Source organism: Electrophorus electricus, chromosome 19 (assembly GCF_041902795.1).
Source record: "Electrophorus electricus isolate QZ-2024a chromosome 19, ASM4190279v1, whole genome shotgun sequence".
Lineage (NCBI taxonomy): Eukaryota > Metazoa > Chordata > Actinopteri > Gymnotiformes > Gymnotidae > Electrophorus > Electrophorus electricus.
Window position 1 is genome coordinate 11,404,457 of NC_137515.1, and position 72,089 is coordinate 11,476,545.

At 40.1% G+C, this 72,089-nt stretch overlaps 1 protein-coding gene across 1 annotated transcript; it reads left to right on the forward strand.

Annotated features, from left to right (window-relative positions):
* Window positions 1–7,722: 7,722 nt before the first annotated feature.
* epha5 (EPH receptor A5) lies at window positions 7,723–57,238 on the forward strand. The gene is made up of 17 exons (XM_027010368.3): window positions 7,723–7,989; window positions 11,139–11,203; window positions 19,391–20,054; window positions 33,599–33,754; window positions 34,044–34,379; window positions 41,628–41,752; window positions 42,594–42,753; window positions 43,424–43,526; window positions 47,057–47,124; window positions 47,826–47,951; window positions 48,287–48,472; window positions 49,074–49,135; window positions 49,376–49,585; window positions 50,411–50,560; window positions 53,816–54,009; window positions 55,114–55,269; window positions 56,437–57,238. Exons 1-17 carry the CDS (start codon window positions 7,881–7,883, stop codon window positions 56,540–56,542), a joined length of 2,976 nt encoding a protein of 991 aa, XP_026866169.2. The 5' UTR covers window positions 7,723–7,880; the 3' UTR covers window positions 56,543–57,238.
* The last annotated feature ends 14,851 nt before the right edge of the window (window positions 57,239–72,089 follow it).

Below are 72,089 nucleotides of genomic sequence, written 5' to 3' on the forward strand. Positions count from 1 at the left end.
AAGCTCCCAATGCACAGTTCTTGTGCTGATGTTTATTCCAGAAGCAGCTTGGAACTCTTGTCGTGAATGATACAACAAAGAACAGGCAATTGTTACGCACTACATGCTTTAGCACGCTGTGTCCCTCCTGTGTGTTTTTCTGTGATGTACTGCTTCATGACTGAGTTGCTGTTGCTTCTAGACACTTCCATTTCAAAATATAGCACTTACAATTAACCAAGGCAGATTTAGCCGGGCAGAAATGTAATGAACAGATTTATAGCAAAGGTAGCATCCTATACCAGTGCAACATTTTAAAATTCTACTCTTAGTGTTTATCAGTAGAGATTAGAGATTGATTTTATGCCCCTAAACGTTTGGCCATATAATATATTATGAGTCATCCATAATCATGGTATACAAGTTATAATATAAACATCAATTATGTATGTGATGTGTAAGGAATAATGCACACAATTATTCAACATACAGTCAGAAAAGGTGAGAACCTCTCTTTTTAAACAGTGGTTAAAATTATTGGCTCAACAGAAGTGCACAGGGGGCTCAATGATCAGAATGACAGTGTGACCTTCGATGTCTACAGCAGAGGAACAGTGAAGTATCTCTATCTTTCTCCCTCCCTTTTTCTCTTACCCCTCCCTCAGAAACACAGTTTCACACACACACACACACACACACACACACACACACGGCTTACATAGCAGCAGACCTGCTGGGGCTCCCAGGGGCTCTGAGCCCATAAGAAGTGGCACCAGCAGTGAGCTTAGCTAGAGGCAAGTTTCACATGTGGAAAACACAAAAGATAAATTTGTTTGTATGTTGGGAATAAACAGGAGTCTGCAAGTTTATTCTCCACTCTAGTTCATGGTTTGATCTATTCGTAGCATGTCTGGACATCTTTCAAGGTCCATCTGGTCTTCTGTATGTAAAACATTTCATTATAAACACTTAGAAATCAAACTTCACACTTCTGCTCATCTATGAATGTTGCTGGCATTTTAGTAACCACAAGTTAGTCAACAGTAACTATTAAGTTGATCTTAAGCCTTCCATGCTTTTTGGAATTGCCCTCCCAGACTCAACCATAAGATGCAGAGCAAATCCTATTCTATCCTGCAGGATTTGGAGAAAGACTGAATTCTGCTATTGCTTGACTAAAGTGAGTGGGAAATACCAATGTATTGCTCCATTGATGGGATGTTTAACTTCCTGTCATCATCTGCCATTAATGCAATTAAAAGTGACTTGTTGGCAAGACATTTTAATGCTGTAGTGCAATAGTTGAGTATAGCACAATATCCTATGGAAGCACTTGCCATACCCACAGAACATTGTGAAGGACCTGGGAAAGAACACTGATTATTATGATCAAGTTACTGTTAGTGTTGTTAGTCACAAGCTGATAGCCATCATCTTCATATTGGCCAGCACTTAGACAGTCTGATGGTATAAGAGTGTGGTGATAATTTGCCTTGTATGATCATAAACTAATTATGGGCCTCAAATGGATAAACATACATGACAAAGAGAGTGAAGAGCTTTCATCATTATTTTGTCCCTGGTTACTTGATACTATGAGAATATGAGTATGCGAAGGTGGTTTATATGAAGATTCAGTGGTTCTCTATATTTTATCTCCCATAGAGAGGATGGGTTCAAGGTTACCTCCCAAACTTTAGAGGACAAGAAACTTTAGAGGACAAGAAGCCCTTGAAAAAGAATATTCAACATTGCTTTTTAAAACTGACATGTGATGAGGTAATGGATGCTTGAAGGCAGAAAGGTAAACTCCCCTTCACCAAATAATCACAGATCACACTCTAGCTTGAAGCTAAAGAATTATGCAAAGTTAAGGACATGCCTGAGAACATATAACAGCAATAATAAACAATAAGTTCAACCTAATAACATGAAATGGTAGGGGGTGGTACCAGCATGGTCAAATGAACAGCTGATTAGAGAACATTGATGACTGCAGAGCTTTTTGGAAAGGTATATCTTTGTAAGGCTCTGAACATAATGGGGGAATCTGCCTAAACCAGCATTTGAATATGGGAGTTTGCAAAAGAGGTCTGAGGTTATTTAATACAGACCGATCTTATAGTAAAAGATTCTGATCTTGGATCAGTGTAAATACAAAAGCCTAAATTAGCAGAAAAATCCATCATGCAAAATGACCAAAAATAACAACAATTTATTTTGTAATGACCATGGATGGGTTAGATATCATGAGCTTTCTTGCAGGTTCACATTGTCCTTTTTACATTAGTTTTCGACTTGGTTGGCAACAAAATGCCCATCAAAATTTACCAAACAGTCAAGTAAAATTAAACTTTGTTAGAACTATTTTATAATCCTGCATCTATGGAACACTCATTTTAGCCTCAAATGTTGATGTGCAAGTGGTTTTTTTGTGACTGGATTTCAAGTATCCTAACCCCTCTGCACTACTTTAATCAGTTCTGAGTGTATCTGGGTGGTCACGTGGCTGCTGGTGTCTTTGATCCTGTTCATGTTCTGCGGGGTCAGCTGCCATCACCCTCATCCAGCTCTGCACTAGTCCAAATGGCAAATCTTGTCCAGCGTGCAGCAACTGGGGCTTTTGCATTTAATAAAGCTGTCAGGGAGGACACGGCCAACTAACTCTGTACATGCATGTAACCACCAGCTCCATTTTCCTTCACTCTCTGTCTGTCTATCTGTCTGTCTCTGTCTGTGTGTCTGTCTCTGTCTCTCTCTCTCTCTCTCTCTCTCTCTCTCTCTCTCTCTCTCTCTCACTCTAGGTTGAGAGGGATTATGGAAATGAGGATGGGCATTGTTAGAAACTGGGAGACATTGTCTGCATTTCCCTTCCGCTTCATATGTGCTCACAGCAATGAGCTGCCTCATTGGGAGAAATATATAACAAAGCTGTTTTAGGCAAAGTCTTAAACAGATATGGCAGGCTTGTCAGATAGAAGAGTATGACTTTTTCTTGTCACACTTTTTCTTTTGTCCCTTTGAAGTTTTAATTGCCCTTCCCCCCTGCCTAGCTCTGCTACTTTGTCTACTGGTGTTGTAAAAATGGCCAATTAGGCTGAGACAATATTAATATACAGTGCATTCTGTTTATCAAGCTTCAGGTTATAAAGAGCAAAGTATATTTTGTGTAGAAATCATAAGCTGAATGGCATATATGTGTATGGGTTCCACCATTTTTTTTTTTTTATGTTTCTAAAATGATGCTATTTCTCATGTCTTGTGTGGGGCCCTCTTTAACTATGCAATCCATGTTCTGACACAGATGCCAGGCTTTATGGTTGAAGGTTATGCTTGCCTTTTGCAGATCACCCAGGTGCTGAGTTTGACTGCAGCCATCAAGAGAATACACTCTGAGCAACCATAAATTAACACCTGCTGAAATCCGTGGCTCAATGCTACTACTCACCTAGAATGAAATGACGCTTACTGTATATTGCATCAGATTCTGGTATGTGGTGCCATTCTGAAATTTTCACATTGAAAGAATTTTCACCGTGTTAATTGGGTGCATTTAAATATAACTGAAGTCTATTTAGGAAATCCATTCATAAGTAGTATTAACTTACTTGTTCTCAGATTGATGGGGTAATTAAAACATCTCTGTAATTACAACCTCGTATTGTCTTATTGCAACCATTTTGCCACAGCAGGAGCCTCAAAGCACTCTAAGCTAAGATGCACATGTTCATCAAATGAGCCATTGTTACACATGCCGATTTGCCAAATACAATCTGCATTTGTATTTTGTATTCAATCTTTAAACAAGGCTACAGTCTCTCAGCAAGGAGTAAATGCACAGAAAAAAAAAGTTAAGGTACTAGACTTGTAATCAGAAGGTTCAAGCCCCTACTACCACCAAGTTGCTGCTGTTTGGCCTGAGCAAGGCCCTTAACCCTCAATTGCTCAAGTTGTGTTCAGTCAGAATTGTAAGTCACATTGGATAAAAGCATCAGCTAAATGCTCTAAATGTATTAAAGGAAAAAGATGCAGAAATTCCCTGACATGCATCCTAATAACCAACCCTAAGCATTTCTAATGTACATCCATTTTTACAAACACTCATGTGGCAATACATTTATAGCAAGACAAAATTGCCATTTGCATCCAAATCTTAGAAAGTCATTAAAAGATTACAGCATGAGCATACCCTGTTATTTCTATATCAATGCTGGGACTGGCCAGTCAGACCAGTGCTTGTGTCAGTACACTTTCATGACAGCTGGTTGCTGGCTGCATCCATGCCCGGTGCTCAAAGACATGAGGGGCCATATCAGGGTAGTGAATGCCCTAGGGCTGAAGAACAGAACACAGCATGGTCTGCATGGGAAACCAGCATGACCACCACAGCAATCAAGAAGTAACCAGGGGATTACAAAATAAGAGTGAAGAGAAGAGCCAGCATTCTCTCATTACTTGTCCTCCACTTACCCATGCCTGTCTATCTTCAAGCTGTCTCTTCCCGTCGGCCACACACATATATGAAGTGAGTGAATGCTAAGGTGAACAGCTCGAGGTAGATTCACACTGGGGAAGCAGAGTGATTTCTCCTTGCAGGCCAAACATAGCAATTAGCACCACCTCCCAACATGTAACAAAGGACTGACCAGAGCATCAGTATAGCAGTAACACAGGGACAGCGGTACATGAACCCCAGCCACAAAGAATCATACATATAACACATTGCCCATGTCACACCCTGCCCACATCTAAGAAGATTTGACCTCCTTTAGCACAATGTGGCAGCAACAGTCAGGTGCCAGCACTCTTATCTGCCAATTGAATGGGGAATACCTGTACGTTAATGTCTAGAGACATCCATAACTAATGACTTTTTCAAGTGGCACTTGATGGATTGACTTAATTGAGAGAGGGAAATGGGAAGTATGCACACTGTGCAAATGTGAAACAATGTAATGACTCATTACCATTGCAAATAAACAGTGCAGTTTTACTACTCTAGTAAATATGCACATTAGTGCCAGCAGTTTCTAGTTACTAGTTGAATGTATCTACATGCATATGCCTATATATTAGCAGTATATTTTAGAAGCTGCATGGTAAATCCTACAGAATGATTCAATCAGCAGAAGGGATTTTTTGGCAAATTGGGCAGTGTAGAACTTATATGATATAATAAAAACAACTGCATACTAGTTAATCATGGCTAAAAATTTGAATGAGTTCTGGACACTGGTATCTGGTTTAATAGTCTGCAGATGGAGCTGCTTTCTCACAAAGCTGGGAATAGCAGACACCTGAACTGAGAGGACATAGCAGTCCTGGCCTCTTACTGGCAGCATATTCAATGCAGGTCACATAATCACCATATGTGAGCATTTCACTGTGTTACCTCAGCTTCCACTAGCTGGGAGAAGGACCTTAAAATATAGGCTACACTGCAACAAATGTTTTAGTAGTCTAACTCACCTAGCTCTAAACAAATATGATTTGTTGAGTAATAAGTGCAACACATTTTTATTACACTGTTCTACTTCAATAGCAATTTAATCATATTTACTATTAACACTTGCATCCTTTTACTCTAAAATCTGCAAATGAAGTTAAAAAATTTCACCAAACCAAGATACCATCTCTGATGATGGACTTACTAAGACTGTTCTTGTATTCCTGGCTGAATAGAAGAACAACAATGATGACATCAGTCAGTGCTATTAAGTACTGCAACACTCAGGCTCTTTGTGAAGAAGAAAAATCCAGCAATGGCCACTGACCAATCGCTACAATTTGTTTGATGTTTATGCAAAAAATAATAAAATAAATAAATTGAAATTTTTTTTTTTACAAGGAATTACTGAAACAGCTCCACATTCCTGCAAGGGAGATAACCTTTTAATTAATGTCCTGTGGCTTCTTGTTGGGACAGCTCTAATATTCCAGTGCTAAAAATGAATCTGATGAATCTGCTAACTCTACTAATTCTTTTAGATGGGCTTTAAGAGCATTTATTTTACCTGAAACTTTTAAAACAAACAAATTATGCAAAAAGAGTCAAATAGATAGTAGGATGTTCGCGAACACATAAAAAAATAGGTAAATTATGTAGCACTATATATATATATATATATATATATATATATATATATATATATATATATATATATATATATATACAGTGTACTGTAGTAAGAGATGCTTTGTTTGTGTACTTCACTGCTATCTATCTATCTATCTATCTATCTATCTATCTATCTAGATAGATAGATAGATAGATAGATAGATAGATAGATAGATAGATAGATAGATAGATAGATAGATAGATAGATAGATAGATATAGCTCAGGGAAACAGCAGTAGCAACCTGGTGGTGGTGCTATACATAGCATATATATAATTTTTTACATTTTTTTCACACAGATTAATCTGTTTGTTTCAGAGTTTTTTGTTTCTCTTCTGACCAGGGCTTCTCTGTTTGAATGTGTTTAGTCATGTATCAGTAGTGATAGCACAGCTGTAGGTGCCACCCTCAGCCCAAGGTGACATGTAACCTGCTGGTTTGGGATCTGCTGGGATTCGGTCTTGGGCCATGGACTGTGACAAATGCTGTCCATCTGTTTAATATGCTTCAGTCTATGACTGTTGAGATATGACTAATATTCTCTGAATCTCTATAGACCTGGCCTGGAATGACCTGTGAAGGAACATGTACCTTACAGTTTCTCTGAATAGGTTACATAAAAGCAAGTTTAGGTCATAGTGTGTCTTGTCTAGTACTGATAAAAGTAAAGGACTGTTATAGCTTGTTTCATATGCAATATGTAAGCATGGCTGTAGTTATTTTCAGTTTGAGCACATCATTTTCCTTTAATTGGTTCAACGAATTTCAGAGTTAAATGCCAAGATTTCCCAAACTTCATAGCATTCACAGATGCTAGAATAATTTTTAATTTTTTAAAGCCCACTCTTCCCTCTATCATCTCTGTTGATGTCTGCGGACAAAGCCACTGCTCTGATCTTTAGCTTGTCACTTTCGATCTTACAAATTCAAATAGAAAGAGTCGATTTTCGCTGGCTGACGCGTTCCTCTTCTAGCGTCTGGTGAACGAGCGCAAGCTTTGAAAAGCGTGGGAGGTGTGGAGAGGACAAGGCACGGGAATATGTACCGTTATCACTCAGATGAAAGATTCGGAGCGGTATTGGTCAGCTGCAGAGTCCGACCACATTTGCAAACCACCTAAAAAGGGGAAATGTTTCTGACTCAGTTATATTACTATTGTGAATAAAGCACTATAAACTTAAAACATTATAATGTTAATCGATAAATGATAAATGATTCCAAGTGACAGAATGAACGGTTAATTTTTAGTAACATATCGTCTTATAGGCTATCTTACTTTAATTTAGAAGGTTGGGGATAAAAGCCGTAAGGTAATTTCTGCACAAATGTTTGATTAACTTGGTTAAGATTGTAAACACCTGGCGGATGCTTAGGTACTAACAGCTTCGATCCCATTGTTTCACGTTATGTTTTGAACTGTTAGAACCATTTTGTAGTATTAAAAAGTGTGTAATCGTGTATTTTAATTCAAAACAGCAACTTAAATTGAATTACCTTTTGAGCATGTCAGACATGCTGACAATGACTTATGCGTGCGTATTGAAGTGCGCTCCCCGTTTTACTCCGCCCCCGCCTGCTGTGGGCTGGCGGCGTCCGACAGCTCGGTAGCTTCAAACAAGGTTCCACTAGTTTTCCAAGACACAGCATTCAAATGCGTATTTATTTTCTTCTAATTATTGTCAATGACGCTATTGTCTCCGATACCTTCCGTGGGAAGGATTTAGTACTGAGCCTAAATTTCAGCACATTCATTTCGCCCCGAATTTGAATTATATTTTCAGTGATGAGTATGTATGCACGGTGGAGTTATTTCAAACGGCTTTCCTTAAAAGTATGGATTTTCTTCTTAAGCCTCGCAGTGTTGGAAACGCTATGCATTCCTAGTAACGAAGGTAAGAAATGCATTTAGGCTTCGCTGTATTTTAGGATATGATATAAAGTCAGGTATAAAGTCGTTTGAAGCTTAACGGCTTGCGAGAGCAGGCATATTAGCCTACAGTAGTTGTCAAAAACGCGATGTCTGTTATTTAGGTTTTGTGGGCATGAATGTATTACTCAAAGCGGATGCTTTATATTTTAAATTGGTGTTGGTGACAGTGTTATGGGAACATCACCTCCCACCCCGTATTTCAGTAAGTGTGGAAATAATGCTTGATATAGCGATTCTCCTGTCATATCTTCTTTGTAAACTGTTCACTGTTCGCCAGAGATCATTTGACGCGCGTGCTAAACTAGACGGTCCAGATTCACCAGTTACCTCCCCACTATAGGTTTTCTACGATGAAAGAAAACACCACAACACCAACTAACCTAAGATTATGCACAACACTGTCAAGGGGGAAAAGTTCTTATGTCACCACGTGTTCTGAACCTCTAAGTCCGTATGGAAAGGTGCCTTCAAATTAACTGCGAGCGAACGTTGTTCTCTCGTAATCGACTAGACAGAGGCGCAGAGAAAGAATTGTTCTTTTTGGTCTCCCGTTCATTCTATATGAACAACTAACGGCATTATCCTATAATATGTTGCGCGCTGTCTCGCGTTCTCGTTCATAGTGATTTACTTTAAACGTTTAGAATGTGTTCCCACGGTCATTTATGCACAAGCTTAATTAACTAAAGACTAAAACAATTCGTTTTCATGAAAAATAAAAAAAATGTATATGAAACTGTCTGAAGCAGTAAAACTCCTTTCTCATGTTGCTGTTTTGATATCAGTTATTATAACTAATTTAAAATCACTTTTTAAAATTTGCTTTTTGGATTTGAAATAATGCATAAGAAATAAGGTACCCTAATTTTTGATATGCCAATATTTCACTAATATTTGTGCAGTATATAGTACAAAATATAGTCAGCAACATTTTCCTTCAAAAATAGCTGACTTTATGTATGAAGAATAGACAGAATCAAGTACAAGTGAGGAATGAGACAAAGGCGAAGAGGATAAGACATTCTCTCTCAAAGACGCATTTCTGTCAGCATGTGACACACACTGGCATCTCTGTAACACTTTCTGCATTACACACCTATATAACTGACTTGTGTGCTCCCAGTCCTTCAGCTTTGCATAAGAGCGCTTGTGGTGAAGTACAGTGTTTACAAATGCCTTTAATTTCACAGAAGCCTATACAAAAAGAGTGCACTTTTCTGAGCTGTGTTACACAATCTCTTGCCTTGGAACATGTCAAGAAGTTCTCAGTTATAATTGATGTATGCCAATTTGTCATGTAGTCAGAGTGCTTTCATGTCCTCTTATAGAATATGTAAATATTCAAATGAGCGGTTGGAGCTGGCATATGGATGGTGCGTGACAGGTATGTGGAGGGCATGATTGATTGTGCGCTGACGATGGCACAATGAAACACGGAGCGAGGCAGGGCACAGGATGGCTGGGTGCCTCCATCAGCACACACAATAGCATGGCAGATGAGGGAGGATAACGGCCTCTCGAAAGTCACAATGGCTTTATCCCAGGCGGAATTTTAACAAACTCCCTGATTTGGAGAGCAGTGACCTTCTGCTCCACTCTGCCATGCTGATGTGAATGGGAGCAACGAAGCACTCCATGCAGCCTTGATAGGGAGATGATCGCAATTGTGCATTTGCATTTGGACCTTTTAACCTGATACATTCCTTTGCAGTGTGCACAGTTTTTTTCCTGGCTGTTTGAATTCTTTTTTCTTTTCAATTATTATGTCTACTTTGTCTCTAGACCACAGAACATTGTTTGTTTGTTTTTCTTTCTTTCTTTCTTTCTTTGCCAGCAAATTGTTTTGTCATGTGTGGAGGCATGATTGCCTCCATTCCTCTTTGTCCCCTGCAGATTACCCTGTCACACACTAGTATCTGATTATCATTCATTTAAAGGTAAAACAATGTCAAGAGCTGCATATCGGACTGTCGTTTTTTTTCTTTGTATTTGCCGTAGGATGGACACAACCTCCCTTGCATGATCTAGATGAGTACTCTACACTTGTGCTTTTTGTCCTAATTAGAGCTATGTGATTCTCCTCAGGACATGTTTCATTTTAAATAGAACAAGTACACCAATAACTGTCATTCTAGTGGGATATGTTCAAAACTCACTTAGTGAACTTTAAGCATAGAGAATGTCTTAATGCTTTTAAGTGGTGCTATAATACCCAGTGAACCATTACTCAATGAAGCACAACATACTTTTTTTTTTTTTTTTTTTTTTTTTTTTTTTTAATGAATGTGCTATTTAAAAAAAAAAACTGCCATTATAGGGACCTCCTCATATATTTTATGTCATGCTTATGGTTGCTGTGTTTTATGATTGTAATTTTGCTCATGTATTCCAAGTGTTTGAAGTATTGGAGTTATTTTTTCTGCCTTCACCCTATTGACCATATGCTAAGTGTATCCTTCCCTTCACCATCACTGTGCTTGTCCAATATCTGCTGGGTGTTTTCACTGAGATGCTGCTTCTAATGCTGCATGCCGATGCCAGTAAATGGTTCCACACCTGCTAAATGGTGCAGCTGCATAACCTCTGATTAAAGCTTAATTTAATGACAATCGGAGGTCGTCCAGAGATCATCTAATTAGCAGTAGCTCTAGTCATTCTCCAGCTGGAAGAAACCATGGTGGCTAAAATAGAATTTTCTTCTAAATTCACAGGTGAACTGCAAGTGACAGTCTTATGTGGCTTATCTTTTAGAGTGTATTGTACATGTGTATGTATCACGTTGGGTTTAAAAACATAATTCATAATAAATGAACAACAAAAAAGTTGTTGACCCAAGCAAATAATTAAACTTCAGTTCCTGTACCATGAAGACTGCATGTTATTCTTTTTATCTTTTTTTATTTTAATATATAGCCCAGATGTTTAACAATTTTCTCAGAACATTTTCCCCAACAACATGCATGTTTCATTTGGATGATGTATCTGGCACAAACTTAAGAAATGATGATCTGTAGTAGGTGCACTAGGTGTCATGTAGAACCAAATGTTTGCTGTGTTCTGAAGCCTTGCAGCCTCATAAACAATTTTTCCCTATGTGCTGCTCTCTTGCAGTGAACTTGCTGGACTCGCGCTCTGTAATGGGTGACCTAGGATGGATAGCCTACCCGAAGAACGGGGTGAGTTGCACACTCTCTCACCAGCTCTCGCTGAGCACTGCATTAAGACTGGGCTGAGGATAACATCTCAAGGTCTCCCAATTCCCTTGAGTGAGGCAAAGACAGATTCAAAGTGAAAAATAATAGAACAAGCACACGTCAGAGAGAGAGAGAGAGCGAGAGCGAGAGAGAGCTTTATTGTTCTTAAAGGGACACTACCTCTAAACTCTGTTCTAATTTCATGTCTGAATGTAATCAGTGTTGAATGATGAGGTACTATTAAATTGTTATAACTGCCCTTCAGACAGGTCCACACACAGCAGATGGTTGAACCCCAGCTATACAAACACTGAAATTGTTAATTTAACACTGTTTTTCCTGTGTAGAATATGTAGGGTTTTTTTTTTTTTTCCAGTAACACAGTAGCAACTGTATTGAGCTGAAAACTATATAAAACTATATGAGTTGATATGATACATAGTTTGGTGATGTAGAACAAACATGCTGTTAGGATGCTGAGTGTCTGGCTTTTGTCTGACACGGTGCTAGCAAAACTAAAGCTATATAAAGCTACAGAACAAAAAGAGATGCCATTTTCAGCTCTGTCTTGTAGTTGGTGAGTCACAGACAAACTTTAAATCACAGCAAAACAAAGGACGTCATCATCATCACACCATCTGATCATGATGCCATCAAGTATATCCCAGTATGTTGGTACAGTTCATTAACAAAGCATTGAATATGATTATGTATGGGGCCATCTGTCAAAGGACAGTGTGTGTGGACGTGTGAGCGCTTGTGTGTATGTGTTTCTTCTATCTGCACACAGGCTGCAAAGAAAAAAAGGAAGCTGCTTTGTTAGACTGTCCATGTTTGTGTATTGTAGCGGAAAGGTGCCTGCCCTGTGTTTAGACTCACGTCTATGTTTAGGATCAAGTCTGTTGTGTGAGTGTTTGTCGACACCCCCCATCATGCCTCTGCTTGCGGCCTGCTCTCTCCGTAGTCATACCTGGGGCCCCAGGGTCTACCCATGCCCTTTGTTGAGCACTTGTGTAGGCTACCGCTACCGTTGCCGACACCTCCCTGTCACAGCTCAATTCAGATTTCCTTTGGTAATGGATTGCCTGGGTGGAGGCAAGTGGAGGGAGAGGCAGTGCATTGTGTGCACCTGCACCTGACCACCCTTGCCATGTCCCCAATGCACACCACACACCCCAGCCCCTTCTGCAAACAATGAACCTTTAAAGCCCCTGGCACACCTGCTGTGGAGATGAACATCACCCCTTCACATGGGAATATAAACATTCTTGCATGATATAAGGCTCACGACACATATGGGGAGGCATATATCTATGGCAAGCAAGGTTCAGGCAGTTTCTCACGTCACTCTCAGCTACAGCTGAGGCGAATCCATGTGGTCTTGGTTCTTTATTGCCTGTTGACAACACACGGCAGCAGCATGGAGGGCTTTAGCCAAAAACAAGATTGTGCTGTAAGTGGTGATTTAATGGATGAGGTGATGAAAGTGCATGAAATTCTGTTTTTGAATGGGTGCGTGGTAAGCAGAAGCGGTCAGATTTGCTGCACAGTTGAACTAAAACAAGCACACGCTTTTTTTTTTTTTCAAATACGCTGTACTTTGTTTATGTCCATTTCATGACATTTTAACATTTAATGTCTAATGTTAAGCAACTGACCAACTGAAATCAATAAAAACAATAGTAAGAACGTATTATTATTGTTATTATTATTATTATTATTATTATTATTATAATAATAATAATAATAATAATAATAATAAGAGCAACAATAATAATATTAATAATAAACTAATATTAATACATTAATATTATTTATTTTTATTATTATTGTTGTTGTTATTATTAATAATAATAATAAACCTCAAAACTGAATATTTAAAGAAGTAAAAGTGAGGTTTTGAATATCTGTGTGCTTAATTATAGGGCAACTATTAGTGTGAAGAATTATTATGCGACTAAATGAAAAATGGAAATTTGTTTATTTTCATCTTAAAGTGAGAATTATAAACAAACTCAAACTCAGAATTTACAAATAAACAATTTATACATTTAAGAAAAACAGTGACCAATATAGCCAACCTTCTTTTCAATAACAGTCATAAGCCTGCCATTCATGGAGTCTGTCAGTTTCTTAATCTGTTAACGATCAACTTTTTGTGCAGCAGTAACCACAGCCTCCCAGACACTGTTCAGCAGATTTAGGTCAGGTGAGCAAGGGGGCCATGTCATTATTTTCTCATCTATAAGGCCTTTACTGGCTAGCCACGCAGTGGAGTACTTCAATGCATGCGATGGAGCATTGTCCTGCATAAAAATCATGGTCTTCTTGAAAGATGCAGTCTTTTTCCTGTACCACTGCCTGAAGAAAGTGTCTTTCTGGCAGTAGGTTTGGGAGTTATTGAGCCCATCATCAACCCAAAAAGGTCCAACTAGCTCATCTTCAATAATACCAGCCCATAGCAGTACCCCACCTCCACCTTGCAGGCGTCTGAGTCAAAGTGGAGCTCTGTGGCCGTTACTGATTGAGCTTATGAGCCCATCCCTCTGGTCCATCAAGAAGCACTCTCGTCTGATCAGTCCATAAAACCTTTGAAAAGTCTTCAGATAGTTCTTGGCCCAGTCTTGACGTTTAACCTTATGTGTCTTGTTCAGTGGTGGTCAGGTTTCAGCCTTCCTAACCTTGACCATGTCTTAGAGTAATGAACACCTTGTACTTCTGGGTACTCCAGGTAGGTAGCAGTTCTGGAATATGACAGCACTGGAGGATAATGGGTTCCTGGTCACTTTTTATGCTTGATTCTTCTCAAATCTTTGGCAGTTAATTTGCATCATTTTTTTTCCAACACGTTTCTTGTGACCCTGTTGACTATTTGCAACAAAATGTTTGATGGTTCTGTGATTTCACAATATCCTAGCAATTTTAAGAGTGCCACATCTCTCTGAAAGACTTGGAGTTGGGAAAATATGAATAAAAATGATGATATGGTCATAATTCTGTGCAGAGTGTACAGAATGTGCCAAGAGCCCTGAAGCCACTAAGAGAATTCCACAGGTTAGGGGCAGTGTGTGAAAAGGCTGCTTGGCAGATCTTTAGTCTCGTAGCAGGTATGAGCAGCGTGTTGCTGCTGGTAGATCTGAGAGCTCTTGCAGGACAATGCCAAACAATGAATTGAGATGCAGTGGGATGAGACCATAAAGGCATTTGAAGTCATTTAGAATATGGTAAAATCAATTTGGAAAGATTCAAGTAACCAGTGCAGCTGTGTGAGAAAAGGTGACACATGCAACCTTGTTCTCATGTCACAGCGTTTTGCACTCTGCAATGAAGAGAGAGTTCTTTGCTAGACCAGGAAATTGCGTGTTACAGTAGTCCAAATGTATCGACCCAAAAGCATATTTAAATTTGTAACAAAACAGACAGAGCCCTAGCAGGTGAGATCGATTCTAAACCAGTGAGCTGTTTTCAGTTTTCCTAACATCAAGAGATCTTCAGAATGCTTGTATTTGTTTGAATGGAAGATCATCATCAGTCATCAGCATAGTATGTTCATTAAACACATTTGTTTAACACAAGCTTTAGCAATTGAAACACAAACAATATAAAGGCTCATCTGCTTTCTCCATCACCTGGTGCTGGCTTGAAAAATAAGTCATTAGTTTGATCACTCAATTTATCGCTGCCCTCTTGCTCTCATTGCAACTGATAAACTAATCATGGAGAAACTTACATTTTTACAATTCTTCATCCATGTCTCTCATTCTATTCAGGCTATACTCAACATATTGGTGACAACAACTTGACAATTGTTAACTTGACAAGAAGTGTGTCCTCTTAAATTAAGTAAATTTACCATTACATCAGCACATTGACCAGCAGGTGGTAGAGGTGTAAATGGTATGGCATGTGATATGTCACTACACCAACACAATTAGTGTGGAACACAAAAACAGCTTTGTTATGCAGATCCTAGAGCATGCTGTGTGAGATTTTTTTTAAAATGATAAATAGAATATAACAAAACTACTAACATTTTGTACAGGAATGAATGGAGGTCAAATTATTCTACATCTGTTTGTTTAAAAATAAAACAATTAATTTTCTGCGCATGTTTCAGAACATTTATCTTTTTCCCTGCAGGGCAATGACATATGCCCTGGTCTGGAACTCACTGGGGGAAAACCCTGTCAATTTACTAGAGAATGCACATTTAACTCGATCATACACAGTGCTGTTGACTGTAATCCTCTTTGGTTGACTGTGCATGAGTACAGTGGCTCTGGTATAATTGGGTCAATTGAGTGTATAGCCTAGCAGCTGTTGAGAGACAGTTTGGCTCTGTTGTACGTCTGCACATTTTGAAGTCGATTGTCTGTCCACATTCAGCTGTGTTTATTGAGAGATAAATCTTAGAACAGCAGTGTCCTGTTGAAATGGTTTGTTTTCAGCACCTGCGTGGTGCCTCTGTAAGCGCTGTCAGAGCGTTGGACTGAGCCCAGCTTTGCCCAATCGACCAAGTGATTTACAGTCCAGCTAAATCCGGGTTTTGTGCTGGCCCAGGGCACCTCTGGCTTCAGACACTGTTTCTTTTTTTTCCAGGATAACCAAAGGGGAAAAGACATTTATGTGACCATCGATAGAGGATCTTCTCCATGCCAAGGCATCAACCCTCTTGGAAACAAACACACATACATACACTTAATTTTTGGATAGTGTAACCACAGGGAGTCAATTTTAAGCTTTCCTCATTATTTCTGTGTATCCCCCCCTTTTTGTACACCTTAATGACAGGGGTTAGCTAGGTGTCTGACTAATGGCTATTGGAAAATTGGAGGTAATGACCGGTTATTAGATCAAAGTCAGTGGGTCGAGGCTTGAGTGTTCTCTCTCCCTCTCCCTCCCTTGCACTTTATCCCTCTTTTTTTCTCTCCCAGTTTCTCTCTCACTCTGTCCCTCTCCCACTCCTCTCTCTCTCTCTCTCTGCATGGTGCCGCTGTGGTGAGGGGGACAGGGGGACCACAACAGCCAAGTTTGAAGTGTGTGGATAAATTTGTGCTTTGGGCACACACGAGCTCACACTGGGAGAATTGACATTTTTCACAGGGTGAAAAGCTGTTGCAAATAAGCAGGGTAAACCAGCAGAGGTTAGGGATCTGGAGGCAGGGGGAGAGAGCGCCTCAGCGGGGGACTCACTAGAGCGGAGATCAGGACCTCAGCTCGGGATGAAACTGAAAGGGGTGATGGTGATGGTTCAGAGACATTTCTTAAATTGTACCTGAAGTGCTGCTGTGCCTCTGTGGTTGACACCTCCACTAAGTAATAGGAATTCCCATGTGAAACTACTCTAGGAGTGTTTTATGATCAGACACTATGCTGATTTTACTTGCTTTGCTCAAAATACTGAAGTTGCCTTGTATTCCAGCCACAGATGTTAAAATGACCTGCGCTGTAATTCTTTACCAGTGTCGCATTGATACGACATCATCAAATGTCATGTAATGTAGTTACTGCAGTAAATTAGATCAAGAAGAGCGTATCACAGCCGAGAGGCAGTGTTTCTTCTGCTGTACACCCCAGCGTGCAGCTGACAGCGTTGAAGAGAGAGTTAAAGCCAGACCCGACCTGTTCCTACCCCTGTGCGGCTAACAGTAATAGGATTTGGCCCCTCGCATGCAGCACTGGGCCAAGGTCACTGGTTCATCCAGTCCAGACTAGACTTCTAATTCAGTCACTGCTTTTTCCATTTTTACGCGTGAGAGGGTGGACAAGGTCGGGGGTGAAGCCTCAGGGAAGAGCAGCCTTTCTTTGGTTTGTTTAGTGCAGAGTCCCCAAATGTGTACCATTTATATTATTTAGGCATACTGGTTTTATATGCTTAAATATTTAAATGAAAATGACTTTATATTAGACAATTTGAACTGAGGACAGGAGACAGTAAAAACACTTTGAAAGGGCAGAGCTGCAGTTAATAAAACAATTTGATCAAGTTAGGACACATACTTACATATGTATAAATGCCAGTCAACTGCAAAAATTCAGTTAATAATAAAAAATAGAAATTTAATAATGGTGTCCTTATGTATGTTATGAACACTTGTCATTAACCATTACCTTTTATAGCCATCTTGTTTGTGTATTAAAAAACAGTATTGTTATAGTTCATCATTTTTAATTAGTCTTAACTCTCTAAAAAGGTTGGGGCAGGGGAGGGGTAGAGGGAGGAGGTGCTCATTATCTGGTTCGTCTGCTGACCTGTCTGCACATGGCCAGGCTGACTGGAGCATTATAGAAATATGAAAGGATTCCATTTGCTGTGGTTCACTGAGATTTTTATAAGTGTGCCCCCCATCTCACACACTCACACACACACACACCACACACACACACACACACACACAAGCCCCCTTGTACTCCACACGTTAATGTATCCCAGCCGGGCCACCTGAGAGGACTCCTGTGTTTATTAGAGGAATATAATCATTTATGGTTGGGTGAGCTTCAAACCCAGTAATGTGGACATTTGGCCGTCTGGAATGAAATGGAAATTTGTCGTGAACAGGGTCTGATTATGGAGAGAGGGTGGGCGGGGTGGTGTTGTAGAGGGCGGAGTGGGGGGGGCGGTGGGGACAGTAGGGTGCTACTAATGTGTTTTCTAAACCACATTCATGGTAAATCTTGACAGAGGGAAATGTGGTTAAACTATAACAAGGATAATGGCTCATACAGCTCATGTCCGCGCATCTATGAAAAATAGGTAGTGTTGTGTATAAAAGCTGACATTAAGATGTCATTTTAGAAGATGCATTTGGAGGCTTGAAGTTTTTTTTCTTATTATTTAAATACAATTTCCCATTACAGGTAAAGGTGGTATGGCACATTACATCTTTTTACAATGATGATCATTAAACAACTGGTACGGTCCACAACCTACTCAGAAATTATGTGTATATATAGTATTTTGCTCCCTTGTTATTGTGACACTGCACTGAAAGCATATTGTATTGAAACATAAATGATCAGCATGCATATATAGGCAATAATGCAGCTGCTTTGGTTTTCCACTTCTGACAGCTGTTCCTGTGGGCTGAATCAGGATAGTCAGGGTGGTCTGCGAGGCAGGGTGTTGTGTGATTCACTCTGTTGAGGTACTTTCCAAATCCCCAGGAGTCAGGGTATTGGATGTGGGTTTTTGTTTGTTTGAATTTTTTTTGGTTGTGATGACACAGTGCTGTCAACATGAAAAGTTCAGAGCCCTCTGCACTGCTCCTTACTTGCAGCTCCATTAACACCTCCCCACACTGCCCACAGCAATTAGCTCAGTTATGATGTAAGGGCCCAGCTTGGCAGAGCCAGAGACTGTTAAGAACGTCCCTGCTCCCCACCCCTGTCTGACATGCAGGCTGTGCTCTCAACTAAACCTGTGGGTGCCCCCTGAGCTGGAACTCTCAGCCTCTGGGTCGCGAGAGGCAGAAGTAGTAGTGCATGAAGAAAGGCACTCAGTGCTACAGTGGTGCTGGTGCTGCGAGAACACCCAAGCTAATGGGGTGCTTTAGGAGGATCGCAGGGGGTCTTTGATTGTACCACTGAAGAACGTGGAGAACTGCTTGGGCTCTTAGGGAACATTTTGAGCTCTGTCTTTGTTAAATGGTTAAGACCTCCTGGTCTCCTGGATTACAGGTAGCATATTGCTATCTAATCTTTTTGCTACCTAGTGGATTGTCATAGCGATAGAGCTAAACAAAAAATAACTAAAAAATGAAAAAATGAATAGTTCTTTTGTCTGCAGTGATTGTCGTGGTAGACCAGTAAATAATATACTGTGATTTGATTTTATTTTATTTTATTTTATTTTATTTTTTTTAAATCATATTGCTCTTTTTACCTAAACCATCATTCATGTAGTAGTTCCTGACATAATTGTTTATGAACTGTATGTCATTTAGTTTTATTCCATCTTTCATGTTAGTGTCTGATTAATTAGCAGTGGTTACTGAATAATATATCTTAAGAATATAAAATGGGTAATAAGCCTCGAATTTAAGAGATTAATTAAACTATAACTAAACTAGCTTTGTATAAAAAAAAAAAAAAAAAATTAAGTATTTGCAACACAAGCACCAGTTATGATGTTTGTTTGTTTGTTTGTTTGTTTGTTTATCTGTTTTTCAGTGGGAAGAAATTGGAGAGGTAGATGAAAACTATGCCCCAATTCACACCTATCAGGTGTGCAGGGTGATGGAACACAACCAGAACAACTGGCTGCAGACCAACTGGATCCTAAACGAAGGTGCCCAGAGGGTGTTTGTGGAGCTCAAGTTCACTCTGAGGGACTGCAATAGCCTGCCTGGCGGCCTGGGCACCTGCAAGGAGACTTTCAACGTGTTCTACTATGAGTCCAATGACGAGGACAACAGGAACATCCGTGAGAGCCAATATACTAAAATTGACACCATCGCAGCAGATGAGAGCTTCACGGAGCTTGATCTTGGAGACAGGGTCATGAAGCTGAACACGGAAGTGAGGGATGTGGGGCCGCTCACAAAGAAAGGCTTCTACCTGGCCTTCCAAGACCTGGGTGCCTGTATTGCTCTTGTGTCCGTTCGCGTCTTCTACAAGAAATGCCCCCACGTGGTGAAGAACTTGGCCTTCTTCCCGGATACTATAACTGGATCGGATTCCTCGCAGCTCCTGGAGGTGCCGGGGACCTGCGTCAACAACTCGGTGGCTGAGGAGCCACCCAGAATGCACTGCAGCGCAGAAGGGGAGTGGCTGGTGCCCATTGGGAGGTGCATGTGTAAGGCGGGCCATGAGGAAGTTAACGGGTCCTGTCAAGGTTGGTGAACATCTTCATTGTTATGCAAATTCAGCCAGGGGCGAATGGGGAATGGGGGCATCACTGTGTGGTTGGCATATCTCCTTGAACCTCGCCTACAAATGTCACGGACACTGATGAGTATCTGCATACCCTTGCCGTGGCCGTAGAGCACGGTGACATTCAGCTTGCTCTCATGCCATAACACCGCTTTAGTCCTTTTTCATCCAATTTATATAGGTCACTAAAACAAAAAAAGATTTATATAGGTCATTGGAAAGGACTTGCGTTGTGAATATTGCAAGGGTTGGAGCACAGATTAGAACCTCTTTGTGTGGTGTCTCCGTGGTTGCAGGCATTGTTGAGATTGGGGTGTTTGTGTTTGTTTTTTGGGTGTGTGTGGGGGTGGACTACCTAACAGCTGGGGGCGGGTGTGATGACTCTTGTGATGAATCATTGCGTGTGGACAATACAATGGGCAAGCTTTGTTTTACGCAACGTTCGCTATTGTGTCAAACAATAGGCAGCGGCAGTGTTGCTGTGCGGAGTGGTGGGAGTACTGGTCTGGGCTGTATTATTTTTTAAGGCTGATGGGGAAAGTTTTGCCTCAGTTTTGAGTCATTATTTTTAGAATCGCTTACTCTGTTCCTGCCTCCCCCCCTAGCCAGTTTGAGCAAAGATGTTTGCATCAGACTGTTTTGAAATCATCATCATCCCATGTGTTGGGGTTCTGCCACACTATTTTCGGCAGCTCCTGCTGTATGCAAAACATTATACACTGTAGTTTTGGGTTTTACTGAAATGGAAGCATGCATCCTCATTGACCTCCCTGTTGACAGAACAACCCCACATTTCTTGTCGAGAGGAACTACCATAACTGATTGAGATGTCATCGTTCTGATGATTTCATCAACCCCTCTAACCTTGTTTTGCTGCTCTGTGCTCTGTTTGGAGTGAGACTCCCATGTGAATTTCCAACATCTCTTATTTTCACAGACACTTCACATAGCAGAAACCCAACTTGGTTTTCCCGCGTGTGCGTCTGGAGCTGATAAATACAGTACATGCTCCTTACGGTTTCTATGGCAACCAGAGACCTCTTCCCAGTATTTGACATTCGGAGATATGAAATTTTTACATTTCCCCCTATTCAAGCTAGTCACATTGCAGGAGGACAAAAGTGGGGTTTTCACAGCATGAACATGTTTCTTCTCTTCTTCCTCCTTCCTTAGATACTACTGAGGCTGTGTAGCACTGTTTTGTCTTTAGACAAGGACTGAGCCAACAAAGGGAGTGATAATTTGAGGAGCCACCCAGCAGTAAATCCAGTAGTTCTCGCTGCTGGTTCCTGATCCCCTTCCAATCCCTATTCTGTCTCCCCAGGCTGGAGTTTGATCAACCACCATAATTCAGGAGTGTCCTTAATGTCCTTAACTCATAGATTATCAGTGCTGACTGCTCACTGTGCGATGACAGAACCCCAGCAATTGACTTCAGTCTGCTGCACAGATATACACTCTTTCTTTCTCTGTCTTTCTCTCTCATTGCCTTTCCTGCTCTTTTTCTCTCTCTGTCTCTCTCACTCTCACTCTCATGCTCTTAATCATTAATTTATTTATTCTCCAGTGCTACATCAGGTGCTTCTCTCTTTCCTAAGAGTCAGACTGGTGATCACCCACTCTCTCTCCCAACCCCCCTGGAAGCTGGAGGCTATAATGATGGCTGGGACTGAGGGATAGAGAGGATGGTAGAGCAGAGGAGAGGAGAGAGGGATACGCTCCAGCAGTGGAGGAGGGCGATGGGTCCTGTGCGCGACACGGACCCTCCTTTTCCTGCTGCTCTCCATTTTTTTTTACCACAGATTGCTCCTTTTGTCTGGCTCCCTAGTTGGCGCTTTGCGATAAGAGTTTTTTTTCTCTCTCTCTCTCTTCTCTCTTCCTCACACCGCAGTGTGATATTTCTGTGTGAATTAATTTCCATTGAGCTGTCCTAAGGGACGCCTGTTGGCCTGGCCGTGGAAGCTGGGGTTTTGACGCGGTTGCCCAGTTTGCCTGCAGACAAGGCAGCAATGCATTAATAATGCGTTTAGTGGCGTTGTGTGTGCGACGGCCTCCTGTTTGGAGGGTGTGCGGCAGGAGACTGCCATGGCCCTGCATGCTACTGACACCAACAAGCAGAAGGTGTGTGCATGGTGCATCTTCTTATTCACAGAGCTGTTGGGAGCAGTTACAAAAAAGAATGTAAGTACAATTCCAGAATTCAAGGAGCTGCAGGGACAGGACTTTGGTGCTCTTCAGGGAAGCATCCACAATGCATACATTACATGTTGCTTGAACAAGGACAATTTTTAGTATGATTGGGAGAGGAGATGATGAGATGATCATGATGGTGGTGGTGGTGATAGCGTAAATTGTGTGAATTCACATAGGAGTATGATGACATTTAATTCCATGCTGAAGTAAACTGTAAATTCTGACTTCTGCTCAGCCTCCGATAAATAGAATGGCAGATGCTAGTTGTATGGTCTGGCCATTGATTAATTGTCGGATTTGGGTTATGGTATGGCTGATGTTTCCTGGCAAAGAATTCACTCTGACCAAACATGCCTTTATCCATCCTTTGAGAAATATAGTGCATATTTCTTCTTAGTGGCCAAACTCTTTTTGTAAGGGCCTTTCTAAGGGTATGTGGTTGACCTTCTGTTTATTGAGAAACAAATCTTGACACTGCCCTGAGATGCTGTAAATTAAAACCTACATTATATTTTGATGACTCTGTACATAGAACAGTCAGTCCTCTAAGCACATTAACACACTGGACTCATACGCTTCTGCTGTATGGATGGCCATGTGATCACCAAAGACAACCTAGGAATATGCCGAAATCCATAAACTGCTGCTTAATGCAACTTTAACACTGTAGCAGTTGGCAGATTACATGACTAAACAGCTAGAATGTTATTTGCAGCAGGTAAAAATGCCAGCCCCTGCTGACAAAATGCGATGAACAGATCTAATGGCTAGCCTGCTGGCTCTTGCACGCCTGCGTGCTCCGGAGCCAAGCAGCAACGCTAGGTGAACTGGATGGAGTGGAACCTGAACCCCTGGGGGCTTCATGGGGGTGGGGTTCCTTGGCAAGCTTCTCCTGAAAGAGCTAGATGTCTCGTGATCACCACTATTTTCATTGCTGTCACTTGTTAGGGGAGCAAATGTCAAACTTGATCTAGTTTCTCTCTCCATGCTTGCAGCTGCTAAAGGGAGATGCCACAGAGATGTCAGGAAGCACCCCCACCCCGAGGCATGGGGGAGGATGGCGTCTTGCTTTATTTTGAGCCAGACAGTCCCGACACAACATGAGATAAAACCACTCAGTCATTCTAATTGAAGATGAAGCAATGCAGAGCAGGTCTCAAAACCAACCTCATCATGATGCTAAGCACAATGAGTATAATCAAGAAATTTAACAGAATGACAAGCTATTGTGTCAGTCTGGTTTTTTTTTTTCTTCACAGCAAATGTGAAGCGTATGCTGCTCTAGTCTCTGTTAGGCAGTTTCACAGTGGGCTGATCCAATCGTGGCCCTGGTGCAGGATGCTGTGAGGTCATCTGTAAGCGCTCCTCGTATACCCTAACCGCATGGTGTGTCGATGTTCCCAGCAGCGCCAGAGACTGCAGTGCGGAGGTGTAGGTCTTAAAGGGGAATGCTGGATCCAGAGGAACGCCCAGAAAAGACAATCCCAACCTGACACCCCAACACCCCAGCCTCTTGCCACAGCCAGCAGAAAGAAGCCCAACATAGCCTCGCCTGCTCTGTACAAAAAAAAACAAAATAGCAAAAACAGGCACTGGCTCACAAGTGTGAATCTGTACAAGTTCGAGTTCGTTGTGTTTTTGTGCTGCATATTATGTAAGGCTGACTCTAACTGCATGCTGATTAAGTCTGTGCCCCAGTCTTTCCGCAGGCACGCTCTAAATGTGCTCGACCATGGCTTCTTCTGTGATGCGCCTTCACAGAAATGGCCCAAAAGCTTCTGCATCTCATAGCTCTGCAGGCTGAATGTTGTTAACGCCTCTGTATGTGGGGCAATGATTCACGCTCTTCTTCACTTAGTGCATTTTTGAGATGCAGTTCAGTGGTAACAAGAAGAGGTGAGCCTGATCAAAGGGCTTTGAAACCCGAGATACTGCGGCATGATGCTCAGTTAGCTGGTTGTTAATATCTGCTGGGCAGGCATTTCTTTTTCACATCTCAGGGTTTTGTTTTGACAAAAGTCTATTTCTTTTAAATCTTTATTATTGTATTTGTATATAATTTTAAGTCATAAATTTCTCTCTCAATTTCACTTCAGAGAATTATGGAAGGTTATAAGACAAACCAAATTTATTTATATATCGCTCTTTATACAAGCCATTGTCACAAAGCAACTTTACAGTGTTCTAGCCCCCAGTGAGCAAGCTAAAGGCGGCTGTGGCAAGGAAAAACTCTCTAAGAGCATGAGGAAGAAACCTTGAGAGGAAGCAAGGCTTAAAGAGGATCGTATCCTCTTCTAATTGATATTGTATTCCACCATGGGACCAATATAAGCAAAAAGAAGCCTATTCTAGGTTCCTAAAAGTCATAGTCCGGGTTCAATGAATGTAAGTGTAATAGTCATACCAATAAATCACAGTTTGTTCATATCTTTTATCGTGTAGTACTGATCATTTACATTTGCAAGTGCAATTGCTTCCATAACGTCTGATTAAATTGGGTTGCAACAGTAATCAGTATGGACTGGATTACTGATCCTAAAGGCTACAATGTGATTATGTTAATCCAACATATTTATTATTGGTGAATATCATGAAACGGTTGACAGTTAACTAAAGTATTTCTTAGTATTAGATGGTTATATAGATAATTAAATATCATATATCTAATTGGTATATGACGATGTCTATAGGAAAACGTGATAGATGAAATCACAGGGCAGGGCTGTGGGAGGCAGGGTTGGTGATAGTCTTATAAAGGTGCTATACATTTTTACATACACTTTTATAATAACAGTTCAATTAATTAATTAATTACTCTTAATTCATTGAACTCTTGCAATGAAAAACCCTATATGTGACATGTTTTTTGTAAAAATCACTCAAACCTGGTATAACATTGTTCAAAGTCCACTATATTAAAATAAAGTGGTCACTGAAGTTTTTCTTCTGTTATTAGGCAATATATTTAAATTTAAAACAAAAACAACAATATAATACATTATGTAAGTGTTATTTTTTTAATAAAGTCTACCTTATTATATTTTTTAATAAAGCCTACATTAATAAAGTAAGAGTTTAAATAAAGAGCCTTTAGTGTTTTAATGTAAAAGGTTGTATAAAATCAAAATGAAACTAAAATAACATTACATAAAAAGGGGAAATGATTGATAAATGATGTTTGTTTGAAGGCGTCATGATGCTGGCAATACATTACCAGCATCGTCGATGAATGGTGGCTTCGTCTGTTGCCCCAACCCTAGGGTTTGTGACATTGTGTTGTGGTCAAAGATAAAAGATCTAAAAATTTCAATCAATCATAACTGAGTATTACCACTGAGCATGTTGTAGTAACATATTAATTATTTCTCAGTCATTGCTTGTATCAAACAAGTGAGAGAAATATGCAGTGTAGTCAGTTATTTGGCCAGTATTAGACTATGATTTTACCTACAACTTTAGCTTTTTATCAAATTCAAATGGTTATAAAAATATTTTCCATAGGACTTACAGATCTACACAATGGGTAAAAACTTACTGATTGTGTAACTTTTTAACATCCTGTCCAGCCTTTGCTTTTTTAGCGTGCTACAAGCCATAATATTAAAGTCAAAATTGTCACATAATTCTTTGTATTATTGTTGTTCACTGCCAGCATGAGTTATTATTATTAATAATAATAATAATAATAATAATATGAATTAGAAATGTAGAATATGTTTAGTGAGTGCATTGTGTGATGCGAGCAGGCTTGGCAGGATGCAAAGAGGAGCCATATGATGTGCAACGAAAAGACAAGATAGCGCCTAGGCTATCGCAGGATTAAACACACAATATTCACATTTAAACAAAACACTTATATACTCACACATTAACAACACACAATGAGAAGCAGTTGTGAAACACAGGGAGGGCGTGGCCATACGGACGAATGAACACATGCGTGTCCGCGCACATACACACACACACACACACACACACACATACACAGGGAGACGTTTGGGAGGAGGGGCCATACCATGACACATTGATTATATCGATCATATATTGCTGAACAGAACTGCACCACATCTTATTAAAATGCCAAATCTAAAATCATCGACTTGCACATTAACCTCACATTATATCGTGTTGTAGTCTAAGGTTAATTTGATGGTCAGAGGAGTCAGTGGCCTGGACAGTGATACTTTGGGAATCTTGACTATGGAGTGATATGTATTAGATTGTTAGGGCAAGATCTGAAAGATGGAACGTTCATAGACAGTAAAAGAAAATACCACTGACCTGAAAAAATGTTATACGGCAGTATGCTTTAGTAATTGTTCCCTTATTTTTGCCTATTCATAACCAGGTTTAAAAAAGTTAAACACTAGAAAAATATAAATATTAACAAGCATCTGGGCATTAGCTACTGTAAGCAGTAAGGCTGTGTCAGAGTTCATGTGCTTGGTATTAGCAGATTTCCAACTACATGTTACTAATATAATGGAATTCAGATAGCAAATTTACAGGTCCAACCCACCCTGCTATTCAAACAATTCAAACAACCCTGCTATTCAAACAAGGAAAATAAATAATTCCACCTTCAACAATGGCAATGCCCAAAGACCAACACTTGAGACTGCCAATCACCTGTTGGCGTATTGTCATATGTGTGCTTTCATTCTTGGGCCAGTTTGCTCATGGGAAGTTAAACATGGGAATAGCACATTTTCTTTGGCCCTAAACATAATCATTGTACTATTACAAAAATATATTTTTGTCTGCATGTCTACATGTGGTATTCTTGTAAAAAAGAAACAGACTAAATGCTTTCCTTTTTTAGTAATTAGGTCTGCATAATGCATCATTATCTCTGCACTGGCTTCTGATATGGCAGAAGGGCTGCAATATGCAAATGAGCCATCTAACAAATCACTTCGCTAGCATCCTGACCATTCACAGGCACTCCAGATCAGTTGGTGTTTTAATGGATCAAAGCATCCACATGATCCAAAAAGCATGACCAGTTTCATCAAAGAAATGCCGATCTTGCTTGTCACATCAAGGCTTCACCAATGTTTTAATATTTTGCAATATTATAAATATATTTTATAAATGTGTAGTATAAAAATCACAACATAGTATTTTTGTCCATTCCAGTATTGGAATTTCTCATAAAGTATGGTTTATTTATTACAGCTTTATTTATACATTCATTGAAAATCACCGGTAAACAGGCAATTTGCACCCCCCCCCCCCATACTTTTTAGCAAGTGTTATTCAAACAGCTTCCACTTCTAATTAGCAACCAATTGATTTATCAGACCATTTACTTGACTCTTTTATTGGAAACTCTATTTCACACTGATTGGTTTTCTTTAACCTGCTGTGCTTCACTTTCTGTCGGGATCTTATGGTTTCAATTATTAGACATCCCTACAATCAAAGCATGTTTGAAGCTCTTTTTAGTAAACACAAAGCTTTATGTGCCATCCCAAACTGTCCTCTATTTGGGGAATGCATATTAAGCGTCTCCCCGGTTCTTTAATTGCCGGCCCACTGCTGTGTGCTGCATATTAATTAGCCGTTCGCCTTCCTGCAGTGCATTAAGAGCTTGCCCTCCTCTGTGACATTGGAGAGACATCATGACACGGCTAGCAGGGGGAGGGGTAGGGGAGGGTTCAGCACCGCATCCTCAGCCAGCCGTCTCAGTCAAGCGCAGCAAAGCGAATCAGGTTTCAGGATACCGGAGCGAGCTGTGATTTCACGCATGATCCCTCCACACACACGCACTCAGAGGCACTGGTGAATAAGACTCGAATTGTCTGGATCTGTTTGGGGCCTGAGGAGATGTGTCAGGCTTCAAAGAGAGGTCTTTGGAGGTGGTGTGGGGATGGAGTAGAGGTCTTGTGGAGGTTGTGCACAGATTATGTGAAGGTCATGGGGAGGCGTAGCAGGTATTGGGGAGAGGCTCCATGGAGGTTGTGAGGAAGTCATGTGGAGATTGTGGGGAGTTTAGCTGGAGGTTGGGTGGAGGATGTGAGGAAGTCATGGAGCTCATGGAGAGGTTATGTGGAGGTTGTGAGCATGTACTGTATGCTGCAGAAAGATTTACAGATTGTATGGAGATTGAGGTTTTCTAGAGGTTGGGTAGATATTATGGAAGCATTTCTACAGGCTGGGGTTTGGGGGGCTCTGGAAGACAGGAAGAGACCATGGAGGATCAGGAAGGCTGGTTGGGGCGTTCAGGGCTGGTCCTAGTCTATTTTAACAGTGCATATCTGTGCAGAACATTGAGCTGTGCCTAGCAATATTAGATGCCGCCTGTATTGTGCAAGGAAAATTAACACACAAAAAACAGCCTTCCACTGGAAAAAATAATGGCAGAGGAGAAAAATCACATTTCCTACTACTCTATCAATGATGTTATAATTCAAAACCTCCCAGTGAAATTCAAAACAGCCAAACAGTATGAGAAAGAGGACAGCAAACACAAATGTGCTGTGACTGTCTGCTTTTGGAGAGGAAGAGGGTGGATATTGAGTTATCACCCATCTGTGTGTGTGTGTGTCTGTGTGTGTGTCTGTGTGTGTGTGTGTGTGTGTGTGTGTCTGTGTGTGTGAGAGAGAGAGAGAGATGGAGAGAGTGAGTGTGTGTGTGTGTGTGTGTGTGTGTGTGTGTGTGTTTGTGTGTGTGTCTCACATTGAGGAGAACAGTGGAAGTGAAAAATGAAAAGGCTGTAAAGGCTGGACTGGGGAGAGGTGAGAAGCTGAGCAGCTGATGAAAAGTGTGTGTGTGTGTGTGCACGCGTGCACTTGTACATGCATTTGTGAATGTGTGGGAGTGTGTAGGGTAAAATCTTAGTTTTTTCAAGAACCTCTTGCAAAGTCAGTTTGAAGGACAACATGGAAGGAGCACTGTATGAGATACCTGCATCTCTTTAAGAACCTTTCAGTATGCATACTGAATGGTTTGATGAACATGTTCTTTATTGAATCTATTGGAATGTTCAGATGTTCATCACAAACACTGCAATGTTCATAAGCTTCAATAGGTTCCCAGCCATTTGTAAGCTTCCCTCTCATTCAGCCAGTTTAGGTTTTAGGAGTGCACAGCATGTTCCTGATGTAGTGTCCATTAGTTTGAAGACATATTTCACTTAAGATTAATAGCATTTCATTTTATATCTCCATAATAAACAGTTTTTAATTTACTATGTGTAAATATATGTAACGTTGAGCGGTTAGGAGGCGGATGCATGTGCGGAGAAGAGCGATATGTATTATGGGCGAATCCAAAATCGTTGTAGTCATTGTAGCAGTCCAGATTCATAGAACCAACACAGAGACAAATGATTAAACAAACAAAACACAAGAAGGCAAACAGGGGAAGCAGGCTATAACAAAGGCTAGGATAAACACAAAGGCACGGAATACAAAGAAACACAGCCATTCGTATAAACATGCAATGAACAGCAAAGAGATCAGGGAACACGACATGGTTTAAATACATGAACTTAACAAGGTAGAAATGGGGGACTGGTGTAAACAATCAAATGAGGGTCGGAGAAAATAAAACTATGGCGTGGAACTAAAATACACAAGACCGGGAACACACTGAACGTGGAAGATGGGAGGGACTAATTGTGACAATATGACTGTTTTAGTTACCACATTTACCACAGTGTCCCTCTGCATCAGTGCTTATTAGTAAGCTAGCAAGTTAAGTAGGGTTATAACAATTACCATGCTTTTCTGTTTCTCCCTTCAAATATGACAGAAAAATTGTTGAGGAAACAATAATAAGCGCGCACAAGCGTCTGACTTTTCACCTGGAGTGGGACAAAGAGCTTTTATTCAACATGGACAAAACTATTTGTGTGATAGCCTATGTCAAGACTGTAATGTTGCTCAAAAGTGGGAGCACCAACAGCTCAATGATGTATCTGATGTTCATAGATGCTTATATTCTGATAAGTTCAGTTCAGTCAAACAAAGTTAAAGATCTAAAAGATCAAAAGTGATCTTTAAAAAATGTTGGTGACCAATGAGAAATACTTTTTTTTTTCTTTGTAAGACAATCACATTTTTTCTTAGTGTTTATCTGTGAATACCAGCCCCCAGTTTATATTCTGTGCATCTTGTTTAGTTTTACATGCACAAAGCAAATGATACTGCTGTGATGAAATTTCCTGCTTAAAAATCAGTCAGACAGATTAGCTATTAAAATGCTGAAATTGTCCATGGGGAAGCAAAAGTAAACAGGGATAACAGCTACCTACCTGGCTGTAAGCATGGTGAGACAAGAGCTCAGTATATATTTCCCAAGCCTAATGTTGCATGACAAGGGACCAAGGTTCTGTCAAGGTGAATCGGTTAGTGCCTCTTTCTTTGACCTTGCGGACACTGCCTCTCATCTCTGTGCTGAATGATTTGCGTGGGGTGGGGTGTTAGGGGGGTATTTGTGGGGGAAAAATATATTATCAAATCTTTTCTCACTCCCCTTTCAAGATTTGAATAATAACTGGAAAGACCTTTGGATATAAAACACAATATTTCATATTCTAATTTTGAAGGAAGCATTCTTCCAATGGAAAGCCATTTCATGAAATATGCATATACATTTCTTTGCTCTTTTTCAGTCACCATTATTCATTGGTGGGAATCAAGTTAAAGATGTTTTTAGGAAGAGAGGTAGTAATCTCTTAACTTCATTAGGTAGATAAACTAGTGAAGAATAATCCAATCCTCTGAGTGCTGTGTATATGTAGCAAAGTAGAACATGGGGGAAATCCTCATTTCACACCAGGCGCTGGTGTAATCGAATCACAGCCTTGTACAAGGACCATTACTGTAGACCATCTCCAGCCTCATCTCGGACCTCATGTTGTTTCTATTAAGATTTGCTTTTATATCATAATGCTGCCTGTTCTTCAGGCTGGGGCTTGACTGAAGTGTGGAAAAATGCATTTGGCCATGTCGGGCTCTCTATCTGTAATCCTTTGCTTCCTCAGGCAATATATTATGGTCAAATGACAAATTGCTGGAAATAGTGGCGTGCGAGAGCACACCGTAGTCTTAGACATCAAGCAGTCTGTGCACAGCTCTAAAATATGGTCCATAGAACTTAGACATAAAAGACTTCACATTGAGTTTCTACTGTGTTTCTACTGAGGGTCTACATCCCCATACTCTAAGCAGGGAAAATGGCAAGAATTTTAAAGAACCTTTTTTCCAAGTACAATACTGGTATCATTACCAAGGGAAATTATTTGATTGAAATTATTTTAAGGTGCTGTTTCTGTTCAGCACTGGTATTCTGTACGCATATTATCTAATATCCGTAAAGTGTCCATCTTTCATCAATACTGTTCCACACAACACATGCATGCTCATTCAGTAGCTCATGCAGAATCCTTACTGCTGTGAGGGGCATGGTATTTAAGAACCATTCAGATAAACTGCTGCTCCATTATCAAGAGACTGTTCCAGGTCTGACATTTAAATCAGCCTTTGTCATTTTCACAGTGGGCGGTAGCTTAATAGCAATTGCAAGGTCACTGTGAACGCGCTGTAATTTTGAAGTGGATCCTTATTTTCAACTACAGCTCTGGAACCACATTGGAAGAGGGATTTTCATGGCAGGAATGTTTTTGTAAGATTCATGTTTGAAACATTTTCCACTGTTCTGTCACTAAAATGTACATGCACCTGGATGAATTGTTCCTTTTACAAGTGAAACTTAAAAACTTACTAATCCTAAAGCTTGAAGCTAGAACTGTAACACTTGATTCTGCATTGCTTGCCACATGAGTCTGCAGATGCCATGCAAGCACAAGAATTATGTGCTGCGTTGACTGCTATTGAAACCCTTTTATGAGAGGATTAGCTTGTTACACAAAAGTCACAGCTGGTTTCACTGGAGTGTCTCTGGCCAGCTAAGTTACATATATAGTGAGAAATCTAGCAACAATATTTAACTTTGCTAAAAATCCATACTTTGACATATTTTGTAAGCCCAGTTCAAAATGCCATGTCAGGTTCAAGATAGCTCAAATTTAAAGTGCCATTTCAATGAAAGCTCCCTTTCCATTCAAAGTAATTAAATTTATTTACAATTATGTGAGTGTACTTCATCTCAGAGAATAGTAGACTTCACTTGTTTTTCTGTTTGTTATTTTTTGGTTTTATTACAGAGAGCATGTGCATTGCTGCTGTTGCCATGCTCTAATAGAGTAAGTAAGCCGTTTAAGCTTGGTATGTATAAGCTAGCCTAAACGCTGCCAATGGGCCTTCAGGGTGAAGTGTGATCTATTTAAAGCTTTAACCAGGAGGCTTCAGCAGTGCAAATCTCATCTGGAGGCCATTGCTCTGGCACCCAGGAGTGTCCTGCAAATGACAGATATAAGTCATGCAGAAGAGACAGCGATGAGGCCATTTTATGGGCATCAGTTTATTTTTCTTTGCGGGGGGGGAGCAGATGAAGAGATGGCAGACACTGATAAAAAACTCAGAGAGCCTACTAGGTGACCATTGAATGTACAGCATCCAAAACTATACATGAATAATCTGTGAATAATCTGGAAATAACAGGGTGTTACATACATGAATATGGATGGATGGATGGATATGTAAATTGTTTTTTATTTTATTGCTGCCGGGTATTGGTATTCTTGCTGAAGCACTTCTGTCATCTACCTCTTAATGCAACTCAACGCATTAGTTAATGTCTTGGTCTGCACTTTGGACTACCATTATGACAGTGTCATGCTGTCTACCATGCAAGCCATTTAAACATAAGCATAGGATGTACAGACTTGTTTGTCTCCACTGTCCCTGAAACATTTTTAATCCCATTATTTTCCTCATCCACATCCTGTGAATATTGGTGGGTTGCTGAGGGGTTGCTGAGCTGTACCTAAAATCTTCTGCATAATGCATTGAGTGTGTATCATTTGCTCCTATGTGCCTCAGTGTTTGCAATTGAGTTTTCATAGAAAGTTGAATTGAGTCAGGGAAATGTATTGCCAAATATATTAATTACTCATGCTTCAGATCTATGTTAGAAAGCATGAATGAAATTATAAATACATCAAAGGCTTAATTTGACTTAAAAATGTTGCTGATGTTGAACACATCATAGAGTATTAATGATCGCTGCACATTTTAACCATCAAAGCACCATAGATATCTGCACCTGCTCTTTTTAATGAAGCTGATGAATGTTTGACTTTCACACCCAATGTTTCTCATCAAATCTAAATAAGCGGTACAAAGCCATTGATCAGTCGCATAATGTAATCATTTCTGTCTTGTGCTGTTTTTTTATCTGCAGTCTGTAATCCAGGATTCTACAGATCTGCTCTGCAGACCAGAGCATGTAGTAAGTGTCCTCCACACAGCTTTACCAGAACCGAGGCTTCCACCTCCTGTCAGTGTGAGCAGGGTTACTACAGGAAGGACACGGACCCAACCAACATGGCCTGCACAAGTAATCATTCAATGCTAAATTTAGAGTGCATTTTTAGATTCAAATTAGGAGTCATGAATTATGAGGGCAGAAACAATTGTAAAGCTCTGTTGCCTAAGTGATTGGGGGATTGTGAGCATCAGATATGATGATATGACCTGATAATGCATCTTAAGAGAATGTGATATTAAAAATGTGGTGAGATAATCTGTAGCATCAGAATGCTAACGGTACAGTCACTGACACAACTGGTACATTACGGAGCAAATCTGTGAGCATGATTTTCAGCTCTATGTGTTCCACCCTGCAGAGCCACCTTCATCCCCACGGAACGCCATCTCCAATGTGAATGAGACGAGTGTGTTCCTGGAATGGGCCCCACCCGAGGAGACTGGTGGCCGCAAGGATGTGACCTACAGTGTGGTGTGCAGGAAGGCTGGCGCCGACCTGGCCCACCATGAGCCCTGCGGTGGACACGTCCGCTACCTGCCCCAGCGCACGGGTCTGTGCAATGCCTCCGTCATGGTGGTGGACCTGCTGGCCCACACCAACTACACCTTTGAGGTGGAGGCAGTGAATGGTGTATCTGAGCTCGCCAAGCCGCTGCGCCAGTACGTGTCCTTGAATGTGACGACAAACCAGGCGGGTGAGTGTGGCCTCCCAGGTGTTTCACTGATGGCATCCATTGGCCCCATTCCATTTGCCTCATTTATGTATGCCCTGTTAGAGGCAAATACACCTTGCAGTCAGGCCATGCTCACAGTTCTGACAGGTAGTATCAGTTATCTTGGGAGTGACATTTTTGGGCTGGTATCTTAGAGACTTTTGGAATGGTTGGCTTTCCTAGCCTCTTTTAGCAGGCTCTCTTATCCTGTACTAAAAATCTGTTGATAACAACTGGATTTTCTGTGATAGGACCTCCCACACAGCCAAAATCACCAGCCTTTGAAAGGTTCAACTGGTAATTAAAACATTTAACTTTTTTCTCTTATCTAGAGAAAACCTGCATCTTTTATACCATATTTGTAATACTACCTTTAGGTTAAGAATAAATATCCAACACTGTCTCACTCTCTTAATGATATGGTCATGTAAATTAGTGTGTCCCAGTCAACCGTGCAACCTAGGGCCTCCAAACTCAGCATACACCCTCTCCCTAAAGCCTGGTTTATGCGTGCCAAGGTTGGGGCCCCTAGGTGGCATGGCTGATCTGCAGATCCCTGGAGTGTTGCTTTGACCTTCCAATTCAAATATGTGCAGCCTATTATGGCCAGTGGAAAACAACACTGAAAGCCGACCATGTGACCTAGGGCCTCGAAACTCAGTGTATGCTGTCTCCCTAAGGCCCAGTTTATCTTTGCTTTTTTTCCTGCTATGGCAGTGGGTCTGGTAAAGAACAACATCTACCAGTCAAAATCATACAGAGGGTCAAGCCTGCAAACATGGTACATGCATCATAAGTGTAAATGTGTTAAAACCATATTTAATATACTTTGCATTTGGATATCATATACCTTGAAATACATTTAAGCATCTCCTTTCTTTAGTCCAGGGGGTCACCATTCATATCCACAGAGGGCTGGTGTGTACAGATTTTTTTTTCCAACCAAGCAGGAGCACACCTCACATAACTAATCAATTGATTACAGACTGAAACCAACTGATTGAAGTCAGTATCAGATGTGTTTCTGCATGTGTGGAGTGAAAACTGGAAACCATACTGGCCTTTTGTGGAAAATACCTGCTTAATACTTTAATACTTTAAATAAATGTATCTCTCTGTTTTGTGTGTTTTTCCCCGACTGTTTTCCAAAGGTACCTTTTTTTTTTTAAAGGGATAAAAGTTTAGAATATTGCTGAATGAGGTCTGTATGCAATATGATTCCACACAAGGACCCATAAATAGATTTGTCTAGAGAAGTGACTATATTTTTTCAGGTCAAAAGCCTGCTTCAGTGAGGTAGACTAGTATTACTAGTCTAATTTTTGTACTTATATATAGTGTATATATATGTAATGGAGTACAACTACATGAAATTGCTTGGCTAAAATTAAGCATAGAAGCACAGTGGCATGTTCCAGCAAGATTTTGGTTTGGTGATTTTTTTTTTCAAGACAGAACATGTGGGATTGGAATTTGTAGCATCCAAGGTAACCATGGTAATGTATATATTTTAGGTTCGTTTAGCAAATAAAAACAATCTAGGTTTCCAAAGAATATATGGATGGACAAACTTAAGTTGGTGGGACTGTATATTTTTACATCACTCACATAACATTGTGAGTGATGAGAAAGGCATGATATGATTTGTATATCATAGCTTGTCACTCCAATACAAAAGAGATTTTATTACTTTCACTAAGCAATTCCCATTATAGGTGTCCTACTTTAGCTAACACTAACTATAAAAATGTGTTTCCCTGTCACATACCAGTATTCTGACCTGCCTACTGGATTACTGGATTGAGTCCAAAGGGAGATAACAAAAAGGCTAATTTCTCTAGCTTTTATATTAGATGTGTTAGTCTACTGAATGAAAAAATTGTTAAATTATCTTCATTTTCCTGAAACATGTGCATAGACAATGCTATTCTTTGTCATACTGTCACATAAAAATGAGTAAGTGTGTCATGTTGCTGTTACATAACATGGGGAAAGCACTGATACAGGGATGTGTATGTTAATTAATGAAAACTCATGACACTGTTGCGCAACATAACAAAGATATGTGACTATGCCACAACATACATTATATCATGACTATATCACAAATAGGAGTTAGACTGGGTTGAAATATAGTAGTGAAAGACGGCCTCTGTCTGCAGGCCCCTTTTTCCCTAAAAGCTTAAAATGCAGTTTAGGGAGACTGCTGGGAGAAAGTGCACTAGTCCGCAGGGACAAAGCGTGTAATATCCAGAGTCAGCATGGATGTTCATAACTTTCATTACTATGGTGTTTATTATAACACTGTTGTTGCAGTGGCTTGTTAAGAGCAAAGCTGATAGTTATCCAAGAATTGCTGATTTTTGCCTTTACCAGGACTAAGCGAGAGAGCCCTGGAGCCTCCATACGGCCACGCAGTTTATCACTGGAACTAATTAATGTTGATCTGCAGCTCGTCTTTGTTCCCCACCTGCCTGATTAATTTGTTTTACCCGAAATACATATTCAAGTGCACACACTCATATTCGTCCCGCATGCTTGACTCGTAGAAGTTGCTGCCTTTGACTTTTCATAAAGGTAACGATGACCCTCCTGGATACCGAAGTGTAATCTGCTTATCCGAGCTGGGGCCTGTAATTACTTGTGATTGTCCTGAGATGGCAGAGGAGGAGCCTGTTGCCATGCTCACAGTGGGCACAAAGCCCGTCGCCGTGAGTGCAGCAGCATTGCTGCGATAAGACAGCCTTGGAATAAGGGATTTTGCATCAGCCAAGAGGAGACTGATTCAGAATACTGAGCGCTCGCTCTCCCCACCACTCAACTGTGGCCAGGATAATCTGCTTGGGTCGATGCATTAAGTTGAGTACTGTTTCATGTGAACTGGGAGGCTTTAGGAGGAGCACAGTGTCTGGTTCATGTCGTAAGACCCAGTCAGCCTGGGAATGTGCAGCACCTTTGCTCAGCGAAAGTGTTAAGCACTGAAATACTGGGATTTGCAACATGTCGCTTCATTTTGTGAATGCCATTACACAAAAACAGCACTTTTTTCATTACCTTCCTCATAGTATGTGCACATAATTTATTTTATTTTTTGTGTTATCTAATTTTATTTCACCTTCATATCAAAGGAAATGGAAGTTTAGGACAGCTACCAAAACAAACCCTGTTATACATCTCATCCCACCTTATTGAAACATTCTGATGTTGGATGAATGTTCGCGTGCTTGTGGAGCAGTAAGCCATGTTCCATACCATGTGTACCATAGACCTCCTCCACTGCCAGCACAGGTGGCACAGGTGCCAGCAAAATCATACAATTTATTTCCCCTTTCCCCTTAGCATAATCCATTACCCTAAACTCTCAGGCCTTTCGCACAACCTCTGAGTGACTGCCGCAGTCTAATTTAGGGTGAAATATTTAACATAATATTTGCACTTATTTCCTCACCAATGTGTCTCTGTCAAAGAAAGCGCCACCGATGCACTTTATTATACACACACACACACACACACACACACACACACACACACACACACACACACAAAAAAAAAACAATCTCAAGGTGCTAATTCATTTCGTTGTGACAATGTAGGTACAGCGTTTTCCCCCAAAGAGTCTCCTTCAACATCTGCCTGGCTCATTAAGATGCTCTCAGCTCAACAGAAGTATTAGACTCCCTAAAACACTATTAATGGTGACAAGTGAAATGATGATTTTGGAGCCCAGGACAGCCTGCCACACAGCTCCAACTCAGCCAGCACAGCTTGTGTGCGGAATTAGCATCACGCTGCTATGCTAACCATAGGCCTCGAAGGCTGCTCCGCAAAGAAGATGTAAAGAATGCCTACCCCACCTCATCCTGTTTTTAAGAATGTGAGATTTTCATAACTAGGGCAGTTTGCATCAATTGATCAAATGCTTGCTGATTTCCCACACTGTCAAGTGATTTAGATTTTGAAACAAACTGAATAGCATGCAGGTGCAAGTGATTAGTGCTTCGTTTTTCACTTTGGCTCTGAAGTGTGTTCATATTTCCCTGATGAATGTCGACAGGCACATAAAGTGGTGGCATTTGCAGAACTGTTCTGTTAGCTTTTAATATTTGCCCATTCACAGCAAGTAATTGACATATCAGTCTAGAAAGACTTGCCACACTCAATATTCTTAATTATTCTGAGCGAGTCAGTTTTGGCATGTGTTTTGCCCCATCCGTCACCAGTGCAGGCCTCTCAGTTATTGCCTCCTTAGACAGGAGTTGCAGGCGCTGTACAGATGGGGAACCAATCACTCACTGAATAAGTCAGTTATTAGCATTTGTTCTGCCACTCTAATCTTAATAGTTTTATAGTTTTATACAATGATAAGAGCCACCTGACATGCAAGGCATGGTGCTGTAGGCTTTGCGATTAACACTTTGCTATCTATCGGACCTCACTGATGTTGTATTTTGTATTTATTTTGCTATGTATATTAGATGGTTTTGTACTTCTAACATTGCATCTCTTGTATCTTCTTCTATTTTGTGTTCTCTGTCCTGTCCTATAGTGTATGGAGTTTTGGCAGGGACTGAGAGGTGCGTTTCTCATGCAGGACTGTGAGGTTGTGCAGGAGGCTAGAGTTCTCCATGCTAGACTGTGAGGTTGTACAGGAGGCCAGTGTTCTACATACATGGCTATAAGGTTGTGCAAGAGGCCATTGTTCTACATGCAGGGCTGTGAGGTTGTGCAGGAGGCCAGCATTCTCCGAGCAGGGCCTTGGCCAGCCTGGGTGCCTGTTGGCTGGAGCCATATCTCAGCCATGGGTTTTGGCCGGTGGCCTGCATGTGTCTGCCAGAGGTTTTTCATCTTGCCTCTCAGCGGGACTCCCCTCGCCACTCTTGTTTACAAACACGCAGCCTGCTGAGAGCCTCGCATCCGGCTCTCCGAGAGGGTCGGCCTGGAAGCAATGACCTTTTCTTACTAGACTGAAGCAGCACAGCCCAGCACACTAACTTTAGTTAAATTACATTCAAGTGTAAGATTCGTCTGAAAGAAAGAAAACTCACTGTTGCCTGGAGTTGTTGCTGCACTGCTAACACACTGCCAAGTGCAGGCTCTCTGTATTCCTCACACTTAGCTTTAGGCATGTTTGAAAAGAGTGATTAATCTGAGCAGCTTGCACTGCTAACGCATGATGCGTAATGCTGAAAATAGGCGCGTTAGCACATCTTGGTGCAGAAGCAGTGACTTTCCGCGCTGTTTGCCGTTAGCGGCTCCCTTGCAGGTGAAGTTGCAGTGTTGGTGTGCTCACACATGGGAGTTTGGCAACACTTCCCCTTCAAAGCCATTAATCCGAAAACCATCATCACACTTCCTCTGCCACTCTTCCTCTTGTATGGAGGTGTTCATCTGCTAATGAAGTCCGAGAGACATCCACAGTGCATGTAGAGAGAGTTCAGTTGTACTATACATAGCTCATTTCTGCCCACCAAAATTAAAGTTCTTAATTGTTAATGATAAGAAATCTAAGATAATGAATATGCAAATTTTCCTCCATTAAAGGTACTGTGTCAAACAGGATTTTTCTGTTAACACCAGATTATAAAATACCATTTTATGGTTAATCCTAAATTATCACAAATATTCAGAATTTGCAGGGGCATTCTAACACAATTTTACATTGGTACTAATTTCTATATGCTTTCATTTTGTATTTTTTTTTCTCTTTTTTGAAGCACACTAAGACACTCACCACCCAGTTCTGCTGTTCGGTTGGATGTTTTCGTTGTCTGTCATCGCAAATATAGATCAGAATTCCCCAGGCTGGCCTTAAGGCTTATTGAGAATCAATAACTCAGAGGAGCCACGTCTCCTGTTTGACTGAAAGTCAAACATTTAACAGGCTGCCAGACCGTTTAAGTGGCCTAGCCACCCCTGACAAAGGAGCTCTTTTCCTGCCTGCCTGCAGATCGGGTTGCAAAGTATTTGGTTTCAGGCTTTTAAGATAGGAATGATTATAGTTTTCTCTGGGCACATGGAAGGATACAGTTACCCTTTGTTTTGGGGTGGAGGATGGGTGGGGCAAATTTTTCTTTGCTCCTCTATCACTGAACCGTTTTGTGCTGTAAACGCCATGTGGTAGCAACAGGGTTACTGTATCGACACCTCAGGGATCATTTGTGCATGCCCAAATATTCTTTATCTCGTGGTCACAGTCTGATACTTCCATTCCTGAATACAGAGCAGCATCAGATTTCTGTAGTTCACATGCAGACGGATGGCACCCCACCATGTTGGAGAGGACAAGGCATGGGAGTGCAGCAAGAGCAGTAAAGTTTCTGCAGATATTTACTGAAGAGTTTAAATCAGGCATGCACAGCATATAGTTGATATGTCATAATTGGAGTATCAGCCTGTACACTACAGTTATAGCAGTTTACACAATGTAAAGGATTCACTAGTGTGTATGTATTGGATTGTAATGGATTCCAAGGCCTTTTGCATTGTGTAACATTCCTAGTATAAAATTATAAAATATAAATGTCATAGTGTTATGTATAAATATTCCCCAACAGTTAAGGCTGTGTATGTGTTGAAAATCTAGATATTTCTCTCTAGAATGTAATGCTAGTGTCAACACCATGTATTTGCACTGGAATGGCTAAACACAGTGAGCTCATAAGGTAGGTAAGATTACCCTAGGTAAGATTAGACAGACAGTGCTTTCATTATGCTATGGTCACTATACACATGATGGGCACTAATATTGATGTGCAAGAACATAATGTCATGCTTGTAGAGATGATACAGACGGGAATAAGGACTCTGTAAAATCAAAGAGATTATTACCAGCTGCTGTTGTTGTTTTTTTTTATAGGTGGCAAATGGAGTGTGTAAATTGTAAACTGTCAAAGCCACTGCTTTCATTTCTCATAAAACAGACATGATAAAAATATGTCAAATCACCCTGAATGTCTTTCCTCCTCAGCTTGAAAAGCTTGCTTTCCTTGAGAAAGCATGAAGCAAACACAATGACCACACACAATCAGCTGTATCTGACAGTATTAGACCTAAGCATCATTTTAATTAAGTAAAGCTCATTAGACGCATTACTCATTTCTAAGTGAAATGCACATCAGATATGCAGAACAGCCACGGTTTCGCCTCACACTTTTTTTATTGTGTCATGCACATTTTATTTTTGTTAATTCAGCATGAAGTGTGAACAAAACTTTTTTTTCCCACGTTCAGCGCCATCTCCGATCACAGTGGTGAAGAAAGGGAAAACAGCGAAAAACAGCATCTCCTTGTCCTGGCAACAACCAGACCGCCCCAACGGCATCATCCTGGAGTATGAGATCAAGTATTTTGAAAAGGTGATGTGAGGAGTGTTTGCACATGGGCAGCTATGCTGTACAATTTCTGCTTTAATACGTACTGGAATTTACATTTGAAAAATTGATATTTTCTTATAATCAATTATAATTTCATATATTTTCACAGGCGAGACTCTGGATATCTGTGTCCATGCACAAAGAGTAGAGCATAGTAGAGTTTGGCACTTTCCAAAACTAAAATTTTCTGCAAGTTTAATGTATCAAGCGAGTTGAGGGAAGGGACTAAATTAAGTGTGCTACAAGCAAGTGCTTAGTGCGTTGATGTGACAGGCAGGAAGGCTCAGGCAGGCACCAGAGACAAGTCTCCCCTTTGGCTACAGAGTGCACAAAAAGGCTGAAACTGACCCCGGCACTGTGCTGCCAGTCTCAAGCTGCTCCTCCGGCCCCTGCTTTTGCCCGCCCCACTGTACAGGCCCTATTAAGGGAGAATCACACTGAAAGTAGCCAGTCCTGTGACCTCAGTGCGCCAGCCCAAGCTGGGAAATACTGATATCAGGCACTTTAAAAAAAGAAAAGAGCCCTCTTCCTTAATGGAGGGAGTCCTTCCAACACAGGCCTCTTGCTGCACATTTGAGCAGTGGGAAAGTGATCCTCACCTGTGCCTTCCTACACACATACCCACACATACACACTCACTCACACACAGAAAAACACGTTGGGCGTTGGGCCTTTTGTTGTGTTTTTCTCCTTTCCTTGACTATGATTCTGCATCTGTCTGTCACTTTTTTTTTTTTTTTTTTTTTTTTTTTTTTTTTTTTTTTTTTTTTACCTGTGGTAACAGTTTCTATTGATGTGTTTTCTTTTGCCTTGTGCTCTAAAGGATCAGGAGACTAGTTATACCATCATCAAGTCAAAGGAGACAGAGATTGTGGCAGATGGGCTGAAGCCATCCTCAGCCTATGTCTTTCAGATCAGAGCACGCACCTCTGCAGGCTATGGCAGTTTCAGTCGCCGCTTTGAGTTCGATACCAGCCCTTACCGTAAGTTCGAAGACCTACAAATACCAAAGGCACATTCAGTCACATTCGAATCTGCCACTGGTAGTTTTCACACAGTTAACAAAATGGGTATTAGTCCTGGTTATATGGAAACTAGAAAAAAAAAGGCTAAATGATTATTGCAGTCATACATAACCTAAACAATACTTATTATTCTTTTCCAGCTTTTTGCCATTTTCATTAGTGTGTTATATAGTTTTTTGTGCATGTAATTGGTCTTCAGCGGTACAAAACTCAAGGGGAGTTTGTACACAGATTCCACTTTTCTCAGCTGCCTGAAATGCCTCATTAGAATTCCAGCCCCTTTACTTTGTATCAAGATTGCAAAAATCTTATTGCCTGCCTACCAGCAAGTTTAGCTAATCAGAGCAGACTAGGCTGCTTGAGAGTGGTGGCTTAAAGACATACGCGCTCTATTAGAGCGTTTCACACACGATGTATAGCATGCAAAAAGTAAAGTTTCTGGAACACTGAAGCATGTAAATCTATTCTAGGACACCCCTAAAATAAAATTTGAATAATAATTCCCCTTTTAAATCTCATTTGTGTGAAAGGTGGTTAGAAATACATCATCGAGCATTGTCGAAGCCATCATCGAGCATTGTCCTGCAGGGTCTCCTTGTTCAGTTTCATGCTCCTCCTACCTCAACAGTGTCAGCCTCCAGAGAGCAAGGTCAGGTGCCCGTCATCGCCGTGGCAGTGACTGTGGGCATCATCCTGTTAGCGCTGGTCACTGGTTTCCTGCTCAGTGGCAGGTGAGTGCTGCTCTTTTTCCACCTTCAATGGTCAGGCCTTCAGGCTGAGACGTTGGGTCATTTCTGGTGAAACCTGCTAACTGGGTTTCCATTTCATCATACATTGCTGTGAGTTTATTTGGGCAGCATGGTGTCTTGGTGCTTAGCACATTTGCCTCTCAGTGCTTGGGTCTTGGGTTTGAGTCCCTTTCTGGGTGGAATTTCCATGTTCTCTATATGTCTGTGTCAGTTTCCTCCTACAGCCCAAAAACATGGAGGTTAGGTTGACTGGATATTGCATGTATGTCCAGTGATGGTTGGTGTTCTGTCTGGGTCTTAACCTCCTCCTCCTCCCCATCCTCTGCACCTGTTGCAGTCCCCCAGGGGACTGTGGTTTCTAATAGAGTATACTGTGCCAAATTGGCTGCTTCTTCTCATTGGTGTGTGAGTGTTTATAAAAGGTGATCTATGTCTGTAAAGCATCCTTGAGCCTGCGAAAGGCACTATATAAATGTAAATAATAACAATTTGACATTGGAGCAATGCCAGATCATTGATTTTTACATAAATGAAGACTCAATTATATTTTCTGCATATATGCAGTAAATGGGATTGTAATGTATATGCATTGTAAACATTTGCGTAAATGTGTTTCAGCATTTGAATTCTGCATTCTGCATGAACGCAGTGAGAATAGCAAATGATAAAAGAAAAAAGAAATAAAGAAATGAGGTGCTGATGAAGAATATTTCAACCAAGAAAACCTAAGTTAGAATCTGTTCACTTATATTATTATTATCATTATTACTACTACTACTACTACTACTACTACTTCTACTAACAATTAATAACTTTCTTTATTTTGCTGTTAGCCATCATATAAATGTAGAAGCAACCACAAACAAGCATGTGCTATACTATTCCACCTAGGGAGTAATGTAGTAATGTTATTATGTAGATGACATACTTTCGGGGCCTAGATGGGCTTTGCGTAGTGTAACTCCTATAATTAGCACAGACTGTGCTACTTAAAGCCACCACATATATTTAAATGGAGTAAAACAATTTGTGGCAGTGGATTCCTACACAGAAATCAATACAGCTTAATACCACGTGGGAGTTGTTGTCCTGTCCACATCCCTGCTTCTCCTCATTAGCTGCAGCGCCCTGGTGGGAAAGGCACGTGAACCTCTTTGGTTTGTGCTGTCTGGTGAGATTCATGCCTCCGATTGCAACGACAATGGCAAAATGGGAAGAGGAGTCTGTGACAATATCTTGTTTCTCCAATCCTGCCCCACTTTGCAACTCAGCCGCGATGCATTCATAGGCGCTCCCGCAAACTCATGGGAAGCAAAAGAAGAAGTGCTTGCTGCCATGAGCATGACAAGTGACAGGCTGCTCAGCAGTAGAGGGAAATGTATGAAAATCATCCTGTATTTTGTATTATCTTTGTATAAGAGATCCATATCCTTAAGTAGCCAGCCTAGGAGTCATTCAGATTATGCATGAATTTTTTTGATGACAGTTCTACAGGAGCTGTTCAAAGCGAACAAATATTCCATCACAGAAAAGATCATGACAACAGAACGCCATTATAATTCCATTTTCTATCTAAAGGGATTGTTCTCTGCTGCTTGTTCTCAATGACCTGGAAATTGAGTGTGGATGGAGGACTTCTTGTCTCTCTCCAGACGTACCAGGCACCATGGTCTCTGATTTTTCTTTTTTTTTTTTTGCCCTTCGCCCTTGAACTGCCACTTTCCTTAACTTGACACTGTCAAGTCCTCTGTGAGATTTACACCAGGCTCCAGGGGAGGGCCAGCGAACCCCACAGGCATATGACAGGAATATCAAAGGAGCCCTCCCCGCTGCCATGTGAGACGTGGCCATGACTGTTTAAGTGGGTGCCTCAAGGACGAGATGCTCCGAAGCAATTACTCCTAACAGTGTATCAGTGGACTGCTCTGACCCCAGCCTTGGCCCTCTGCTGACCTCTAACATCCTGGGGATGGCTGGGAAAGCCAGTGCCATGCGCCATGCTGTCAGAGTTGTTAATAGCCTTTGTGGCCTCATGGGGTCAGTGGTCCTTGTGAATGAACTGCAAAGCTCCGGTGGCAATGCCACTGCAGCAGGTTGTGCAGGGCATTAGCGCCAGACAGAGTCAGCAGCCAGAGAGTGTGGTAGGCTGTATGAGGCATTTGAATCAGACAGACCCAGTCTCTGTACTGATCACGGAGCACACATTCAGTCTAGCTGGCCCTGGAATACTGATGCCACACTTTACTGCATAGTTAGAGATTCAGCATCTCCTGCTCTCTCTTTCTCTCTCACTTGTTCTCTCTCTGTCTTTCTCTCTCTGGTCCTCTGCATGCCTCTGTTTACATTCACAGAAATTCTGCGAGTCTATAAAATGAGCATGAAGCAGTGAGACAGAGTCTCCAGATACATTAACACAGATCAAACTGTGACATTCTGTCACATCCTATACACTATGCCAGTTTGACCAGCGCAGTGTGTTAAGCAAAATTTTGTTCACACTAAAGATAAGGCACACGTGATCTCACAGGTGCAGCAGTAAGGTGGGGGTCCAATTAGACCTGGTGAATGGAAGGGGTTCGGGTGGGAAGCAGGCTGCATGCACTACTCAGTCAACCCAATACACCGTGTTCTTTTCCCTTAGGCTGGAGCTATGCAGCTGAATCCTGCAACATTGCACACATACATACACACACACACACACATGCGCGCGCAGGCACGCGGGCACGTACACACTCTCTCTCGTCAATGTCTGCCCAAAATACCCGCGAGGGAATAATCAACAGCACTGCACTCTTCTGTCCAGCCCAAAAAGGAGTGGGAAAAGACCCTGTTTCAAGCGCTTGGGAAATGGCTTGTTATGCAAGAAATATCTCTGCCGGAGTCTGATATACTCATATGCTTCACCCTTGGGAGGCTGAAATACTAATGCCTAAACATTTCATGTCTGTTAGATAAATGTAATATGTTGTTGATATTTTACACAGTGTTTGCTATTTAGAAATAATATCAATCAGTTTGCTGTGCAATTGGTGAGTCAGTTTAGAAGTGGATGCGATGTGTAATTCAGGTCCTCAAATCCTGAGCCATCACTGTGTTGTCATAGTGCTGCCTCAGGTGCTGTCTACTGTCAGCATGTCCAAGTGTTGCATGTTTACTTCCCAAAGCCACAAACACACATACACATAGAAATGGCCTGTGCCAGATAAAGCCATTACCAGTCTGTCTGTTGGTCTGCCTATCTGCTGACTAGCCTCCTTTTACATACCAGGGCAGATACAGTTAGAAGCTCTGTGCAATGCCCCCCCCCCCCCCCCAATACAAACAAACAAACAAACTGTAAAAACAAGAATGCATAAAGGGGGCAGGGAGAAAACCCAAAAAGAGGGAGATAGGAAGGGAAAGAGAGGAGAGGATCCTGAGCCTGCTTAGAGTGTATGACCAGGGGCTGTGGAACAGAGCCAGGGTTTGACACATCCACCAGTGCCAGCTACGACTGTTCTTTCCACTGCCAGGCACTGCGGCTACAGCAAAGCAAAGCAGGATCCCGAGGAAGAGAAGATGCATTTCCACAATGGCCACAGTACGTCACCGCATGCACACACACACAGACACATGTGCACACACTCACTGCACACACACTCATGTATTTGCATGCACACACACATACACGCACACACACACATACACGTGTACACATGGGTGCATGTCACACAGAGAAACAGATAGGATGGGCACTTTTGGGTTCATGCAGAGTTCAGTGGGGCGATATCCATGTTGTTTGTCACATAGCACCACCGTAAAGTGATGCAATGAGAGCTTTCCTTGAACAGTACATAGTTTTGACAGCCCATCTCCCTCACTCACACCACACAACTTCATGTGAAGAAAGGGTAAAGTAATCCTGCATCAAGGTCTCTGATGTCACCATGCTGATTCTGAATCAGAATGATTCTTCAGGGATAAAACAGGACAGATCAGGCAACTGCCTCCTCTTTCCATAATAGCTTAAAGAAGGTATAGGGCATAGGAACTAGAGGCCATAAAAGACATTACATATTATTCCCATTCTACATAAATGTACAGAGACCTTTAAATCTTAGACAATGTGCCCATTATTTCCTCTATGTTGGTTTAAAAGGAAGGAAATCACCTTAGGCACCAGTCCCCCAACTAACCCACTAACAATGTCTTCATATATAAGTTACGAAGCTACTAAATAGCATGAATGAGATTCCAACTCTTATTCTTACCTCTCTCTTTTCTCTCTATCTGTCCTCACAGTTAAATTCCCAGGGGTGCGTACATATATTGATCCTCACACCTATGAAGATCCCAACCAAGCTGTCCACGAGTTTGCCAAGGAGATTGATGTCTCCTGCATCACAATAGAGCGTGTGATAGGAGCTGGTCAGTGAGCTCCAGCCCCTGAAAAGCTTGTGGAAATTCATTTCAGTTAGGCTTCAGATGGAATGTTCTGCACCCCCCTGTGAAATGCAGTGCTGTTCTGATAGGGCTGATATATAACTTAAAAAAACTCTTTATAAATGTATGTATGCTATGGTATAGACATGCAAAAAGATATAGACTATATCTATACCTATAGTCTCTAGCCAGCTTGTTATACATCATACACTGATGTAGATACATTGTCTTGGCATCTCTCTCTCTTCCTCCCACTTTTTCTGTCTCCATCTCCTCCCTGCTTTGGATGGCTGACTGCATCAATGTCTGGCAATGAGCAGGTGAGTTTGGCGAGGTATGCAGTGGCCCGCTCAAGTTGCCAGGGAAGAGAGAGATCCCCGTGGCCATCAAAACCCTGAAAGCAGGCTACACGGAAAAACAGCGCAGAGACTTCCTGGCTGAGGCTAGCATCATGGGCCAGTTCGATCACCCCAACATCATCCATCTGGAAGGCGTGGTCACTAAGAGTGAGCGTGCGGCACGACACTTCCACGAGCATATGGGCAGCACACAGACAGTTCACAGCTCCAGAACCCTGCACCTAGAATGATCAGCACCCATATTAAAGATGAGCTATGAGAAAACTATCTGTTGTAGCTTGATCTCACACTGAGATATTAGATAAATCTAACCCTTCGTTAATTACAATGCTTTTACCTTACTAAAGGTAAAGTGCACAAAGTATTGCATTCAGGGCTGCGAATACAGGTGTGTTTTTGAAAGTTTGTTCTTTAAATATTTTACCTTACTGAAAGGTTAGGCTTCTCTCATATTGTGGTATATATGATTAAGGTGATGAGTGAAAAATATTTTTTTACAACCTTTCTTACTGAAACAGGCCAAAGGTGCCAGTACTTCTGGAAAGACAATGCTAATACACCAGTGGTCCTCTGCATCTAGAAAAGTTTCATGAAAGTATTATAATAATTAGTTTTTGACTCAGTGAAGTGTCCCAGATTTATGCTAGTGCTGCATTTTTTTTCTAGAAGTCCATCAGCCTTTCTGTCGAGCTCTCTCTCAGAAGGGTGAAAGCTTGAAAGTAATGTGGTTGGTTTACTGTCCCTCAAGGCAAACCAGTGATGATCATAACTGAGTACATGGAGAACGGCTCTCTCGACACCTTCTTAAAGGTGCGTCTTTGCTTCCGTTGGTATTTCAGTTGTTTCACCACAAGTACTAGGTAAAACAGGGCAACATTTCTCAGCATTGTCTCTTGAAACCTGTGGTCAAGATAGGTGGGCTATGAAGTTGTTTGTGTCTCAGTCTTAACTGTAAAATGAAAAGGAAATGTCAACATGCTACCTTTTTCATTAGTCTGCTTTACTAAACTGTGTCCCACCTGGTGCCTGCTCGGCTGGCTCGTCCCACAGAGGAACGACGGGCAGTTCACAGTGATCCAGCTGGTGGGCATGTTGCGGGGCATCGCCTCAGGCATGCGTTACCTCTCCGACATGGGCTACGTGCACCGCGATCTGGCCGCTCGCAACATCCTGGTCAACAGCAACCTGGTGTGTAAGGTGTCCGACTTTGGCCTGTCGCGAGTGCTGGAGGATGACCCAGAGGCAGTCTACACCACACGCGTATGTGCCGACCCACTGACCTCCTGACCCCCAAGCCATTAACCAGCACTCCAGATCCATCTGTGTCAGTGCTCAACCTTCTCCCCTGTCTGTGCAGCTGGTAGCCTGTCGCTGGCTACTGTTCACTTTCTCTTTCTCTCACGTTCAAAAGTCTCTCATTCCCTCTCTCTCTCTCTCTTTTTCTTTATACCTTTCTGATGCATTCCTGCTATATATTGAACTGAATGTCACCATCTCTTTGAGCTCATTACAACAAATAGGGGGTAGTCATAATACTATTAGGTGTGCATTTTCTTCTGCTGGGCCTGCACTGATTGGGGCTCAGGTCTACAGGAGGCCTTTAGGCTCCAGATTAAATTAGCTATTAATAAACATGGAGCCAAGTGACGCTGACTTTGGAAGCAGGATAATTATTAACTCAGTGCTGGCTGCTCTAAGTGGTGCTGGCTCATTATAATTTCCCTTTTCATCATTTCCACCTTGGCATGTCACAGTAGTGTGTGTGTGTGTGTGTGTGTGTGTGTGTGTGTGCCTATGTTGCTATGTGTTGCGGTGTGTGAACTGTCTAAGACACAGTGAATTGAGATGTGCTTGGCTAATAGCATGTGAGAGGTTCTGCCAAAGTTGTAGAGTGGCAGCTCCAGGACAGCCAATTAGCAGGCAGAACATGGCAACGTCCAAGTGCTGCATTCCTCATGCTGCCATGACTGCACACCCAACACCTTTCTCTCCTCCCCAGCTGTGAATGTGGAGTGATAAGTGCCCATAATTGTGCTTTGACAGGAAATATTTCTGATGAAATTTGATCTGATGTGTGCCACTCAGGGAGGGAAGATTCCCATCAGGTGGACAGCCCCGGAGGCCATTGCTTACAGGAAGTTCACCTCAGCCAGTGACGTGTGGAGCTATGGCATCGTCATGTGGGAGGTGATGTCATATGGCGAAAGACCTTACTGGGAGATGAGCAATCAAGATGTAAGTTTACCATTTCACTGTTCTAATTCTATAAATCTGTCACAAACACACAATTTATCAAGTGAATAAGGAAGGGAACTAAAACACAAGCATGAAATGTCATTAGCAGCAGGTTATTACTTGAGTTCTTTAGTGACGTATTACAAATTCAGAGAATTTTCATCTTCCGATAACTCACGTTGCTGAATTTCTTCTGTAACTGAACATATTAAATGGCATTTTCATTGCTGTTTAATAATCATCCTGTACTGTAGTGTTCTATGTATCTTGCTGCAATGCTTTAAATATTCATATACTCTGGATGTAAATGATTATTGATTTGCTTCAGGAATTCATTACAACACTAATTAAAATATGTAATGGTGGACCAGCACATTTTAACACAACTCCACTTCACTGTTTCATCCCAAAGTGCTGTATTTTTGTAACAGAATCTTAATTACAATATCATTTTTAGTCACAAAATAGTCTACCACGTTTTATTCAAAATGAAAGGAATTTAGCTTCAATATTTACAATATATGATGCCACATTTTAAACACCAATACAAAATATAGATTATAGATTAGAGATAGTACATCAGTTATATAAATCAGTTAGTTTTTTAGGTAGACATTTCTGAAATATTTTTCACAAAGTTCATCTTCATTTTGGGATATGTTTTATGAATGAATTTAGTGAGTATGAACTTTGGGTGAGACCAGCTTCCAGTTGTTCTTTCCACAGCAATGCTGTAATTGCCTCCCTTGGCCATTTCAAATTTGGGGCGTGAATGGTATGTACCAATGTAGTTTGCCACCAAGAGGCTAAGAGATGGGGAACCATGCACATAGCAGTTCATAAACTGATGGGAACAGGGGCAGATCTGGGGCTAAGATGATGTGATTGAACACATTCCATGGGGATGGGATCACACCAAGAGCAGTAGAGTGTGAGTGTGTGAGGGGGGTGGGGAGGTTGTGGGGCATTCGCTAGTTGAGCCTTCAGTGGGCAAGTCAAAGGTTGCACAACTGAACAGTGGAATCAGGGACACAGGGAACTTGCTGCAAGCACAGAGTGAGAATCTGGAGTTTTCACTTTACCGAACTTTGTGAACTTTGCTGAGGAAGATGCAGTGTGAGGTTTTTTTTTCCCCAAATCTGTAGGCAGCAGAAGTCTGATTTGCACAAACGCCACTCTATATTAACCTACAGCATTAACTACGGCTGAGATGCGGAGCAGTTCACAGGACCCACTTCTTTGTCAGTATTCATTTTACAGATTTTCATTTTTACTGCCAGTGATTTTTCTTTGTACATATTGTGCCATATCATTAAATCTGAACTGGATGTCGTGGGATTCTACACTGTCTCTTTCTCCTTCATCTTCTGCCATGTGAGTGCTCATGTCATATGTCGGTGGGAGCAGTGACGGGTGAGCGAGTGTGTGTGTGTGTATGAGTGCCGTTGAAAAAGAGGATACAATGCCAAAGTTTTCTCAGTATGTCCCTGAAGGAGCTGCAATTTCCAGTCATGTTGTTATCAAGCAGAGCTGACCTTTTCCCCTGCCTCATAGCCTGCCAGTGACAGCTTCATTCAAGCCTCAGATCCCCCTCTTTCCACCATCATTAATCTGTTTCACAAACTCTTGGGAAAGAGAAAGTTATTTGATGTTTTATTTAATGCCTTCATGAGTGCTGCCTCAGATCCCGCTCTCTTCCACTCTTTTTTTTCTCTCCCTGTCTTTGCTCACTTGCTCACTTGCTCTTGCTCTCTCCTTTTCCTCTCTCTCTTCAAGACTTTGCCGTTGGGGATTGGTTTCTGAGCTGCTCTTGTGTTGAGTTTCTCTGTTGTGGTGTGGGAGTGAGGGATGGGGGGTTTGTTCGTGGCTGAGGGCAGGAGAGAAAGAGAGATGAGAGGTCGGCATCTCGCCCAGTGCAGCAGTCAAATCCTACCTCCCAGCACTCTCCTGAACCTTAAAAAACATGCAATATGCTAACCAAGGGCTGCTACACTGGTTATGTTTATTGACCAAAAATCTTTGTGGATTAATGCAACGAAATAATCCACTCTAATCTAGTATATTCTAATCTACTTCACAAATTTAACTAGTGAAACTGTCACTTACATCCCGGGTCTTTTTGCATTAACTCATTACCGTGGTCTGCATGTTCTCCACATTTTTACCTGTAGTATTATTACTCAACATTCTCTTGAGTTTCACACACAATGGTGTGAAAAAAAACATCCAGTGAGTGGTAGTTCTACTGGCAACGCCTTGTTTAGGTGAGGGGTTAGAGGAGAATGGCCACACTGCATCAAGCTGACAGGATAGCTGCGGTAACTCAGATAACTGCTGTTTACAGCTGCAGTAAGCAGAAAAGCATCTCAACGTATTAAATGTTGAACCTTAAGGCAGATGGCCTAGAACTGCAAAAGACCAAGGTGCACTCCTGCCATCCTACAGCAATAAGTCAAGACTACAGTGGGTACAGGCTAACTGATCTGAAAAGTTGAAGAGTACAGAAATGTTGCCTGGTCTGATTAATTTCAAACTCTGTGGATGATGGGGCAAATTTGGTGTAAACAGCATGAATCCATTAACCCAGTATGCCTTGTGTCAGTAATTCAGATGGGTCTTGTTGATGCATTGGTGATGCAGTGTTTCCTTGGAATAGAATATTGGACTCCTGTTACAAACCCCAGGAACAACCCTCAGCCCCACACAGCCACATCCACTCTCACACACCCCCGATCTGACTCACCAGAATTCTAGCACACACCTGATTACCATTCCCCTCATTACCAACCCCCTTTATAAGATCCCCTTCCCCGTGTACACATCGTGATGTATTGCTTAACCTATGCGGCGTACCGAGCGTTTCCTTATCCTGAGTATTTTCCCGGTTATTGACTCCTGCCTGCTTTCTAGACCTCGACTCCTGTCTGACCCTTGGATACCTCCCGGATGCTACCCCGTGTTTAGGCCCCGGACCGACCCGACCACGATTCCCTGTCTGGTTCCACAAATTAGTTTGTTTGCTAAAATAAAACCTCTATCAATTGGATCCTCTTCTGTGTGTGTGCAAACATTACAACTCCTTAATACCAATAATGCATCGTTTGACAGCCATGGCCTAGCTGAGCATTTATGCTGACTGTTTATGCATCCTCTTATGGCCACAATTTACGCATTGTATAATAGATACTTTCAATATGTGTGTAATATACTGTGTATGTACATATCTGTGTATGTACATATCTGTGTGGTTGTTAGGTGATAAAGGCTGTCGAGGAGAGCTATCGGCTGCCAGGACCCATGGACTGTCCTACAGCCCTATACCACCTTATGATGGACTGCTGGCAGAAGGACAGGAACAGCCGCCCCAAGTTTGATGAGATTGTAAGCTTACTGGACAAGCTTATCCGTAACCCGAGTAGTCTGAAAAGCGTGGTCAACCCGTCCAACAGGTAGGAGAATGTTAGTCATCGCTTTGTTAGTTACTTTGGTAATATACTGTGTTTTTCTTTGCTTTCATCAATTGTCATTCTCTCCCTTTCTCCACTATGTCTGTTTTGTTTATAAGTCTAACTCCTTTTGAAGTAAATGTTAACACTTGTTATTTATGGCATTTTATCATCCCGGGCTGTGGAACAAAGAAATTGTCTCATGTCTGTGAACCAGCGATAACCCAGTGTTAACAGCCCTTGTTACATGGCTGTCACAGAAAATCAAGATTTAATGATACTTGAAACAAATAAACTGTGGTATTTCATGATTTAATATTGAGTTAAGCAAAAGTGACAGCGTACAAATGCCTTCTAATTATAGTGATTACATGGTATCAAATATATTTTCTGTAGTGTAACTCGCTCTGTATTTTTTGAAACCTGCAATAATCTATTATCTGTGTGTTATGGAATTATGGATACATTTAATAATACATTTATTTGGAATGAGGAAATTTGTTTTGTGGCTGTTACATAATATCCTGTAATTGTGGTTTATGCCTGTTTTGGTTATATTAAATGTCTAGTTAAATTGTCAATAATTATATTTATTTTATTAATTAATTAATTAATTAATTAATTTTATTTGTGAATAACTAAATTCATACCTCTATCATAAAATTATAGAATAATAAATTCTACAGAAAATTCGTATAGTAGCACGATTAACTCTACAGTTCTGTTTTTGTTTTATTATAAAATTGTAGTTGAGTAGTACTATGATATAAATTAGAACAAGCTTGTTCAAACCCAGATTAAATCTAGTCTAAAAAGACTAGTCTAAAAAGATTTTCCAGTTGTGATGCACCACTTAATTTTTGTCCAAAAGTAGGCTTACTCCATATTGGGGACAGCAGAAAGTAATGTTTTACTCGGACTTCTGTTCTAGAAACACAGCTGTACAACCTTTTTTTGTTGTTGTCAATCTGCATATTTTGTTGCCTCCATACAAGCACAGAAAGTTGAACTCAGACCTGTCTTCATCTTGACTGTAAAGTCCATGTAGCACTCTAATGTTAGATTTATGCATCCATTTGTTCAACGGTCCATTTGTCTTTCCCACAGGGTGTCCAATTTATTAGTGGAGCATGGCAGCACAGAATTCTGTTCGTTCAGCTCTGTAGGGGAATGGTTAGATGCCATAAAAATGGGTCGATACACCGAGCTTTTCATGGAAAGGGGATACACTTCACAGGATGTAGTCTCTCAAATGACCTTGGAGTAAGTCCCAACACCACTACCAAAGCCCCCACCCCCCACCCCACCCACCTACCACCACCATCATCCCACCATCACTTGCAATGGGCTGTGGGTATTGTTTGCCATGCACTAATGGCAAACATAAGAACATTAAAAATTAAGATCTTAATTGTGCTACAATTTTGTTTTGATTAGCTTAACACTAGGTTTTAGAATCTTGACCCACTTGTACTCATTGGCCTGTTTTTTGTGTATTTAAGACAGATAATTGAAATTACAGATTTTGTTTATAAAAAATGACATCACTAGAAATGTCTTCACTAGAAATACCAGGTTAAATGTAAATATATTTACACATATCCAGTAGGATAAACCCAAGTTAAGGGCATGTTTGTTTCTTTTCTTTGTCATGCAAGTGAATCTACCAAATATGAAAATGCTTATTCCATATTTTTCATGTTCATCGAAACTTTGCCACTAAAATCCACACAAGCATACTTGAGTATTTAAACAGAAATCTATTCCTAAATCCTTAATTGGTCATTTCTACTATGAACCTTTAAAATATTAATACCAGTGTTGTCATAAATACCCAGCAAAGGTATTTCTGTAAAGGTTTGTTAAAAAAAGGATCTGCTTTGAAAAATGATGAAGTGCCAAAGGGAGAAGCAAAAAATGGCATTATTCTAATAATCTAACCAGGTATTTTTTGGTGTGTTTTAAGTGCAACCAATGTTTTCTCCCATCATAATTTTTTTTTTTTTTTTCAAATACAGTCATAAAGTTTCCATGTCTGGTGAAAGTGAGTAGGGAATAAGAACTAATAAGGACAGAGGAACTTCATATGGGTCTTCAGTTCTTAGGTCTACTTCATTCATTTGTAAATTAGTTACCATTACAGTTTTTTTTAAAGAAAATGTAGTAGTAAATAAAGTAAAAGTAGTAAATGTAGTAATGATGTAAAAAAGAAAATATTTAACCTTTATATGTACTGGAGTAAATATGTAAATTAAATACACTGAATTCTTATCTTAAATATAAATGTGCATTTCAGATTTTTTTTTTTACAAAATTGTATTTAGGTAAAATAATAAGGTATTTGTGGTTTACACCATTCTTTAATGCCAATTGATGTTTTGATACCCCCTCTAGATGAGTAATTATCTTATTGCCTGGCTTCTTTTACAGTGATCTGAGGAGGGTTGGAGTCACTCTGGCTGGGCACCAGAAAAAGATCCTCAGTAGCATCCAAGAGATGCGAGTCCAGATGATGAATGCCACCATACCTGTCTAAAGCTGCCCTCAGACGTCCCAGCCTACAGTAGTAGCCTAGCACTTTTTACCATGGACTCTTATTTATTGTATGGAACTATTGAACTATTTAAGGGGGAATTATTTGATATTCATGGGTAAGGAAATGGCAGGAACTCACTGACAGGACAAGGAGTTCTCACAGACATGGACAGTTTTGGTATTTCACAGGCCAAGTTGGATGTGGTAGAAGTGAAACATTTTGGGGGCCTGGGGAGTGGGGATGTGGCGCTTCTCCAGGTAGGACCATTGACCAGGTGTCAGGAGTCCCAGAACTGATTGTACAGTGCTTTTTCAAAACCTCATGCAACAATACAATTACCTCCAGAATGCAGAACCTACAGTCTTACACTGACAGATGTCATTCCACACAGGATCACTCAAACCTTAGGGCATGCAGTAAGATTTAAACCATATCAATTGAAGGAAGAAGCGGCTGTGTATTACAAAGCAATATTAGATGTCAAGCTCTTTTTGTTTATTTGGGTTTTTTGTTTTTGTTTTTTATTCGTTTTGGCCTTTTTATTTGTTTGTTTTATAATTTTGTGAGGATTTGTTGTTTATTTTTAGGTTTTAGGATTTTTTTTTTTTTTTTAAAGCAATGAATACATATGTACAGATTTTCCTTTTGTACAACATATGTGTCTAAAGCCCGGGAAAATACATATAAAGTATTACACTTCAAGGACTAGACTGTATTTGATTTCAGCCATTAAAATTGTCTTTGTAAATAGTGTATAGTTAGATAATGTAAAGGGAAAATTCATCCATGTTCATATTCTTAGCTGGAGTACATAGCTGTAAAACATTAGTAAAAAGATGGGCTTACATATTTTGTACAGTTCATTAATATTCAATGCTTCAAATGTTTTTCAATAACTCATCAGTTACAGCTGATCGTTTTACTGTACCTGATGTGTGAATTCTAAAAGTGACTTTGTGCTATGTTGATACTTTTAGTTTCTTATTTATTTAATTTTACCCAAAAGGTTACCTGGCATATATATTTTTAGTCAAGGGCTCGAGGGCACAACTTTGTGCAGTCATCAATTTTACAACATTAGATCTCAGTAGCTTATAGAATAAAATCTCCCTGAATGTGGAAATACCTGAAGAGTACTTTGCAATGGCCTGTCCTGATTTAAGTATTTCATCCTGGTAAAACCACACAGACATACCATAAGTTTCAATTAAATATTTTTAATTAGTAGATCATATTTACAAGTCTGACATTGAACAATCAGAGTTTTTAATTGAAAATTGATTTTTCTAAAGATAATATATTCACAGAGTAAATGTAAAGATTTCAAAACTAGTACTGACCGACACATCTCTGAGCAGCGTGTGTGCAGCTCAGGTTTCTGAAACAGCTAATACAGCTAATCAAACCAGTGAAGTCTTCTGGGGTCAAATGACTGTGCAGCCTATAAATATAAATGTACATTTTAATAACTATAAACCATTTACTAAGCAAATGATATATTGGGTTACCATCAGTTAACACAAGTAATGACAAAATGCTAAAACTAGAAAAAACTTACAGTATATACTTACATCCAGCATGCCAAAAAGAAAACCAGAATTATTACTGTTTTTGTCCAAGTTGCACCTTATACCCAATACCTTGTGATACATTACTTGTTTTTGAATCATGCAAGCTGATACCTACATTGTATCATCATGTGTTCACATGCAGCATAGGTTACTTGTAATTACACATGGTGCTTGCCTGCACAGTCTAATTGTTGATTACTCATTTACATGCTGTAACAATATGCTTCATAATTAAGATGGAAGTGAAGAACACAATGAAACCACTATGAAGCTGTTAGTGACGTTTGATATTGTCTTTACCGTTTTTTCTGTTATGAACACCTTAGCCAACTTGTGTGATGACGCTTAATTTATTTGTATTGAGCGTCCTGTTGTGAAACAGCAACATCTGTTTTCTGCTGAATGTTTTTTGAGATTTTAAATGGTATTTTTACAAATATGTGTTCATTTCAACCAATTGTTGCCAATTTGTTTTATCAAATGGGCCAAGGACAAATTGTGGACATTTCAGTTTAAACAAGTGAATTTTAATTTGAATAAAAACTTAGACCATTTTTCGTTCACAAATTTAACATTAACATAGTTCTAATTAGGAATCATAGTCATAGCACAATAAAAATAGAAAACTGACACATGCACTTTTAGAATTATTTTAGCTTTGCAATTTGCATTCCTGAAAGAAAAGCAGACATTTTTGCTTCAAGAGCACTACAGAAATAATTAGTCCTATGAAAATTAAACATGCACCTTACACATACACTCCCACTTATACACACTCAACAATAGCTCTTACAAGAACAAAATGTTTTCTTATTAGCCTTTATCATGCTCAACTAATGTTTTAAAGTTTGAATAACTTTGCTTCAGAGCTGGTTTGTGAATTCAGGTAAGCAGCATATGATTCATAGCAGAGGGCTTCAGGCATACACTTACTCTAGGCATTAACAGTGCACTAGTTAAAGGATTCTCTTACATTTAAAAATGAGCATAAACAAGATTTTAGAATATCATAGGCAGTACAGATTGCACTAAATTGCATATTTGTCAATAAGTTATCACTGTTTACAGCAGGGGATATTACTAATGCAATATCAATGCAGAATTTAATTACAGCATAAGAGGAACAGAGTTGATCTTTTTATGATTGCTTTTAAGTGCAGACAGTTAGGCCTTTTTAGTATCCCCTTTTTAGGACCAAGCCAACCAAATTCCTCCTATCAGCTGATCATTAATCCTGATATGCTGAATCAGGTGAAGGCCAGGGCTCAAACCAACAAAAAAGTAGGTCTTAAAAAAATATGTCAGGTCTCCTGGGACTTCACTAGGAAGCGCTGAAGTGTATACACAGCAGATACACAGTTTGCAGATCTTCCTTGACATGGAACACATACCATGAAACCACTCTTAATGCACACCTGTATGCATGGTGTTGAGGTGTAGTGTGGTAAAAAGCATTTTCTGAGCATAAATATGGTTTTGAATCTCATAAACCACAACTTTAATGAATATGATAGGATCATCCTTGTTCCAATAAGAAAAAAAGTTAAAAGCACAGAAAAATAGCTGTTGTGAAGATTGCCTACTCCCTTTTACTGTAAGTGTGCTTTGTTTGTGTAAATGTCTTTTGTAGTGTAATATATAAAATTTTATATTTTTTTCTAATAAATTGGAAAGAAAATCTTCATTTCGCTGAATTCTGTGAGAGTGAAAATACACATTTTAATATAATTATGTATTTTCCAAGTTTGTTCCAGATGGAGTAAAGCTAAACAGAGAATATTTGAATTTCTCTTTGTACTTTACAGGGTCAGACGGTGCAAAATAGTACCTGAATCATTTAAAGTGAAAACGGGTATTTGGACACTAACTTCTTCAGCATGCTCACCTGCACCAGCCTCTGACCCTCTCTCCATACACACAGGCTTAAAAGCAGCACAGCTACTATATATGTTAATGGTGTGGCCCATATATTTTCCCAACAATCGCAGTTGTTTGTTATGGTCCAAAATTTCATTTAACCCTTTGCATTCTCCTGGGAAATTGCCCTTTTAAACATCGCTTTGGGTGTTAATTATCAATCGGTGCTTTCAAAGTCTGAGGCACAATATATACCAAAATGGCTCAAAATTCCATATCAGCAATAATACCCCCTTCTGTATCATTTATCAGCTAGTGCTTTTCCTGTGCCTTGCTTGATTGTGCTGTTGAAGGCCCATTGCTTGAGGCAGGAAAGGGCGGTGGAAGCCGTGGTGGAGGTGCAACTCCCACGGCAGTGTCATTGACTGGTAATGCAATTTCCTTGTATGAAGGTGCCACTGGACTATTAGTCCCATGAGTCATTTACAAATCATTTCGATTTTAATCATTATGAATGACCTTCATCAGAGTCTCCTACTCTAGCCAGAGTGGGGGTTGATTGCATATTTTTGTAATGAAAATGACTGGCAATGTATTACATACATTTTAGCTCATTTCTTATTTTTCAGTTCTTTCTTAGCAACTCATTTAATTAGCTTTGTAGTTTATTTGTATACTGTGGACTAGGGAAAAGGTTGACACAGAGTAATTTTAATTTCAAGTCATTGTTTACAGTTATGCCCAGTTGCAATATCAATGGGAGCTTCCAAAATAAACCTCAACAATTTATTTCATATTCCCTGTTCACTTTTCAGTTTTCCTTCACATCCAGACATCAGTATTGTGTAACCTGTAGAGATTCAGTGAGGTCACCATCCATTGCGCCAACATGGCCCTATCCATGATATCTCTTTATCTCTTCCAACCAATTATCATGTAGCCCCTTTGTGCGCCAAACACTAATATGACTACATAGATAACACCTCTCCAAAGCTACGTGGCTAGTGCAATTATCTGCTCCTTGGCTATAGGGTAGCTGCTTATGTCCCCCATCATTCACCCTGCTTATGTCTCTGTATTGATCTCTGCTGCTGCGTCTGATCCCAATAATTCTGCCCCCATCTTAGGATCGGCCAGATGTTGCTGTGCCAGAGATTCCAACTAATTCATCACAACGGGCTACAGACAATCTCTGACTGATGTGTGTGCAGACAAGAAATGTGTGTGTGTGTGTGTGTGTGTGTGTGTGTGTGTGTGAGGGTATGTGCGAGCATGAGTGAATGATCACAGTCAGGCCAAGGGTCACTGTATTTGTCCCTTCAGAAGAAGTGTTTCAATGTCTCTTGTGGTTTGAAGCCTTGCTAGCTCCACTCTAGCTGTGGGAGCACTAAATTGCTATTGTCAGCAGGGGAGCTGGCAATATTATTAGGTATGTTTTTCTGGAGGTTGTTCAAGGTGAAATGAAATAGTAGTTAACCTGTGACATCCCAAAGCAAAGGCATATTAATAATGGCCATTGCATGTACGGCTTGCTATTATTTCTTTCTAATGAGCACTGTCATGTCTGTAGGTAGAGCTAGTGTTGCTTGTCTCTCCTTAAAAATATGTAGGTCTACAACTCATAATGCTAGACTCTACGTAAAAATGTTGACTCTTTCTTGTCTGCTGTACTGAATTACAAAGTTAGATCTTAAGTATATTTATGCATGTAGGCACACAGCTGTACATTAGACAACTTAATCTAGGTTTTTTTTTCCCCAAGACAATCCTCCACCCTGTCTATTGAAATTGAATCCCTGTTCAAGGAAAAACCCTATAGCTTATAAAATTGTTATTGTTCATATGACATAACACTCACTCTGAAGTAAGACTCCTCCAGCTTTTTGTGCTTCCTTGGGGCTTGTGGGCGGTTGACTGCAGTAGGATTGGACTGAAGGGGAGAGGTGCGGGAGAGGTGTACTGGTGGCAGCGAGGCACAGCGCTGTTCAGAAGTGATCATCCTCATTATGCTGATGAGCACGGGGACCGTTCAAGACCCACCCCTGCTCATGGCCGCTCTGTCATCTAGTTGCGTTCTCGACAAGGGAGTGCTTTCCACAGTAATCAGCGACATACAAAATGCGATATTCGTCAACGATGAATCACATTTATGCTTTAATATGCGATAAAAAAAGAGGTGTACTACTGTAATCCATATTTCCAAGCACTGAATGATTTATGATGGTTACCTAATTGGTTTTCAATTGCATGTCATTAATTTGAGGTACCTAGGAGTGTAGGCTATTAAAAGCCTCAAGCCTAAATCAAGTTTGGACAGTAAATATAAGGACACTGTTGAGGACAAAGCATTATTATTATTATTATTATTATTATTAATATCAGTATAAGCAAACCTTAAAGCATTATACATTTTAATTTAATAGTTATTTTATTTCATAGCCAATGTGCTGGAGCACAAATAATGCAGTGTATAAAACAATCCAGCAGAGGAACACTGTTGTTGTTTTGTTTACAATCTAGTGTATTAATAAAAAAAAGATTTTAATAGACCATTTTGGTAATGAAAAATTTAACCCTGTTGAATATGGAGAGACTGTGTAGTCACTAAAATGTTCATGATCCCATGGTTCAATCAATAATGATGTAAATATTCTTGGATTTAAAAAAACAAAAAAAGTGTGTTAGTTTGAAAAATATAATTTAGTTCAATACTAGACTATATCTGGCTGGAAAAAGAAGCCTTACATGCCATATGAATCCACATTATGCTATTTTGACCAAAATTGCAGTCTAGATGTTCTAAAAGCAGGTTGAAACATAACTGATCCTTTATATTCAGCTAAGTAAAGCAACATGACCTCATTATTGCAAATGCTTAAGACTTTAACTATCCCACTTCTCAACTTGTATGGAAAGGTATGAATGGTTAAGTTTAGGACCAATACTGGCTTTAATCACTGTATCATTTCTTGCAACTTCATTCGTAGAGAATCTATTGACACCTGCCTTAGTCAGTGTAGTTCTTATGAACTCTTGATAAGATCGCAATGAAGTATATAAAGACATGAGGTAAATTGGCTGCTCAGCTGAATCTTGTCCAGATGACATTGTATCATGAGCTCATGCATAAGGACTGTACATGTATGACCTCACCATTTTATTTAAGCAAACCATATTTCAGAAGAATGATGATACATATACAATATAACAGCTACATTCCTCTCATATATATGTACACTGTTTATGAAAATATGCATGCTAGCAAGTAGAGTGTAAACTAACTAACAGAGTATACTTCCATTGGTCTGATGATGGATTACCTTTCAGGAAATACACATTTAAAAATGAAACAGACTGTGTGATCCTATCACAATTTTTCAGATGGATTTGAAATCCACAAAACAGCATAGAGATGTTTCATTTGTGAAACAATGAAAGATTCACCAGTTCTATAATGGATGAACCACCCATCACTAGTCACTGATGCATGTTTTGGTAAGCCAGCACCCACTGTGAAGAAGAACATTTACATTGTGCCAAGATTCAAACAAGAGTCTGATTTCATAGAACACTCTCAATCAAAACATTTTTCTTCAAAGTTCCAAATTTTCACATTTAAAATTTCCAGCAGGCAGTTGAAATCTCAGTTTCAAAGAATGTGACATGGCATTTAATAAACACTTTCTCTATGATTGTTTGTCAGCACTTTATCTATGAACTTCTACCTAATTCAAATTGGGTGACAGTGAGAAATGTGGCGAGTATGCTACTGCCCGATACCTTTCATCACGCTTTGTATTTGCTCAGTTCTACAGCAGAGTCTCTAATGACCATAATCGATCATCAAATAGTAAACCTGCCACAAAAACCTTGGGTAACTGTGCTGGGAAAACTCAATCACATTACATCCTTAGAAGTCATCAGTTCCCTTTTAATGTTAAAAAGAGCCAAAATAAATTAAATATCAAGTCATTCAAAAATACATTTATACATTTTTTTTGTTTGTTTTCTTAATTATATGGCTAAGCAAATGAATAAAAACAGCAAGACTTCTGACATTTGTTTATAATGAGATTACAAAAATATAACATATATATATATATTAATAAATGTCTGTCCACGTCGCTGGAGCCTTTGCGTCCTGCCCCTCGCCCTTCGGGACTCGGGCCACCCCGCGTTACAATATTCCGATCTAATAATTTTTTTATTTCTGATTATGACCACAACCAAACTCATAAATTTTCACTATCAAAGGACTAATAGCCTTTTTGTGATTAATTTGCACTGGACATTCAGTAAAGGGATACTTTATCGAAAGTAGTAGCTGCTATTAAGATGAGTGCTGATGGGGTTTTGGGGGGTGGTGTATTTTTTGTTTTTAATCTCCTTTGTGCAATGCTTTGGGGTCTTCACTCAAACCCTTTTAGGTTCAGTACATTCCCTTTCCAGTTCCTCAGTGTGGAAAGATTAATATATGGAGTGCGGAAAGCTTTTCATTCCCTTCATAAATAGGTTTAGCTTAGCGTTTTCCTTATACAATGTTCTTATGCAATTTTGAGGACACTAACTAGGTTGATCTTTAAACTTTGAAACAAATGCTTAGTGGATCATTCAGTGGTTCCTCTGTGACACATAAAGCCTTTGGTAATGTACTTTGCCTATTAAAGTGTGCGATGTAATGGAATCTGGGGGAAGTTGCGCTGGAACATGGAGCACCTGTTATAGGGATTCTATTATCTAGGTCTTGCTTCTGGCACCTCATGAAACATGGATGAGTTTTCCCCCATAAAAGACTCAATTTCCCTTTGATTTATACATAAATTCCAAAAAGGTGAAAAGTCCAATGGTTGCATATTTTATATGCCTTTCACAGGCTAATGCATTTTAAATAAGCATCCCCAAAATAGAAAAATAAGTATCGTGCAGTCACACACACAGACAAAATGCCCAAGTGTGAAAATGCTTCCATGTTATGTGGCCAGCGTCCTGTTAGAGATTTAAGAAGCTCAATATTAGTGCATGGTGACCCTGAGACACAAAAATAGCTGCTGACAAATACACCAACACTCCATCGTAGGTATCATACACAAATAGGAGCTGAATGTGAACTGTGATCTCCTCCTGACGACTTTGTCATCACACTGACAGATCAGCTCCGTCCTGTACTTCCTCTAAAAGGTCTTTCTGGTTCTTTTCATCTTACAGTGGCAGCAGTTATACTCAAGTGTGCACTCGAGTGGTCCATCCAATTTTCTTGCTGCTTCTTTATAACAATTTTCATCTGAGTCTCTGATGCTAAACGGCTTTGCCTTGCTGTCTGGTTAGGGTAGGCAGGGCAGTGGCAGGTATCAAAGGAGAAGACCTGTCTCTGGAAGAATTTGGCTCTGCGAGTTTGGTTGGGTGGGGTGTAGAGTGCTTGGCACAGACCTATGGGCCCTGGCTCTGCAGACAGAGGGCCTCCACAATCGGTTGACAAAAGTGTCAATTTCTAAAGTGAAATCAGCAATTGCCATCAGGCTCTTGACAGATCTATTACCAATTCTCCTACCCCTCCAAAACCAGCTCCCCTACAACTACATGCACACACACACACACACACACACACACACACACACACACACACACACACACACACACACACACATCCATTAGAGGCAGTTATTGATGACTGCTGACAAAAATAAAATAATTCAAAAAGCTTTATTCTATCCATCTTTTCAAAAATAACAGATGAAAGAGCCTTTTTGTTTGCAAATTCCAATCATGCAATCAGTTAATCAGAATCCATTTTTATGTACTTACATTTGGCAACTATAACTATAATGAATATTTGGAGTGCACTTAGAATGCACTCTTATCTTATGATCTGAACTTCAAAAAACTGGTAAAAGAATTTACATTTTAGAATAATTCTATTAATTTATTCATTGTATGATAATTATTACTATTAATTTTATATTAATATTTTAATAATTATTATTATTATTAATTACTTTCTATTACTATTACTACTAATTTTCTTTAACATAGATCAACACTAAATAAATGATGGCAGAATTGTGTTATTCTCCCTGGCTTGTTCTCACATTTAGTCTGTTGTAAATGTACTATACATCCATTACACCTAGAGGACTGTGACACATGTCAGTATTTTTTTGGACACAGAGCAATAACATATGCAGGCAAGAACCTGCCAGTGCTGGAATGTCAAGGGGCTGTGCAGATCCTGCAGCCAAACTCTTCAGCTCAGCTCAAGGACAGTTAAAGAAGCACCCTCTGAACAGGAAATCATGGGCTCACAATGACACTATTTCAAAAAAAAAAAAAAGAAAAAAGAAAAAACCTGAGTTAAGGATCAATAGAAAGTTCTCAAAGATTTTACCAATAGACCTGTCAAACAGGGCATACAGACCCTGACAGAATCTATTCTAAGAGTGCTTTCTGCAGATAGAGTCATATCATATCTGCTTAAAAAATTAATCTCCCTGGCCACCTGCCCTTCCATTCAAACATATGGATGGGAGTCATGGCTAATAACAGCCACCGCTGCACAAAAGCTCCACCATCTGCTGCCACACGGGGGATCAAACACAGTCCTCCAGCCAAAGCAGTGGCAGATTCTACAGTATGCCCAACACCTGGAGCCTCGGCTGGGCCTGCATGGCCAGCCAGGGTGCCTGTGTGGTGGAGGATGAGTCAGATTGGGATAAACGGTTAGCAGAGTGGCAGCTGGACGTCTGGAGTTGAACTGAGGAGAAGACTTTGGCCTGGCAGGCTGTGTGGATGCTGCTGACTGCTTGCTGGAAGTTCTGGTTCCCATTATTCCTTTTTTACTCCTGCAGCCTTGTATGAGATTATATCAATGCTTTACATAATATAGAACATGACAGTATAGGCAATTTTTTAATTTTTTTTGCAAAGATCAAAACCTGGAGGTGTTACAACAAGAAAGTATTGCTCTTGTAAACCCCCCCCTTTGACATATATCTAAAAAGTCCTGTTTTTTTTTTTTATCCTATATTTGGACTTATTCACACTTTAAGTGACTTTCCACTTGCTAGCACTGGATAACCTGCTAACATGGCTGTGGCAGTACTCTACTAGCATGTTCCACCCCTCGCTCATGTCTCACACGTCTGCCACCTCCTGCTGTGTATTTCAACCTTATGCTTGGCATTAAGCTCCCTACTCCCCACTGGTGCCTTTACTATATTGAGAGGTGTCTCCACAGGATTCTCAGAGCACGGGTCGTATTGACCCCCAAATCGCTTGGCCCTACCACCACCCTCCCCTCCCCTCTCCTCTTGTTACTATTGTTAATGCCGTGAGATGCTCCTCACCAGGGCGAGGCTGGGCAAATGTCAAGCACTTTTCTGAAGTATTTATTCCTGAGTTGTTGTGAGAATGCCTGAAAGAGAGAAAGTATGAGTGTGTGTGTGTGTGTGTGTGTGTGTATCATTGGCATGCGAAGCAGAACGAGGCCTCAGCGATGGAGGAATGACCAGCTGTAAATGAACTGTTTCTCTGGCAAAAATAAAAAGACTGATGCAATTAATTTTTTATTAAGTTCGATCACCGCAGATCCAGATCATTTCAAATTGTGCATGTGAAGAGCAAGCAGAACTTTTAATATGCCTTACAAACAGCAACAGTGTCAACTTTCTGAAGTCCTTGTCACTGTATCTCAAACAGCAACATAATATTAACATCATCTTAACTAGGAGAGTCAGTGAATCACATGAAGACTACAAAAGGAAATATTAACATTGTTCCATTGGCTTTGTTATCTGATTTGAAAATTCAAATGTATTTATACCGGGATTTTAACAACATATATTGTCTCAAAGCAGCTTTAGACTCACCAGATCTAGACACGTAATGAGCAAGCCAAAAGGCATCAGTAGCAACAAAAAAAACACCTCTAGCATTTTTGAAAAACCCTTGGGAGGACCAGACTTTAAAAGGAACCCATTCTCCTTTTGGCAATACTGGATAGTACTGTACAGTGTACACAAAAACAAATAATAGTAAATGGAAACAATAAATGGAAAACTGAAATTAAATGCAAAATTAAATTAAAATGACATTCTTAGTCTAAGATAATGATTGTCTTGTACATTATGCATGTACAATATTATAGATTGTGCAATAGTTTCTACAGAAGATAGATGTTTCAGAATTTGCATTTCATTTTAGTTGAAGTCTATTTCCATTCAAGAGATAGCATCTGTCCACTTTCTCATGACATGAATCACCAGCTTCCCACAGCATCATGATTCAAAGATCATAAGTTGGTAAGATGGAGACAGTACACTAACTTTAATGCCACAAAGACTAACGTTGCCCACTTGTTATTCATTGAAATTCTATTAATAAGGATAGCTTCTTAAAATATGTATCTTTAAATTAAACTTTGCCATTTCAGGAGAGAATGGAACTTGTGAGGAAATGAACCTTTTAAAACTTGTGGAAAATTAACTTCCATTGTAGACATAGTAAATAGTCAATACAGAATCACTGAAATGAGGCTCACTTTTCTGAGGCCCATCATGTCACACACAAAAAGTACAGAATCTGTCCTTTACCAACTTAACAGAGCACATCCTGGGGACACTCTACATTATTAATTTGCAGTGAAGAGGTAAACTCCCCTTGTCCTAGTTTTAAAAAAGTATATGAGAATAGACAATGGAAAAATATAGAGAACATAGACTACAGCATGATATTAGATACACATCGTTATAGATATGACATTAGATATGTCTGTGTCCTGCACACACAAAACTGACAAAGAATAGCCTACAAATATGAACTATCATCAGAAATGGCCATAGTGAGATATTATGGAGCATGCCCTACAGCAGGTGACACTACAGCAGCACAAGGTCCACATCCATCACACATTGGCTAACTCATTTGCATCCTGAGTGCTGCCAATAGCTGTCAGGTCAGGATGCAACCTCATGAATGTAGAAGAAGGGTAACAAAATGAGAAAAGGCTGAGGCTGGGCAATGAGGATGCTTATGTTCGATGCTTGGTCTAAGGATATATTCATGACCTGAGGGGAGATGAGAATATCATACAGGGGAAAAGATAGGACTCTACTAAATCAGGTCAAAGGAACATTTATTGAAGTATTATGGGGTATAATTTCAGCATTAACGAATGTGCAGACTAATTAGCAGAAATTATACCCATACAGAGACTAGGCTGGACTCAGTACACATAGGATAACTAAATTTAACTAATATACATGATATTTAAAATCTAAAGGTTATTTTATAAATTAAAGGTGCCCTGGAATGCATTTATTCAGCATTTTAACATTATTCTCTGATGTCTATATAGATGGTCATTGGTCAAGGCGAAAAAAGCCAGATACAATTTTACATGTTCATTTACAACCCTATGATTTGGCCCTAGAATGAAACAAGCTGTTTTTTTACAACCCTTTTTTGTGGGCTCATGAATATTTAATCTTCTCTATTCTGATTGGTTGGTTTATGACAAGGTATCATGATTGAGCGCACAGAATTAATTGGTCCAAATCAGTTGCTAACTATGAAAGTTGAACCACCAAGCATTTAGAAATTTAATTGTATATGATTGAGCCTACATCAGAGGGTATTTTAGCCCTCAAACAAAACTGATTAACAGATTGACTAGAGGCTTATCAAATGACAGTCATTTCCACTACAGTGGTGAAGAAGTTAAATTTTGCTAGAAGGAGTGAGTTAGCTGCAAGTAGCAAGTTGGCTAGCTATAGGAAATTTTTAAACAACTGAACTAGTTAGCTAGTTTCTGAGTTATGTCTTGTTGATGCAGCATAAATTAGAAATTTGCCTGACAAAGGGACTGACACACACACACACACACACACACACACGGACACACACACACACACACACACACATATATATATATATATATATATATATATGAGACAACACAGGCTAATTCTTTGAATGAGATAAGCAGGAAAATATGAATGAACCTCCATGTAGGTCTGCAGTAATAGATTATTTTAGTAATCGAGTATCAATCTATTGATCAATCCATGGATTAATTGAATAATCAGTTAAGAAATACTTTTGTTTTATTAAAGAGCAATAGAATGTATTCAAAAGAGAATATAAGATAGGTGTTTTATAATTAACCACTAATTGGTTTCTGTTTTAGAAAAATCTACATTTTTATTGCTTAAATTGCATGCAGTAGCTGTCAAAACCAAACATAATTTTGTGCATTTAAGTGCCATATTATATTCTGAGTTTTAAATAAAACATTATTTTTGATGAAGCAGGTATAATGATGCTAAATGATTGTTGATATGAATGGCAAAGGCAAAAATGTTTGGTTTACTCACATGAAAAATATAAATCAGGAAAACAAATCAATTTGATTTTTGTTACTTTCCCTAACCTTTTCAGTGCACTAAGTAGGCCTTAACAGTTGCGTGAAAGCAGAGTTTTTGAAAGCAGTAGCTAGATTTCTCAGAACACAGAGCAGTTTATTACTTCCAAAAGTGTGTACCAAAGGTGATTACCTAACAGTATGCTTGTTCATTCATTCATTCATTCGTTCAAAATATGACTGTATGATCCTGTTAAATATGAACATCAACCATTACCTTTGTTCTGTTGTCATTATTTCATTGTGCACATTTCATTCTGTGCAAACGGTTGAAGTTTCAGCTGTGTAGATTAATGAATGTGGGTTGGTGACAAATTGGGGACATAAATATTAATCGGTCAAGACTGTTATGTATTAGTCTAGGATTTTTGGATGTATACAACTTTGTATGGAGTCAGTCCAAGCACTATAATGTGTATGCTGAAGAATGGATTTAGATATACTCTACAGAGGTATGCTGTACAACCTATTTGTACAAAGTTGCAATGTTGTTTATTTTCAAGCTGAAAAAAGGAGATATCCTTCCATAGCATCTGATAGAATTTGTATGGCAAGTCTCTCTACTCCCCTAGGTTGAGGCACAGAGATGTTCTGCTATGGCTCTCCATTTGGCAATAACAATACTTATGTCAGTGCCTGATAAGGCTGAGATTCTTTCAACTTTCAACTTGTTCAGCGATCAAGTGTGACCGTGAAGTCGCTATTACCACTCTCCTACAAGTCATCTGCTACTCTGCAACTATTCTAATGAGTTCTTCAGGCACCATGTTTCAAAAAAGTCACCTGTTCTACTTAGCATGCTGTAGTCAAATGCATATTAGGTGAATAACATTTTAATCATCATTTTGACACAGTTGTGGCATGATAACATGAAATACATTAATTTATATTGGGAAATACGTTTTAATTTAAATAAAGCTATGCATAAAGCATTCAATTTTCTGTGTAAATGAAATATCAATAGAAGTTGATCATTCCATGCCCTAGTAAATCTATACCATAGGGCAGGTGTACAGGGCTGTGGAGTTACATTAATGGGCTAACGTAAAAAGACAATTAAACTAAGTATTTATTTAATTTTATATATATATATAATTTGGAGCAAGGTACAAATTAAGTGTGAACTTTTTGTTTGTGGCTGAAGGCTGTCTGTTATATTAGCTACCAAAAATGTACAATGCTCTTAATGCTTATGTGTTTATAATTGGGCGCCAAATATACAGCCATAAATAAGACCATAGGAAAACAGCCTGGCCATTTTGCAGAGATAATTTAACATCTGGCTCCTATTATCATTGCCTTTCTCTTGGTCCTGGAAGTGAAAGTGAAATCTAAATTGTTTTGCATGTCTCTATTTACCTTCTTTGCCCTCTAAACTACCCACAGCCCCTGCCAGCTCCATCAGACAAATAATAAATGATTTTATCCTCTTAACATGGTTGTGCATTTCTCAAATTACATGTTGCTGCCCATTACAGTGGCCTGGCAACTTTTATTAATGAAATCTGTGCAATGTTCACCAATACGCAGTGATGGGCTGATATGGGGAGAATATTTTGGGTGGTCTTTCATGCCTTGGCTGGCACCCCCATCACCCCCACCACTCCTTGGCAGGGCACTCCCTCTGCTGTGATTGTATGTAGCAGCTTTAGATGTGTCCATTATACATAAAAACCTGCTGCAGATTTGGAAGGAACCTAAACCC

Bases quoted from the DNA above. Each gene is read 5' to 3' on its own strand.
- epha5 (XM_027010368.3), top strand. From the start codon at position 7,881: ATGAGTATGTATGCACGGTGGAGTTATTTCAAACGGCTTTCCTTAAAA. The intron at 33,755-34,043 runs GTAATCATTCAA...TCCACCCTGCAG, and splicing joins AACCAACATGGCCTGCACAA to AGCCACCTTCATCCCCACGG. The intron at 42,754-43,423 runs GTAAGTTCGAAG...CTACCTCAACAG, and splicing joins GTTCGATACCAGCCCTTACC to TGTCAGCCTCCAGAGAGCAA.